The 71,760-nt window shown below is 41.0% G+C and overlaps 4 protein-coding genes across 9 annotated transcripts; 3 read left to right on the top strand and 1 right to left on the bottom strand.

The window, feature by feature from the left end:
- Positions 1-15,458: 15,458 nt before the first annotated feature.
- Positions 15,459-22,540, top strand: stc2a (stanniocalcin 2a). The gene is made up of 4 exons (XM_046406936.1): positions 15,459-16,265; positions 18,264-18,406; positions 19,151-19,362; positions 19,554-22,540. Exons 1-4 carry the CDS (start codon positions 16,127-16,129, stop codon positions 19,915-19,917), a joined length of 858 nt encoding a protein of 285 aa, XP_046262892.1. The 5' UTR covers positions 15,459-16,126; the 3' UTR covers positions 19,918-22,540.
- Positions 22,541-26,027: 3,487 nt separating this feature from the next.
- LOC124068272 (cytoplasmic polyadenylation element-binding protein 4-like) lies at positions 26,028-37,162 on the top strand. Of its 6 annotated transcripts, none has more exons than XM_046406380.1 (12): positions 26,028-26,179; positions 27,115-28,233; positions 28,359-28,457; positions 29,751-29,841; positions 31,155-31,205; positions 32,045-32,068; positions 32,464-32,640; positions 33,030-33,119; positions 33,221-33,339; positions 33,479-33,593; positions 33,688-33,869; positions 34,176-37,162. In XM_046406380.1, exons 2-12 carry the CDS (start codon positions 27,169-27,171, stop codon positions 34,401-34,403), a joined length of 2,241 nt encoding a protein of 746 aa, XP_046262336.1. In that variant the 5' UTR covers positions 26,028-26,179; positions 27,115-27,168; the 3' UTR covers positions 34,404-37,162. The 6 variants fall into 6 exon arrangements, with proteins under 6 accessions (XP_046262336.1, XP_046262335.1, XP_046262338.1 ...); XM_046406379.1 differs by having other exon boundaries at positions 29,748-29,841; XM_046406382.1 differs by lacking the exon at positions 32,045-32,068.
- A 10,600-nt stretch (positions 37,163-47,762) lies between these two features.
- LOC124068696 (homeobox protein MSX-2-like) lies at positions 47,763-50,301 on the top strand. Its single transcript, XM_046407111.1, has 2 exons — positions 47,763-48,710; positions 49,255-50,301. The coding sequence occupies exons 1-2, from the start codon at positions 48,419-48,421 to the stop codon at positions 49,701-49,703; spliced, it is 741 nt and encodes a 246-aa protein (XP_046263067.1). The 5' UTR covers positions 47,763-48,418; the 3' UTR covers positions 49,704-50,301.
- A 14,868-nt stretch (positions 50,302-65,169) lies between these two features.
- drd1a (dopamine receptor D1a) lies at positions 65,170-67,810 on the bottom strand. The gene has a single exon (XM_046405322.1). It carries the CDS (start codon positions 67,340-67,342, stop codon positions 66,224-66,226), a length of 1,119 nt encoding a protein of 372 aa, XP_046261278.1. The 5' UTR covers positions 67,343-67,810; the 3' UTR covers positions 65,170-66,223.
- Between the last annotated feature and the right edge of the window lie 3,950 nt (positions 67,811-71,760).

Here is a 71,760-nt window from a genome sequence, read left to right as displayed (position 1 = left end):
CACCTCATTGTATTACTTTGTGTTTAATATTATGTAATTTAGTTCAATAAATTACTCTTTATTTATCTTCAGTCTGCGTCTCCCTCGCTGTTGTCATGGCTTCAGAGCCAGGTCGTGACAGTCGATCTGTTACCAAGTTTGGCTTTTGTAGAAACCATTTGGCCCATATTTTGGTTTCAGATGCATTCCTGAGACTTAGCACCCAGTTTTCTAGGAACAAAATATTCTGGGAACACTTCCACCATACAGTATTTCAGAGAACTATATTTGACTAGAATTTTTGATTTAAGAAAGTGTTATTTTGAAAGTCAAGCCAAAAGAAGATGTGGCCAACAAATAAAGTTTATAACCATGAGAAACACAAACCTTCAAAGAAAAGCTGAAATGTCAGTAAAGTCTCTGACACAGTGCTAAGGGAATTGCATCAATGGGTGCAGCGGTGGCCTAGAGGTTGGGGAAGCGGCTTGTGACCGGAGGGTTGCCGGTTTGATTCCCCCTGGACTGAAAAAAATTGGGTGTGATGGAGTGATTAATCAATACTCCCCACCCCCAATTACGTGCCCTTGAGCAAGGCACTTAACCCCTAATTGCTCCCCGAGCGCCTGACAATGGCAGCCCACTGCTGTTGTGTGTTTCACTGCATGTTGCATGTGTGTGTTCAATCAGTGATGGGTTAAATGCAGAGAAGTATTTCGGTGTATGTAAAAATATACTGACAAAGTTTGAAGTTGACGTTAAGCTGCTCAATTCACATACATAAAGATGGGGGGTTAAACACTCAGCATCATGATGACACAGTTTAAACATCTACACATGTTTATGAGTTGTTGGTTCACAGGACAAGACCCCCATGGGCTACTCAGTGAAGCATCTGTTTATGGTGCTGTTTTTACAGGTCTATAAAATATTATTCTGACACACTCTGCTCTGGTGTGTGTGGAAAAGCCACATCTGAAGCCTGTTGGTTTGTCATGAGTGGCTGTGGGGAATAAGAGCTAATGCCGTGGCTTGGGACCCTTCCTATAACAACATAGACTCCTTCAAGGGTCCCACCATGACCACTGCTTGGGTCTTGGGCCTTGGGCCTGCTTGTATATATTTCAAACATCATACACGCTGCAGGGGACCAGTGCTGTGTTTACTGAACAGCCCGTCTGGCCTGTTGCCAAGAGCAACTCTCACACATAAGTCAATCCTCTGACATCACCGCATGTCTCAGCCTGTGAGAGAATCATAGGTAGATCTGTCTGGGCCGGCGAGAAACTGCCTCAGACCAAAGCAGTTGTGCAGGACAACCAGGGAGAGAAGTTTGATGAAACTTGCTTCATGGCTGCCTTCTTTTTTGTGCTGCAACAGAAAATCTTCATTATCTTACTGGATTATAATAATCCTCCAAGTCGCTGGCTCCACAGGTTAGCTAAAGCTACTCCCTCCTGAGGCCAGGACCATAGTTCCCAGCGAGGGACAGAACCGGAAAATAACACAGAGAAAGTAAAGCACAAGCCATTGTCATCTATATTCATTTATTCACCACTCCCTGCAGAGTCAAGTCAGTTCAAATACAAACTTTTAATCGATTGCTGCCAACTATAGAGTACAAACTGAAAACTCAACTGCCATAGATTTCCATCAACAAAGCCAAGAGCTCTGCTCAGATTGTGTAGGTGAACCCAGCACACCCCGAGACATGTACGACCAGCAGTAAAGGCATAAATACAAACTCAGCCTAGCAGATTTTCTTATTTATTTTTCTTGGAAAGGCGGTGGGTAACTATACAAACCAAAAATGCAAATGACCCCCCCCCCCCACCCTCCATGCTCTCCCTCTGTCCACAAACACACACAAATAATGTACCTAATGCCTTTCACATCATTACAAGGAGAATTTTTGAGTTATATTTGTATATGCAGTGAATAACAGCGTCTCTGAAAAATGTAAATAACACAAAAAGACAAGCTGAATCTGTAGAGGAGACATAAACCATGACAAAATAAAAAAAAAGGAGAGAGAGAGCGAGAGAGAGAGAGAGAGAAATAACAAGATATATGATGGAGGATATAGACCAGAATTTAGAATCCAGTGGACACACCACATGCACCTCTTCATCTACTGCATGCATGTATTTACCACACACACGCACACACACACACACACACACACACACACATACACATGCGCGCGCGCACACACACACACACACACAAACACAAACAAACAGTCAAAGTGCATTCCATCCACCAACCCAGCAGGAGGAATGCGGGTCCAGTAAATATCTAGAAGGGGAGAGTTGACAGATGGCAGTCCTGAACACAATAATTACTACATACTTCCCACCACTGTGCATGTCTGCTTTATCCTCAGCTCCAAAGGACAACTCCCTCAACCAGCAAAGAGTCCACACAACAACTTCATCCTGTTCATGTCTCACAGTGAAGCCTGGCCTTGGGTTGAAAGCCAAATCTAACCCACAACACAGATAGACTGGCTATCTGTTAAAGGTGAAAGCTTACTCAGATCATGTGATCCTGCAGCCCAGATCAGCTCTGACCATATGAAGCCTATAACTACAGAAGCACAGGAGGAGCAACTGTCTGTCTCTTTCACCAAACCTACCATGACAGACTCCATTAAGATCATGGTTAGACTATGCAGGACTGCTTCTCACACCATAGATGCTCAGCTTCAATTCACTAGCTGTCTGCAGCTCCGGTCCAATCCACAGGTATGACTACACACACTGGGTATTGAAATCTGCAACCATGAAGATGAGTGGCACAATATCTTGAAAGATAAGCTGCATTAGTAACCCTGGACCTTAAAAATGTCTCCCTCTGCCATGTTGTCTCGGCTCAGAGAGTGTTCACTGCCAAACAAGAGCAGGATATCAACATTGCAACAAGTGCTTATAGGCCCAGTTTACTCCAATTTGTTGCACAAGAGCAGTAGAGCTTCAGATGTTTATACTAGAATTCTCAACCTGGGGTCACAAGATATTTGATCAAACAGATACATGAGTGTCTGATATATTTTGTTTAAAAATAAAGAGCTCTGAATATATCAAAATGTCTGTGATTTATTCGGAGCTTCCTCTATGCTCCTGAAAACAGGATTGTAACGTCCAGATTTCGGGACCTTAAAATCTAAAAATCGAAAAGAAATCCTAATTCAGAAACAACAAATTACTTCTGCCTCTTGCCTTGAATCCAACGAGCCAAACAGACTACACATTCGTCACATGACTCAATAACGTGCTCAGAGGCAATGGATAAGTGCAGGTTTAAGGGATAAGGAGGGAGTAGGAGTGAGATAAAAGTGTGATCTGTGTGAGCACAAATGAATGAAGGCAACTTGCTCCCTCTGTCTTACCTGATCCTCTAGCGCAAGTCAATGATGAAGGATGAACTTGCCTTCCAGGGTTCACTGAGTTGGTCTACAAGCCCTCTACTGATCCCCCTCTGTGCACTCAGCTCTGATGCTTGGCCTTGCAAGGAATGTTCACACATACAGATACAAACACAAACACTCAGGCATGGCCTGAAAACTGGTAGCAGGTTATCTAACATTCCTGCCCTGGAAGACACTGGCTAAATTTGGAGACTAGTCCTCTCAAAACAAAAGACTACAGCACTGTTTGTTTTTTTCAAATGCCTTATATGACCTCTGTGTATGATTATCTGAATGGGACCTTGTGTGGGTGTGCGAATTATGTCTGTTGTCTGTGAGAAGCAAAGGGGGAAGCAGAGACATGTTGTTAAAGCACCACAGAAAATCTCTTTGGTGACAGGTCTGAAAGGATGGTTGGGTGATACAAGCTATTGCTTTTCATTTTCCCTTTTACCACCAGCTGTCAACATTGTTTTCTTTATATCATGACAACGATCTTCCCCTAAACCCAACCATGTTGTTTTTTTGTTTGTTTTACCCAAACCACATTATTTTCCTAACCTCAACCAAGTTTTTAGCCACGCAAGTGGCAAGGATGGAAATGTCCGTCAGTTGGTTGTTCGAGAGCAACAGGATGAATTGCCATGGCATTTTGTATAAACAGTCATAGTCACCAGAGGATGAATCCCTCCGACTTTAGTGATTCTTTGACTTTTTCAGCATTTTCACCTCTTCAGAGAATTATCTTAACATCTAATGGACAAACTGACAGATACTTCTGGTTCTCAGATGATGAATGAATCTCAGTGACTGTCTTGAATTGAATTTCCCTCAGGATCAATAAAGTATCTATCTATCTATCTATCTATCTATCTATCTATCTATCTATCTATCTATCTATCTATCTATCTATCTATCTATCCCCTGAGTTTTCAGTATACAGCAAAATGTCTTGACTATTGCATAACTTGCCATGAACTTTGGTTCTGTAGACTTTTAGCTTTGTTTTAATGGCTCAGACAACACTCATATGTGTTTTTTTGGAATCGCTTTTCTATAACATATTAAAGTCAGCCAACACCCCTGTTGCTGACTAATATAGGATTGGCTAACAATGATTAGTAGGCCCCTCAGAGCTTTTATATGAAGGTCATGGTGTCTATCCAACTGCTTCTGTGTGTTTTTGATCCAGCATCACTTTTCCCCTTTCTCTTTCTGGTTCTTTGTTTACCCTGTCTGTTTCTTTCTCCACTTTTCTTTCTCTGGTTGGAGGGCAGTCAAGAGGGAAGAGAAACTGAGTAAGAGCGAGCGTTCCAACCCCATAAGACTGGACTGCCTCAGCCACACAGCGTCAATGATGGTACCACAAGCATTGGTAACCACACTCACAAATGCTTATGTCAGATGTTAGAAAGTGCCCATGTAGTCCTTATGAAGGACCCCTGTGTGCCATCTCTAATAAAGGGCCCTTTTATCCCCACAACGACCCACAGAGTGGTCTGGCCTGGGACTCAATCCTAAAAATAAAGAAACATACATATGCACTTTAGGAATTTGTATATTTGTGTCACAGAGAATTCATGCTCGCTCACTGATGCTACACCAAAGATTTATTTAGAAGATAAAAAGAAAAAAAAAGAGAAGGTACTTTATGAGTTTTTATTAAAAACATTCATTACAGCTGCACTAAAATAAGCAGTCATCTGACCTTTTTTTCAGATGGCACTGAGATGAGGTTGGGAACATGTTGGTCCGTGATGGTGTTTACAGAACTGGCAAGTACCTAAATTCATCTTCACTTCCCATGAGTTGACATATTGTTAAAACACAATCAGTTAGATTTCCCCAATGAACAAAATGTACAGAGTAAACAGAAACATGTTCGGGTTCATACTGCCCATGGCTCACAGAGCAGTTATGTCGCAGAGCGTTTCTGTCACATGAAATGATGAGGCTGTACGTAAAGCCAGACTCACAACCCAGTTAACCATATCAATCAGTCTTACAGTGCTTCATATGAATATGAAATAAGGGAACCAGAGGCTGATAGCTGCTTTTATGGATATTGAATATTTTTATTATTTAAAGTGGCTATTATATTAACAGTGGATCACTTGACTACTTTCATATGCAATGAATCACTCATAGTGTCACTATTGCTCATTGTTTTTGGGTTTTCAGGCTGCAGTATTATGACCTGGTTGATTCTCACTGTTTCCAGGCCTGTCTCACCTCTTGGCTGCAGAAGGCTAGCTGGCTGTCATAATAAGGCAAACAGCAACTGGTGAACACTGTGAATAACTTAGCGGCTAATGAGCCAGATATTCCCCTCAACAAAAACGGCGTTAAGAAGAGTTAATACTGTGTTTATAGTGATCAGAAACATGACTCCAGATGAATGTTCATGTTTCTTCATAACTGACAGCTTTTTGCTAGGTCATCACGTCAAGTCAAAAGGTGAGCATTCCCGTGTTTTGTGTGGAGCTTGTTTGTGCTGCCCCCAAGTGGCTAAAAATATCAAATATTGAAGATTTAACTGAAATAAGAAAAACATATGGCCTCTTTATGTATTGTGTGTAGAGCATGCACATTATTGACTGCTAAGGTTAGCCTGTGTTTGCTCAACTTAGTTTAGGTAGGGAATGCGATTTACTCCTCCCAGTGGACTGACAGAATAATACCAGAGCCGATGAATACACTCGCATGTTCATAAAACTATCATGAGTTATAAATTTGTATGAAACGAGATTTCGAGTTTTGTATACAAAGTATTACAAATTTGGCAATGGGGCACTGTTGTCCATCCAGCCATTTTGTATACCTGCAGGAGGACTGGAGCCTATCCCAGCTGACTACGGGCGAGAAGCAGGGTTCACCCTGGACTGGTCACCAGTCAATCACAGGGCCAACACACAAAGACAGACAACTACACACGCTCACACCCAGGGGCAATGTAGAGCAGCCAATTAACCTAACGTGCATGTTTTGGGGACTGTGAGATTAAGCTGGAGTACCTGGAGAAAACCCAACGCATACACATGCAGACTCTGCACAGAAGGACCCTCTTGCTATGAGGTGACAGTGCTAACCACTGCAGCACTGTGTCACTCCTGAGGCACTGTCTTATCTTAACAAAACTTATTTGGTATCAAAGACCTGCCAGCAACTGGGCTAAGCTGAGATATGCTTACCATACCTTTGAAATGAAACCCAGAAAGGCAAAGCAATGAACTTAAAGTCACTCACTGGCATACAGACTATCTCTTCATCTGTCCTTGCTTTCTTGTCTCTCCATCCACTCCTTCCATTTAGCCATCACTTTCTGTCTCATATCTGTGATGATGCTAGTTGGGGGTTAATAGTGTGTGTGTGTGTTTGTGCGTGCATGCATGTGTGTGTTTGTAATGGGTGTTGGGCCTCTGCTCCACGGATGTCATAATTAGGAACTGGAATTCTGAGAATTCCTGGGAAGGTTGGACGGTCCTAGAAGGCTTTTTTATCTGCTGCTGGAACCCAGCCCCCCTTTCAGCCGCCTTACGGAAAAATACAACATGTTCCAACACACACCATCACAGCAATCAATTACCCCTAACTGTAGAACACACATCGTAAACAACACATATCCCAGAACATCCTACAATTGTAACCTCATGGCTCTGAGGTTCACAAGCATCTGTGACATGTTGGTTTGATCTGGACCCAGTCCACTATTTCATGAGCTGGCTAATTAACTTCAACGATTCTAAATATATCATGTGCTTTATTTATACCACTAACAGAAAATAGTCACCCCCTCTGCAATGATTTTGTTTTTGTCCAAACAATAAAAAGTGCATATGGTGCTCCTCATCAGTACAATAAGATGCTTTACTTTTTACAGACAGGTAGTCTTATTTAAGGCCGTTATACTGTATTATCACCATAACAGTCCAATGCTGTTTTCTGTAAACACAGGCGCCAGTATAGGAATAAAGCTAAACAATTAAGCCGTGTCAAATAACACTTTTCTAATGAGCTACCTAAAAGGGTTATATTGCTCACAAATGCATAGTCTTACAGGGTCCAAGATGTATCTGTGGAGCACTGGATAATCTCAGCCACAAATAAAAGTTTGGATATTTCTCCCTCAGACTCTGACTTCTTATATAACAATGACTTCTAACTACCACATGAAACCAACTTGACGAGTTGGTGAAATGGAAATTAAATATTGTTATTTTGGGGGTTTGGCACTAAAACCAAACAGGGAATTAACTGGTTTTTTAGCAGTGTTTAGCAGCTGGTTCACAATTTAAATGAGGCTTTGGTCAAAATGTTGGTGGTTAACACAAGTTTAAGTCAATTCCTTGCTTCAGTCTGAGGTGAAACATCCATCAAACATACCCTTTGGAAATTTGGGAGCTATGGTTTATGGTCTGGAAACTGTTTGAGAACCTCACACTACCCCTTACCCCTTAATGTGTCAGCACAATGGTGTTTTCATACAATATGTACAGTATGTACAGTATAGTCAAAGGTTTTCAATTTAGGAAATTAATTGGCACATACATTAATTGCATGTAGGCTAGCATAGAATGGCATTAACCCAAACTTGATGATACCTTTGTTCTGCAGTACTTAAATCTAAATCTAAATTAAAGTTGATGTGTGTGTGCGCGCGCACTAGCAAAAGTGCATGATGCAACCAAAAGTGCATGATCCCCCAAACAAGCCCTTTTTTTTTTTACACAGTCTTCACCATCCGACTATAGGCCCTCACCTGCTACTGGTCAGCCATGTGACTGTTTTTTTTTATTATTATTACATCTAGTCCTTTGAGCCTGGTGTTTTAGGATTACTGTTGTTATTAACTTCCTTTTTGAGAAACAAAAAAGTTATGTGTGTCTCCAACATTAATCATGTGCTCTATTTTCTTGTGTTGATACCTTTATACAGTACAATCAGACCTAGAATCACGACCTCACAGTGAATGCGACAGAAAATTGAGAGCACTGCCAAACTCAGTTTGGTTTGCCAGCATTAGTGATGCTGGGGGCATGCAACCTATTAGTTTTTCACAGGTCGAACTTTAGTTTTTATTGGCAGTGTTTAGGCCAGGGTTGCTTTGTAGAGTTAATCACATAATAAACAAATTGAAAAGCATAGCAGATTTGCAGATTTACAAAAACCATGTCCACAAAACTCATTAAAAGGAGGCCACAGCCAATGAACGGTGGGGAGTTAACCTCTGGAATGAAGACAGAAATTGACACTGGACCACTGTAATATATGGTGAAGGATTCAAGATGGAGCAGATTTTGTGTGTGTGTGTGTGTATGTGTATGTGTATGTGTGTGCTTAAGGGAGGCATTCAGTCACTTGTTTCTGTCATGGCAAGCGCTGCCAGGAGAAGTGGTGTACTTACTTGGACAAGTGAAATTTCTGGACCTGAAGTGCCATGCACGGTGTCCAAAAATGCTTCAGAAGCTATATTTGGGCAAAATGAACTCACCTAGAAGACATATATATTACACAGTCAATTTATTCATTTATTTTCCATCTGACCAGCGAGTGAATAAGTGAATACGTAAATGAATAAATGAGGCTGCCATATGCCCACTAAAACACATTTACACACCAGAGCCCACGTTTTGGTCTTACAGTGGAAAAAGGTATTGTTCCATCGCAAGAATACTATGAGCCAGCTTGTCTTCTAACACAGTCTAATGAGGCAGGAACAAATGACTATCCACTCTAACACTCTTTCTGTACGTGCACTTCTCTGAACATTATCAATTATCCCCCATGTCTTGGCTGACCTGACTCTGAATGTGGGTCACAGGCTACACAATCACCTGGTAATTACCACTGAGTAAACAAGCCAAGCCAGGGGAGAAGTTTTAATGATTGTCAGGCTGCCACAAAGGGCCCTTCATCTCTAATGAGGGGTAAGTGTGTCATATTATGTTGCACAATTGTTGGACCTGACCATTATGATAAATATAGCGTCCCTGGATCCAGTATTATGGAATACAGGAACATTTTTGGGATCAGTGTGATTAAATGGAAGTGTAACCCAGAAAGACTTCCTTTGCTTTAATGATGTTGTCTAAACTGACCTTACATAATAAGCCCTTTGCCCAGGTCTTAAATTAGATGATTAATGGCTCACCAGTCTTTTCAGCAGCTATGACACTATGTGCCACCCACATAGTCCGCTCTCAGCCTCATGTCTTACTCTCATTAAATGGGGCCTTTGTGTCCAAGCTGCTCTCTTTTGTCCCAGCATGCCCACCTATCAGAGGGGTCAACCCCTGTGTCTCCAGCAACGATGACATCACCTCTGCCCTCATCAAGGCTGGAGCAGCCAAGGTGAGGGCTCTCATGGGCAGCTATGGGCCATCTCTTTCCCTTATCACTCAATCACGCCTTTGTGTTGGCGAGGCCTGCAGGCTAATATGGACAGTAATGAGATGGACCACTCTGTAATCTGCCAGCTCTGTAGCAATATAACCCATACAGAGCAAACTCTATAATAGAACATTGTTTGAGGCAAGTTAAGTGAGGGTCTGAGATGTGGCATTTTCACACCGGTTGGAATCAGAGCCCAGAGCTGGCCTGCTGAGCTGGGCCAGTAAAACTTCTCTTTTCACGAGTCAGGTGAATTAACACACCAAAGAGTGCATTAATGGGTGGTGGGGGGAGAGAGGGAGAGAGAGAGAGAGAGAGAAAAAGACTTTGCAGCTCAAATCTTACAAAAATGTCTGTTTTTCTGTGTAAGTATGTATACTTGCAGTGAAAAACATCAAGTTTACATTTTTTTATTGGCTTGAGACAGTTTTTCCGTTCATTAGTTAGATAAGGCCAAAAATGCACTGTCACCCTTCTAAAACAAGAATATTTCTCATAAGTGTGGCTCCAGAAAGTCAACATTTACATGATCCAAGGTTTTCACCTGACACCATCAAACACACACACACACACACACACACACACACACACAAATGCATGCAGTCACAAGCTGAGCCAGATTTAGAAACCAAGATATCATCTTCAGGTTCCTCGAAGACTTCGGTATTTCTCACAGCCCAACACTGCTGCCTTCTCATGTTCTTTTTCCTTGAGGGGTTTTAGAAGTCATGTTTACACCACAAGACTTTCTACTGCTCAAATGTTTTGTTTTGTTTTTTTTTTTTTACTCTATTCACATTGTGTTTTTGTGTCCATATCCTGCATTGCTATGAAGCAACCCTCTAATCACAAATAACAATATTATTCTAAAGATGGACTAACATGTATCATTCTTACAGAGGTTATGTGTCAACACGCATATTATTGCTTAAATTATTATTTGTGTAAAACTGACAAATACATTTAAGTTTCATGTACTTTAGTTTTAAAGGAAAAATTCACCATTTTGGGAAATGTACTTCTTCACTTTCGGTCAGAGAGTTAAATGAAAAGATTGATCCTGCTCTCATACGATATATATGAAGCTATAGCTAATAGTCAGTTAGCCTGAGAGTGATATCAATCCTCTCATCTGAATAAGTGTATTAGTATCTTTCCCAAGATGTCACACAACTGCTTCAAGAATAGATTGTGTTACAAGTGTATTTCACAAAGCACGAAACCGTTCTCCTTCACCTTACATTGTTTTAATCACCGTTTTTTTACACTAGTGACTGAGTAGCCAAGAAGCTGAGTATTCAAGTTGCAGCACTGCTCCAGTTGAGTGTGGTGTGTTCCCATTGGCTGCTGCATTTTCAAAATTAACTGGCGCCAACTATTTCATATAATTCATTGGTAGAGCAACACAAAATATCAAACATATAGTCTCTATTTACTTAAAATTTGGCTTTTATTGTAATTATTAGAGGTGGGGGAAAAAGTCAGTTCACTAGCACTTAATTAGTTATCTTAATACTAACATGTAACTGGAGTTACAATTAACATGCGAGCTGAAACTAGCATTCAATCCATTTTGTTTCAGTATGTGTGCCTGTATTTGCAGGCGTACATTTTCTGCTCTCTGGAAATGAACTACTGGCTGCTGACTTCATATTGCTGATTCCGTCTGCTGATCTTCTACAGCATTGACCAGCTACAGCAACCTCAAAGGATCAAAAAGATTAAAATCCCCAATGCAGCCACCTCTCGCTCTGGGATTTCTGTGCCATATACAGCAGGACATATTTATATTTTTTATTTTCTCATAACACCCTAGCTTGATGAGCAGGAACAGCTAAATACAGCTGCTGACTTTAAAAATATATATATATTTCCATTTTATTGTACATTTGAGTCAAGTCCAGGGTTTTGAAAACACAGTTTTCAAGTTCAGTTTCATATCTGAAGGATTTTGGTTTAAAGGCTCATATGTGCGGTAAAGAGCAGAGCAGGAGAGAAAACAGCCCTCCATACATCAAGAGCCATGTGGGAGATTGCACAGTTAAAGCATCCTGAACAACAAACACTCTGACAAAATACTAATTACAGAGAGACACCTGCAGATGATACTGATGACAGCAGAGTGGGTTAAAAGATAATTTTGACAGTTATAATTGCAACTGAAATATTTTGTCTTTCAAATCATCCCAGGATATGACTGGAAAGTATTGTTATTGCTGCCCCATTTATAAAGGTTTTTTTTTTTTTTCACCCAAACTCCAGGAATTCACATTATAGACATATAACAAATAGACCACATTTTCTCACACTGATCAAATGCAACCATATACCAGATTTTGGTCTAGCCTTGCCGAATGAACCGTCTGTGGGGGCACTCGAGAACTACTGTCTTTGAGCTTTCCAATACTGAGCTTGAACCTATTGCCAAATTACAGCCACATGCTTCCAGTAAAGCACTATAAGGAGTCTGTAAACTGCTAATATTAATTGCCGTTTCAGAAGCCTTTCTCCCAGTGAAGAAACCCCCCATTTACACACACCCCAGCCTGGCCTCTCTGTTGTGGTTTCATTGGTTGATCACTTGCCAGGGCCCCAGGGGTCCCAACTCAGAACACATGTCTGCTTTCTGTATGTTTACTGTACAACAGTCAAAGTGAATGAATGTTACTGCTGTCAAAGCAAACTTGTCTATTTTCTGGACAGTGTCGCCAAAAGGAGACAATGCTTTCATGCAATGTAAACATGAAATAGATTCCAAATACCCTCGACAACAGACAGACCAAAAATAAAACCATATCACTCTAGCTGTAACTGTAGCAACCAGACCTTGAAAGTCCTCACATTTTAAATACAGATGATTGTCATTTTAGACTGTGACAGCTCAAATGTGTTCAGCTTTTAGGCAAATATGGATACATTTCAAAAATTTGCAATTATTCTTGCTAATGACAATTACTTGATATGATTGAAAGCTCCACTAAATAAAGGTTGATGACTGTTTTGTCCAATTTAAACATACAGTGTTTAGAATAATAGCTTCTAGGTTTTGAATATGAAGCCAATCCTTTAAACCTGCATTCTTTCTAATTATCAGCAGGATGTTCTTGTTCTTTGGGCCAGTGCTTAGTGTTCTCTGTTGCATTCAAGCTAAATAGTAAATGCAAGAAATTTTCTTGATAACAAAGCAAGCAGTCTACAAACGCTAGTTGTAAAACAAGATGGTTCATTCTTCATCTTGAAAACATTAGACCAAAAAAAAACCCAAAAAACTTCAAGGTTCTCCTAGCAGTTGCTCCTCAGTGGATTGATCCATTGTCTTCATAGATAAGTTGGCTCCAATAAGTCACTCAACTTTCTCCATCAGCTGAGGAATGTGAAATGTGAAAATTCCAAAAGACACCAACAGCACAAAAATGGCTGAGGGGTCAAGTTCAGTGGTTGAATTAGTTGAGGTGAAACTTAGAGAACAGCTGGCAGCTAGCTGTCACTTAAAGTAGCCACACCTTAATTATGCAGAATTTTAAGGCTTGATGTAATTTAAACAACTGACTTGTTGGGCATTTTAATGTGAGGTCTTGTAGAGATGAATGGCTTGTGGAGTCAGCCTCAAGTGGCTTTTCGAGGAACTGCAGTTATAATACTTCCAGGGTGGCTTCATTTTCAGCCCCAGAGTTACCACTTGGATTTGGTTTGAAGACCTCCAACAGTTTTTTCCCCCCATCCTATTTGAATGCAGCACCAGTAGGCAGCTATGACATACTATATTAGGCCTCAACCCTGTGGTCCACTGCAGCACACTGATTGGGCCAATTTGAGGGTGTGTTCACAGCATGGGCAACTTTAACAGGCGCGAATTGAGCAGGAGATTCCACTTTGTGGTATAGGCACAACTGGAAACACGCCAAGACCAGCTCCAGACGCGTGCCACGGTATGCTACACCCTCCTTGTCAGCCCGCTGAAAACCAAGTGGACTTTGAAAATACTGCTGCATTGCAATTTCCTTTCTGTGCTTGTCAAGCTTAAGCCAATTTATGGCACACAGACTGGAACCTTTTTTTTGTGTGTGTGTGTAGAGAATAAAATCTATCATGATGCCATTTTAAATTAAGTGTAAACCATACTAATGTCACATCAAAGTTAATCTTTTTATCAGAGTAATATCATAATGTTAGGAGACAAAAGTAGGAAGTCATCATAAATTCATGCAACATCTCCCAGACAAAATACATCCCATTTTTCAGCTGTGGTGAGCTCTCTAAAATTCATTCCACTGACTTAAAACCTCAATTAGAAAGATACATACTGATAAAAATTGTCTGCATTTAGAGCTATAAATGATTGTCATTTTGGTTAGGTTGGAGCTGGAGTCCAATTCCTGCTCTAAGCCAATTTCATTGATGGTCTAAATATAGCCTGGGTTTTAAAAAGTTTTTCCAGCACACTGGGCCAGGCCTTCCCATGAAAAGGATTTTATGAAAATAAATGAAATGTTATGATAAACAGATTTCAAAGTCACAAGTCTATGAAATTCGGCCGACCACAATCAGATGCCTGTTTGTCTGTCTCTCCCTGTGTCTCTTTAACTCACTCACTCACACACACACAGACACTAATGTTGCCAGTTCATTTCCCCATGTTCGTATTTGTTTCAGGGTCAACTCAATCACATGCAGACAATAACCCATCTTATTGTTCCTCATTATTCTGCCACCCTATGATGGAGGTTGAAGTTTGTTTCCAGTGTGAACACATTATACACACACATATATATATATATATATATATATATATATATATATATCTTTTACATACATGTGATAAGAAAATCACCTGCCGTGGCTTTGAGAGTTTAAATGTCATTTCTATGTTTCCCAAGGGTTTCCTCCAGAGCCTGCTGGTTAGTTGAAAAGAAAATTCTGCATTGTCTTTTGTCATGAAGGCATTTGATTGTATGTGTTGGGTCAAGTGTTGCCTAGATGTTAAGCAATTGGATGTTGGTTTTCTTATGGTGAGGTTTCTCTGGTGCTTTGCTGTAATTAAGGAGCGTAAGGAACAATTAGTATCAGTGGGCCCTCTAGAGGCTTGGAGCTCAAGTGCATTTGCCCACTCTGCACCCAGATAGTGATTTCCTGCCATTGGTACCACTTCCTGTCCACCAGTACTGCCGAGGCACAGTGAGTGATACAGCAACGTGTTGGCTTCCATCACACTGCCAGCTCCTATAGGGGCATTTTACCTGAGAGTAGTTAACACCATTAGGTCACTGGAAACATTTTGAAGACAGACACATTATGTTCCTGCAGCAGGCTCAGTTTGCTTGCAGTTATTGCACATGGCATCCTCAAGTGTTGCTCTTGAAAAAGATTCCTCTAACGTCTCCAAATGTGCAACCCTGCCAATGTTGGTCCTCTATTCTTAGATTACTCTCTGTAGTAGCGGTTAGCCGACCTCATTGTCACAGACTAATGGGCATTGTGTAACAGACCACTTCATATTCACTTTCCCATAAAAAAGTTAGTCGCTGGCACTCTGTTTGTAGGGACTTTCAGCTTGAGGATGCAGTTTCTGTGAAGTCACTTTCTGTGAAGTTAATGACCACAGACACGTTTGAGGCTGATATTAACTTAATTACCATTAATTAATGACTCAGTAGGTTATAGACTTACAAGCTAAGCCTATTTTATGTAGAGACCAGGGGGCATCATATGCTTCATTTTTCTCAGGTTTGTTGGCAGGCTTGGTATTTCTTGATCCCTGAACTGCTCTCACACTTAGCCTTGTAGCCTAAATAAGTGCTCCAGTTTTATTGCAAAAACTTTCTACTTAGGTTTTCACTGCTGCAACAAGCAGGGACTCTAAGTTACCTTGCGATATCATACATATGAGCTGTGGAAATAGTAAGCCTGTTCTGTGATATTTTAGGTCTTTACTTGGTATTATATGATTGACTTTTGCAGATTTGGTTTGTGAATCCCAGCGCTGTCAACTTACTCATGCATATTGCTTTATGGCGCCAGTTTTATTGCAAAAAGGGGACTTTCACTGGACACTCCCCTAAACCCTTGGTCGTGGATGTCTGCGTCTCTGATTGGTTGTGACGCCCCAACCGACAACACCTGCTTAACTCCTTCATCCAAATTGACACCCGGGGCTCTGAGAAATATAGGCAGCATCTCTTCCAGCTCATGCATTCAGTCCCACAGCTGCCCCATAAGACACTAAGCCGCAACTGCGCTGATCCAAGGTGAATCCTCACACACATACACATACACACACACACGCACACACACACATATTCGCGCACTGCCGGGGATCCTTGCTGGGAATCGAAGCACACCGTTGGAAACGCAATGTTGGTCAAACTGGCCGTGGCGCTGCTGGTTTTGTCAGTGTTGGAGCAAGTAGTGGGATCGGATAATACTGATGTTCATGACAGCCCCCCGGAGAAGCCTGCGAGCCAGAAAGGACGCCTCTCCCTGCAGAATACAGGTAAGCAATGAGTGTCAGTGGGGATGAAAATGTGGAGGTTTCTTGGCCATGCATCCGCGCGGGTTTTGTCCATACCCGTTTGTCTGTGGTTGCAAATTAAACCATGCTGGGGACCCGTCCGCAAGGCGCAGTTTTTAACTTAAATCCCGGCACTACGGTGACCTTTTTCGATTACTCAGAAAGACGATATCTTGAAAATACTCTCAGACAGAAATTCAATATGTTAGTAAACTATTAATAGAATTGCACAAGGTAATAGGTAATGTATACGGCAGCGCATCTAGGTGTGCGTGCGCGCTGGTGTACGTGTTATAGATCACAGTTTCGGTGGTTTTCTGGAAGAAATCTGGCTTTTGCATGTGCTCTCTCTTGCAGTGACTATTGAATGGTGTGTTCACGCAGGTTAGTAGAGCAGTAATGATTGTAGTAGTGTGGTGGCTGTTCACCGGCGTAGTTAAGTTTATTTAGTGAACCAATCATCTGGGGAAATTCTGAAATCCCACAAAAGACAAGTGTGATTTGCCTTATTAACACAGTGCACTGACACCGCATTGGACTGCTGCATTTTCCCAGAAACGTGTTGTTCGTATTGGCAGATTGACTCACTCACAGCATGACTTGCGACACACCATGTGAGCCCATATGTGCGTCAAAATATGACGGCTTAACTGTTAACGTGCCTCAGAGTTGAGAAAATAGGGACAAACTCAATTCATAGCAGAGACCCTGCTAACACTACTGTGTAATTCAATGCACGTTGCGGCCAAGCTCGTACGATCCAAGCACATTCCCGCGATGCCAAAACAAGCACTGCTGACAGCGGCTCACTTTTCCTGCACACTAAAGTTCAACTCTTGACTACAAACCCTACCCCATCCCCCCCACACACACACACACACACATTAATGCCCCCCAATAGAGGCCCCCTTGTTGACAATCGTGATTTGTAATAAGTCTTTTGCTGCGGAGGAATAAAAGGTCTTCTTCACGCAACTGGTGCGCACTTCCGGCTGAAGGAAAATGCCCTTACGCGCATCAGTTATTTGCTCCAAGACAAATCACGTTAGTAATTATGTTTCTCTAAGTCAGCGAATTGGGTCTTTCACAGCCAAAGTAAAACATGATGTGGCCCCTTGACTCCCAACCTAACCGGCAATTTGCCATGTTAACTTAAGAATGAAACACTCCCTACGATGTCACATCGGGTAAGCAGACGTCCCTGTGATAAGCTCCCTGTTGGTCAGATGTGTCAGAATACATGCTCTTAGACAGGGATTTGGCGTAAAAAGAGAGACCTTCACTTTCTCATGGTCATTTCTGTCCTTGTGTCATCTCTTTCATTCATGTCTTCCATGGCTCCGATAAAGAGAAAAGCGCACAGCCTCTGATATTATGTGCTCACATGACATAAACTTACATATTTCCAGAGATTTTGGCTGTATTGCTGCTGTTGCACCTCACATGTAGCTAATGATGCACCTTTTTGATACTACTGATTTCAGTATGTATTCTCAGGTCATCTTTGAATGCTGTAGTCCTAATCAGAAACTTGTTGATGCACAGTTAATTGACAGACATCAGAAATGCATTTGTGTTTCATCCACAAGTAGTCAAGGCCGTACAGTATCTGCAATGCACCATCCCATCTCAATGCTAGGCAGTGCAGATGGATTGTGGTGCAGAGTGACACAGTAATATATGTTCCCAAGTGTTCCTCTGCAGGAACCCCTCATCTTTGGAAATTAGACCACCCCATCGTAACACATCCCCTTTTATTCTCTCAGACTCCAGGTCAGGAAGACACAAACAACCGCCAGTGTCTGTGGCAATAATGACACACCACAACAGCTTTGTGATTTGCACAGCAATCTGTGCCGAAGAGGAGTTGCGCCTTCAAGCCGTCCGGTCCTCGATGCCAGCGTGCCTGTAATAATCTGCCGCTGTCTCTGCTGTGAACAGATGATAAGGTCCCTCCCCTAACCTGTTCTCTCTTTCCAGCTGAGATCCAGCACTGCCTGGTGAGTGCAGGGGATGTCGGCTGTGGTGTGTTTGAGTGCTTTGAGAATAACTCCTGCGAGATACGAGGGCTACAGGAAATCTGCATGACGTTCCTGCACAACGCTGGCAAATTTGACTCTCAGGTACTAAACTAGTCTGTCTGTGTGTCTGCAAAATGGTATAACCTGAGGCAACATTCCTTTTCTTTCTCACTGGTTCAGCGCTCCATCCTAGTCATTCATTAACAAATGTAACTTGTGCTGTTTTTGTCTACATAAAATAAATCAGTTTTTTATAAAATTGCCATCATACATGCACACATCTCGTTATCTCTTTTCCTCTCTTGGGAACTTCCCTCTCTGTGGATCAGTGCATGTACAGTTTAGGATCAGGGGTGATGAGCCAGTTGGCCAGAAGCCCAGTTAGCTCCCTTTTCATACATAGTGGAGGCTGAAACCCTTGCCAAAGCAGCCCTGACTGGGGTCTTAATATGTTTATAGGGTCACATGCTAGGAACTTACATCTTTGGAAGACAAATACAGATGATTACAGCAGAAGAATAACACAATTTACTGCTATGCATGCAGGATTTCATTACCCCCTTGTGTGTTAGAAGCATATAGTTACACGTTCATGCAATGTTTGCTCTGATGCAATCACACTTTAACTCCAGTACCACCAAAACAGGTGCACACAAAATACCAAAATGTATTATGTGTAAGGACTACACAAGTCAACAGTACACGTAAATATGGCCAAGTTGCTTGGGCAAATTGGGCACATTTGCCCAAGTTTCCTTTGGCTGGTGTGTAAACTCTCAACTTTCATCAAGTTCAAGGGACTTTGTGGTTATAATTCACTCAAAAGTTGCATCTGTGTTCACATAGGGGAAGTCCTTCATCAAGGACGCTCTGAAATGTATGGCACATGGGCTGCGGCACAAGTTCAGCTGTATCAGCAGAAAGTGTGTGTCCATTAAAGAGATGGTGTTCCAGCTCCAGAGAGAGTGCTATATCAAACACAACCTGTGCTCGGCCGCGAAGGAGAATGTGGCCGTTATGGTGGAAATGATCCATTTCCAAGATCTCTTCCCCAAAGGGTAAGTGGTTGGTCTGAGGAGCACGTTGACCTGCTCTTTTATCTCTTTGTTCACCTTCCCTGGATTCTTCTCAGTTTAAACCTTTTCTGTTCTTTAACCATCCCACTTACCTCTGTCATTTCCTAGACCAAGATGTATCTTAGTTCCAAATGTTAAATCAAAAGCTTCATGTGAGTTATCTATCTGTTCAGTCCATATGTGGAGCTGGTGAATATTCTTCTGAGCTGCGGAGAGGAGGTGAAGGAGGCGTTGACACGGAGTGTCCGGCTGCAGTGCGAGCAGAATTGGGGGGCTCTGTGCGACAGCCTGAGCCTCTGCTCCTCCCTCACCCCGTCTCCTGCCGGCGCCACCACCGAACATCACCGCCGCAACTTACCCTCCCACCCTGAACCAGAGCACCCACGTCCACCACGGCAAGGCGAGAAGGAAAAACCTGCTAAGGCAGGCTTCAACACTCACCCACGCAACCGCAGTCAGGGACTTCGTCGCCAGAGTCCAGAGGCCGGACTGGTGGCTGAGCAGGAAGACCCCGAGGCCACCGACATCCGAAGGTGAAAGTGCAGGAGTCTGTCCTGACCTTTGACCTCCTACAACATTTGAAAAACCACACTTGCAGACTTATGCACACCTCCACACACACACACACACATACACACGCACGCACTTACACACAAACTTCTCTACACACACACGCAAATTTCCAGACAGACTGAGCAGAAGGAAACAAGACCCAATTTTTCCTGTCCTTATTCCACCCTCTCCAGTCATTCCAGCAGTCCCACATGGTAACCTGCAGGGTAAATGTGGTGTAGGTTGTACTGTTATGCCAGACTGTAGGCCGTGATTTTTTTTTTAAATGGAATAATAATTGTTTATTATCATTATTATTTCATCTGTTAGGACTATTTTGGCTCTAATATAGCATTTCTCAAATCATACTTACTGTAAGATTTGATTATATTTGTATTATTTATTTTATTCTTTATGCAATGTTGAAATATCAAAATGTACATAGAAATATAATTATCTATATTTATATAAACATGTATAAATATAGTTACAATATGCAATACTGATATACTATAGATGACACAGTATGCGGTGTGCTGTCTCTTGTGCTCTTCACAGTATTGCACCCATCACATATTGGTCTGTAGATATGTAACATATGCCATTTGTTGTTTCAGAGCAGGAATGTGTATTATAATTAGAGATACTTGATGACTAAATACAAATTGTACAGATTTCAAGTCCAGTTCTGGCACATATGAATTGTAGTGCATGATGGTCACAAAGCCGACAAACGTGTGCGTTCTTAAAGTGAAAATCCATTTTAAAGAGGATGCAAATGTCCTACTATGAACATGAATGGATGTATTGACAGGTCTCTCACAAAGCTAGAAATAAGAGAACCCAGATAATGAGAAGGAGACAAGCAGGTTCATAGACTCTTTTTGTTTCATAGTGCAACTCTGACATGTACGATATCCTGTTTAGATACAGGAAAATGCCACATCTCGCTCATTCATCATTAAAGGAGCCTCAGAAACTGTGTCTCAGTGACATCACAGATTAATGACACGTGAAGTTTCAGGGGACATTATTGCTCTTGTTCACAAATAATAACTGAACAGTCAAATGGTCTACATTCTCTTTGAGTTTCTTTTCCATTCAAATGTGAGCTGTCAGTGAACTGCAACAAAAAGAGGAGGCTCTGTCAAGTTCTGATGCTAAGTCCTCTCCAATGTAAAATCACACACATCAAGGTGCCTAAACTTGTTACTGTCCCCAGTGACCGTTTCTCTGTGATTTAAGTGAATCGATAATACTGTGTCAAGGGGAGATTTAAGTGTTGAGCTATTTTACGATGATGCTGAGCCACAAAAGTCTTAGATTTTGCATTTCAGTTGAATGTCAATTTGTTCTGGCTCCCTCTAATCAGGAACTGCCCCCTAATCAGACGTTACTGTAAAGGATATTTCATTTGAGCAACCCTGGTTACTTAACTAACTGCATCAAGTCCTGCATCCCCACATGCTCCTTTGGACCAGATTGAGCCCCTTTTTTTAGAAGAGCAACGTTACCCTTTTGTGGTGTCCCAGTGGGCAGGAAAAAGGCTTGACAGAAACCTTCCAGATCTCTGGCCCTACTAAATTAGACCTTAGTCCTCTCTGGTCTCTTACCTAGGTCAGGAAAGAAAATGAAGGCCTGTTATTCTACCCGTTAGAGCCGCAGGCAACGCAACAAGGACCCAGGAACTGGGTTAAGTCCACACACGGGGGCTCTGGTAGGGTGCTGTTATTCTAAATGTTATATTTACCAAGGCCACCAGAGAATTCCTCTGGGCCACAGCCAAGAGCCAGCAACACAGAAAGGCAGAGAGGAGTGGAGAGACTGAGAAGGAGAGAGACATGCTCAACCTTTTTTTTTTAATGTGATGATTCACTCTGTCTTCACTTCTCCTCGTACTCTCCTTCTCTTCCTCTGTTAGGTTACAGACACAGACTTTTGACCATTTCAGGTCAGTCACATGCTTTAGCTGTGCAAGAGCAGTTTCTGAGCACGGTACACCACATGCTGGGGGGCTATTGGTGAAAAATAAAATACAACATGCTCAGATTTTGTGGCTCAGTTGAGGGTTTGTATAAACTCTTAACACCCCCCCCCCCCCCAATTGTAAGGTAATGATGCTTTTCTTCCTAGTCTTTAAGTTTTCGGCACTATAATAATCTCCAAGGGTTTCAAGCACCAGTGAGCTTTTCAGACTTTTCTTTTTTAATTCTGTTGTGGAAGTTGGGATTCCTGTGACATCCCAGCATGAGACATAAGCTAATCCTATTGAGAATGTACTGTATGTGTGTAAAGTGACAATCTGTTTCAGCTCTCCGTTATTAGGTTTGATATGGCTTTTTGTAATAATGCAGTGGCTTGAATTGCTGTTCTTTATGTGTTCAGAGGAAAATAAAACTAACCACATTTCCTGTATTGTAAGCGCCCCATCACCACATCATGTATTTTCCTCTGTTAAGCACAATGACTCTGCTTTCACTGTTGAAAATACAGAACATGGTCTAGAAGTTTGTAACTCACCTGTAAGACATTGGGAATTATCCTATAAGTATCTTTGGACTCATGAAGTCATATGTATCTTGTTATCATTAAAATATGTTTGTCTGTATTTTGTACATATTGCTTCTGTCAATATAGTTTTTATTTATATTGAAGTGGCATAAAGTGATGGGATAAATAGCATGACAAACAGAATTTTATGACACAAACAAAGAATTCACACAAGAGGACAATACTTTGAGTGACTTTGAGCGGGCTAGCAGAGAAGGCCCCGCCGTCTCAGGTATACACACAAGTCAAAAGACACCCTATTCTCGTCTGACTTGCCTCCTCCTTTCTGACAGTGAAGTACGGCCTGTGTTTAAAATTTCAAGGACTGGAAATATCCTCCCTATTGAAAGACCTAAACATTTACGTCAGCAGCTCTGGATTGTGTGCAATGCTTGGGGTGTTTTCAGGGTGTCAGTTTTTATGAGGTGTCCCATCAGTGTACACCACCTCACAAAACACTTAGACAGTGCTCTGATTTGAAATGTAGACTTCCAACTGTTATTTTGGAGCTTGAAGTCATTCTAGAGTCAGGTTAAATGTACTGAGGTACATTTGCACTAGCCATATATGGGAATTTAACACATAAGTCCTAGCCTTTCAGGACAGGACAGGGAGGAGAGGCTTCATGTCATAACAGATTTGTGTAATATCAGCACCTCTGCAATGGTGTAACTGCAGTGCATATTCTGCCACAGCTTCTGTGTAATGACAGCAAATGACCACTGGGTGGTGACATTTCTCTTTTTATTGACTTAAGGGCAGACGGTGGGAACCGGTGAGAGTATAAGAATTTTAATCGGGATGAGATGAGTGTCTTGATTAAGAATACAAATGATCTGAAAGCCGAAATGAATGGTTAACTAACGTATTTGATATCTAAAGTGTTTCAACTTCCTGTTATCTTTCGTGCTCTTGTATTACAGAAAGTACACAGGAATAGCATGTCTCCAAAAAACTGACTAAGAACATATGCATTATTTATTAAAGGAGCACAGGTCAATGATGGTGAATTTATTATCACAAGTACTCCTTAACTTTATTTTAATTGTATAATTATAGTATAGTATAAGTAAGTAAGTATAAAGAGTGACATTTGAGTAATTATAACTCATTATTTATTTACTCTTAATGTTGATGTCATGATGTGGCAGCCGTGGCCTAGAGGCTGGAGAAGTGGCTTGTGACCAAAGGGTCGCAGGAACCCCCCCTGCCCCCTTAACCACCTGATGCGTCCTTGAGCAAGGCACTTAACTCCCAATTTGCTCCCCAGGCGCAAATTGTATATATATATGATATATATGACACTGCTGCCATGACTACATCTTGCTCCATTTGCATCTACCTTCATGTTCAGCCACTGCATTATGTATATCGTATGTACATATTTTTTTATTCCCCTGCCCATAGATGGAAAATGCTGTGCAAGCTACATGACAGCACTAAGCAGTATGCATGTGTTTTGTGACTGTAGTCAGTGAGTTGATAAGCAAGGCCACAGTGTGCTACATCGACTGGTGCTGCAGTGTGTGAAAAAAAATTATGCTGTGTCACATTTAGCTTGCACAGCACAACATATCTGAAAATGGATAACCTCTTGGCCAAACAATGGACTAGCGGGTGGACCAGAAATCTCCCAGCTTGCATGGTTGGTATGGCAACGGAACCCTATCAATATAGAGGCCACAGAGATCACGTCTGATTGGAGGTTGACCAATGGAGAGAGAGGCTGTGCCTCTGAGCAGAGAAACATGAGATGGTCAGCCTTGTGTGCTTTGTGAACATCTAGCTTTGTGTGTTCTCCTGTGAACTAATGAATTAATGACTCAGTTCCATGGATGAATCATTTAGAAACCATCTAGGGTGAAAGGATGCACCCTACTTCTGTATCTTGTTAAGTCTCAGGAGTGTCCTATACCTAGACTTGGTATGACAAAAATGTAATACACTGCATACTGAACAATCATGTTTACCTGTTTAGATGCACATATTGAGTGGAACCACAGGTGCAAGGCTCAGTTTCACTGGGTGATACAGAGAGTGTTCCTCTCAAGGAAGAAAACGCTGACACAGCTAGCTGTGCTCGAATTACTGTCAGCTTCAACAGGCTTATGGTAGACAGCAGCACACACAAGATGGTGGACCCCAACACATTTTCAAACAATTCACACACACAACGAATATCCCTGTGGTATCAACAGAGTACCATAATAAATAGTTGTTCACTCAGTTGGTAAGTACTGGTCTGAAAATGTCAAACCAGTAACACCTGGATGAGCAAGTCTGTTTTTTTTTTTTTTTTTACAAAAAACCAGAAGACCAAGACATGCTGCTGTTAAACCAACCCAACAGGCCCTGCAGCACATGGGAGTGGGGTGGGGTGATGTATGCTACTACTACAGGATACAAATGAAGGGTGAGTCTGCCTTGGAGGACTTGAAAACTGTACTAACAAGACTAACTCAGCAAGCAAGCAGTAAATAATACTCCCAAAGACTGGAGTGGAAAGTAACTGAAACTGAGTAGCTCTTTTAGGGCTTTTTTTTTTTGCTTTGTTAGTACACCGTAAAACCAATAAGTCTACCTTTAATTAGGTTAATTTTGGTGAAAGATTTTGCTAAAATTATTTTTAGAAAACCCAGCAGTCTCCAGTTGTGTTTCTTCTTTAAACTCTTTCCCTTAACAAGACAAGCTTTGTTTTTGGAGTTAACTGGTTGCTAAAAAGTCTCTTTTCCTTGAGTAGCTTTAGGTAACATATAAACACATGAATACACGTAATGAATTAGTTTCAGCAAACGGAAAAGCACATCTCAGTCAGGCTCTGGCTTGTGGTCAAATGTCAGATGAGGGAGACCACATTGCCATATATAGATGTCTTTTTTTTATTTTACTAAGTGAAGGTATGATAAGGTGGTATAATCAGAATATGGCACAGCGCTGACCAAAGTATATTTAAACAAGCTCTCAAGCTTGATTATGTACTGAAAATAATAGCAGCTTACTTTAGTAATATCACTATGCAGTTCCTTACTGTGCCCAGTTGCCCCACTGGAGTTACAACTAAATCTGACAAAAGGAGCTATCTATCATATCATTGCTTTCACAGGGCCTGTCTAAGACACAACACACCACTGCACAACTGCTATAGGCTGAGGAAAGAAGAAAAAAAAATATTTGCCTAACCAAATTCACTCATCTGCATTTGAAATGGTTGCAAATACGAGCCATTGGATTGTAACCCTTTGCACTGCAACGACTCACAGTACTCTTAAATTAAAATATACTTTTGTAGTATCAGCTGAGGTTTCAAGTGGAAAATTTCCTTGGATCTTAAACGTATTTCCCTCGCGACATGTCTTTTCATTGATTTCAAGGAGTCCTTATTTGGGAGAAGACGTCTACTGCATGTGCCATTCATTAGAAAAAGAGTGCTATGGGCGTGATTTTGGGGGCAATCATCCAATCATAGGTTAGATATTACTGTGAGTGGGCGGGACCCCTGAGGGAAATCCTGATGCACAGTGGCTGGTGGCTCAGAACAGGGGCGGGGCTCATAGACGGAAGTGTCTCACGAGTGGTCCAGCTGTCATCTCGGAGAGAGAGGAGACCATTTACACCGGCTGCCTAGGAAATGCAGAAAAAGGGAAAACGCTAAAATATGGCAACATCCAAACGATAAGGTCATGACGTCGAACTGAAGGTAGCTATGCCCGACATATCACCGAATACACATGTTTGTCGACAAGTTATGACAGCGGTCGAGGTTGCGTTGCGTTATTTTGAGATGCGAAAAAAGATGACAAGGATTGGTAGGCTGTGTGACATTGAACATACAGGACACGAAACAGACGAGGTCGTCTCAAGAGCCGTACACCACTTTCAGCTAGCTGGGCATGTCTTAGAAAATTCCACGGCGTTGTCTTTGAAAGCTGTATCGTGTACGTTATTGAAAATTATTGAGACTTTGTAGCCATTGAATTCGTTTATTGCTTCCCAGCTGGTTTGCAAATATGCTACAACGTCTCTGCGGTATCGGCTATTATCCTAGCCTAGCAGCTTGGTGAAGGGAACTACCCTAGATTCAGAACAGACAGGAGACGTCATCAACATTTTCCTGTATTTAAATGGTTGCGTATGAGGAGGTCATTGCTGAAAAGGGAAGATTATTCGGTAAGTGTCCGTACTGTGAGCCGCCACGGCGTTTCAGCGTTCACGGATGCACTATAATACATTAGATGAACCTTAAAACTGACTGCTGGGATGTGCATGATTAATAGGACACATGGAAGGTGGCGGAGCAGCTGTTAGCTTACTGCTAGCTGCTTAACGACCTTTGGAGACGTCAGCTTCACCTGCCCAGGCTGTTAGCTGCTTACGCTGGTTAGGCTGGGTGTTTTCCGTGGTCGCCTGCCCTGCTATTCGAGTGTTATATTTCATCCAGGCCTCCCATGGCCAAGCGAGTCAGTGATTTAATCTCATTGATTGCATCATAAGACCAGACAGGGTGCAGCCCAGGCACACTTACTGGTCTTTGGCCAGGCTTTTTTTTCTTTCACAGAGGCCAAATTAAATTGAGGTGTAACAGCCTTATTCTTTCTGTCACCCCTTCCTGCCCCTCCTTGTCTCACATTTTAGGTTAAAGAAGACGGTGAAAGCCAAAAAGTGAATTGAAGATACTGGGTGTCCTAAATGGGGGACTACGGGTTTGGAGTTCTGGTGAAGAACAGCAGCGGTAACAAATCTGCTTTCCCTGTAAGGATCCCATCTCACCTCCAACCCCAACACCCTCACCACCCATCCAACCCCCCCAGCCCCCCTTCCTTCATAAACAACACCTGCTCCACCAATGGGGGCAGTGCTTGGCTGTTCCCTGCTGTAGCTCAACACAGTAACATGCAAGATGAAATTCTGGAGTCAGACAAGTCCAAGGCCTTGGACCTTCAGGACATGCAGGAGAAGTCTCAGGTCCAGGCCCAACCTCAGGGCCTGTCTCCTAGCCAGCAGGAGCCTGGCGGAGGCTTAGGAGAGCTTGATGGCGGTCTCCCTGAAGACAGCTCATTGGAGAAAGGTACTTTGGAAAGCAGTGGTGGAAAGGAGAAGCTTAGGATGGAGTCTCCAGTGCTAAGTGGGTTTGACTACCAGGACAGCCTGGGAATGGGTACAAGCTGTGCACAATCCACCTCCTCTGCATCTTCTCTGACCAGCTTCAACAACTGGTCCCCTGCTGTCCCATCCACCCAGTCTCCAGTGGTTGGGGAAGATGTCGGAGGGTTTTTTGGTCCAGCAGGCTCCAGTGCCAACGGACCTCCCCTGTTGTTTCAGAACTTCTCTCACCATGCCGGGCCTGGCTTTGGAGCAGGAGGAAGTTTCTCCCCGCAGATTGGACCAGTCTCCCAGCACCACCCACCCACACCCCACCCTCAGCACTACCACCCCCACAGTCAGGGCGTCCCACAGCAGCACCGGCGCTCCCCAGCTAGCCCTCACCCACCCCAGGCCTCCTTCCCACCGCATCCCCATCGCACTGGACCGTTCACCCAGTTGCCCCACCTTAATCCTGCACAGAGCAAACCCCCTTCACCTTGGGGAAGCTACCAGAGCCCCTCCACGCCCACATCCACCTCTTGGAGTCCTGGTGGTTATACTGGCTGGGGAGGCACGCAGGGTGTCCGAGAGTACCGACGGGGAGTAGGTGGAGGGATGGCAGGTCTTAACTCAATCTCCCCATTGAAGAAGTCCTTTCCTAACAACCAGGTAGATGAGATTCTCATCATTCATCTCATAATAAATCTTTAGTAGATCTTTGCATTATTTGATATGATGGTACACAATACATTTGGTCAAGAGTTGTGTATGAAACTCATCCAACTGTCCTGCAGCTTCCCTCTCAGAAGTTCCCCAGAAATGGCTCTGGTTTCAGTCACAAGGGCTGGGTGGAGGACAGTATGAGCCGCAGTGACAGTGTCTACCCTTTCCAGGTGAGCTTATCACGGGTAATATCACATGTGGAGGCCCCACCTGACCTGTCAGGGGAAGGGACACAGGACCTCTGGGGGTATTTTGTGGTTACTAGGTACATTGGATCCTTTAGGTCCTGTGCATTGATGATGTGGCCTCCAGGTGGGGGGTTTCATCAGCTGATTAGCTGGGAGGGTGCATTTGGCTTGCATCCCACAGATTCTCTATTAGGTTGGGATGTGATCAGTCTGCAGGCTGTTGTTATGTTCCTTGAGACATTCTTGAGCTGTTTTTGAAATGAGATGGGGCGCATTGCCGAGCAGGGGGAGGATGCTGCTGACAGGAAGAGCTGTTGCCGTGAGAGGGGATGTATTTGATCTTCAGTGTTTATGGGGGTGGTGTGCGCCAAAGAACATTCACATGATTGCAGGAACGCAAGATTTCCCCACAGAACATTGCATTGTAAAGATATGATTAATTTTATTAATTTCACCTGTCAGTGGTTTTAATGTCATGGCTGCTCAGTGTACGTTGGGTGGTGTTTAGGGAATTGCTTGGTGTGATGCCTAAGAGAACTAAGTTCAATTTAGCGAGCATTCACTTGAAAATGAAACTAGACTTGGTCTTATATGTTGTAAACATGTCTAGTTTGTCCTACAGGCGCAAATGATGTTAATCTTATTAAACACTCTCATCTGTATCAAATGCAACAAATAAGCTATTGAGCGAAACAGGATATCCGACTGTTAAGCCAACTAAACAGATGAATTGAAACTACTTGTGTGTGTTCTTTTTGCTCTGAGGTTTAATCTAGATCATTTCATTGAAGGAGTGCAGTCTTATCATCTGCTCTGATCACATGGCCTACCTCTCGTCCTGATTTGAGAAGGCTTGTGCTTTACTGGAGCTTTGCATGCTCTCTTGGGCCCATTTAGATGCAAAGTGCAGCTCCCTCATTTGCGATATGCATTACTCATCATACTGTTTCTGTGTTTTTTGGTTGCGTTACCATAGGGTATTCATTGCAGCATTTTTTTGTTGTTATGAAATTGGCAAAGTGAAAGGATTTTTTGTAATCTCTTTAAGTTGTGTATGTTCTTGTCTGATGCTATTTGATTTGTGTAACACACTCTGAGCTCCATTTTCTGTTTACAGTGCTTTTCTTTGAAGGTCTCTTTGGGGATATCCACTGCAGTATTTTTATAAGCTCTTTGCATCATAGCAAACTGTTTCAGGGCTCACGCAGCTCATGCTGTTCGGATGGCGATATGGGAAGTGAAGATGCTAATTGTTGTCTTTCTCTCTTTTAGCAGGAGAGAACACGGTCCTTTGATGGTTTCAGCATGCACTCTCTGGAGAACTCTCTGATTGACATTATGAGGGCTGAGCAGGATTCCTTGAAAGGTTGGTTCCCACTCTAACAACAGTGAGCAAAGGATAGTTTTTCAACACTGCCGGCTTGAGATAAACGCAGACATTTGTTGCATGTATTTCACATAAAATAGAAACTGAATATTATTTTCACAATGTTGTCAACTGATGGTGTTGATAGCAGAGCTTCAGTTTGAATATCCATTAATACATTGAATAGACATGCTTATTGGACCCCAAATATTGTTTGATTGTAGTCATAGAGTTGCTTTCGTCAACTATTTTATTGATTATGTCTATATGGGTAAAATATTACACATGAGTTTTGGTAGATGCCATATGGGTGCTACGGGTGCAATTTGGTTGCCACTCAAGTATTGAGCTTGGATGCCAAGCACTAGGTATAAGATGTAACTATTTTTGTCTACAAAAAAAAAAAGTTTCAGATTGATTTGAGAACGTGTTATTTACACCCTTTTTTAAGCTGATATCCTAATCGTAGCCACTAAGGTCAAAGCGTTAGCATGCCCAGCATACCACAGTGTTTTCTTGCTACCCAGAAGCTTGCGTCACATCTCATCTATGTGCATGTACTTGGTGCTTTTAGCTTAGCGTCTACTGTAATAATAACATATATCTCTCTTAAGTATCCAAATTTGGAAGTCAAGTATATGAACATGGTGTGAATCAGACCCACTCAGACTAGTTACAGTTCTGTCTTACATTATAATACCTTTCTGTCTCGTTCTCTACAACTCATTAAAACAATCTCCTCGAGCCTTTTGTTGTCATGACTCTTTGGTCTCAACTAACTCTTTCATTAATAAAACATTTCAACTCAGATTTGTCAATCACTCTTAAAAGAAGGCTTTTTCCAACGTAGTCCAACCTGATGCTAATTTGGGCCAGCTTATTTAAACTTCTTTTTGATGACAAATGGCAGTTCCTTGTGCAGTTTGTCGTGAAGGTATTTTCCGATACTTAATTTACAATACAATTCAGCTTCCTAAATAAGAACCTATTTGAATTGTTAAATCTAACACTCATTCTTGGACTTAGTCCAGTATTAATTTTTAATTAACAAATACTTTTATTTACATATAAGAATAACCTGAGGCATGATATGATTTGTCTGCTGAATTCTTCAAAAAGTGTGCTATGTTTTTTTTTTTTTCTTTTTTTTTTTTTTCCTGCAAACACAAAATTCATTGCCTCAAAACATTCCAACATGGGTTCAGTGGGTCAAGGAACAATTTATACATAAGGGAAATTAATTTAATCAATTATTCCTCCTGGAAATCAATTCATGACAGTGTTCTGAGGCCTTTATTCTTTTTGTCATGTAGGACGTTACAGCTTCTCTCACCAGGGTGGAGATGGGCCTCTACCTATGAATGGTATGTAAGTTGTAATGTATACAAATATGCAGTGCCGCGTGTAGAAGTCAGGACTCAAAATATTGTCCTTATTGTCCTAGTGCCCTTTACGTAAAATCAAGAACAAAAGAGAAACCTCTGGGTATCATGTAACCACACATCATAAAACAAGGGGTTCCAGTAATTTCACTTGCTTTATTCCTTTCTAAACTTCTGTGGGAGTCACTGTGGTATACAAAAAAAATGGCTCCATGAAAATGAGACAACATGAACTAATACTGTTGTCAGGGAGGTTCAGAGACTGCAGAGAGCAAATAAATGATACCATATATGGTACATATGCTGTCAAAGGCAGTTGCGTAACTCTTTGGTTTTCAAGAACATTGATTCACATAATGTTTCTTAAGTCATATGCAGAGTTTCTGAATTTGTAGCACAAGAAGTCTTGAGTAAAAATGCAGATCATAAGAAAAGATAAGATATTTGTCCTGTAGTGGGAAAATTCTCAGTTTCACAGCAGCACAAGGATAGCAAATGGGTTTCTTTGGTTGATTCTACACAAGTGATTAATGAGGCAATCATTTACTGTTGGGTACAGTTACATGCCATGTTATATGGTTAGCGATTTCTGTCTAGTTTATGCCTCACATACAGGTGAAAAATATTTTATCTGTTTTTTTTTTTTTTTGAAAAACATTTGGCTGGTGGAAATTCAAAATGACAGTTACTTTAACATACAGTAGCTATTGTGGCTGCTGAGCTAACAGGTTAATTTCAAGCCTTGGCAGTGTTTTACTTGTTTTTGTTGTGTGCCTAAAAGAAAAAAGCCATTTCAAGAGTGTTTTGTGTTTTACATGCAGCGAGAAGCTATGGCAGAAGACGAGGTAAAGCTTGTGAATGTGTCTTGTTTTCTTCAATGTTATATTAAAAGCAGCAATGACCTCTGAAATGATGACTTTGGTTTTGCATCTGTGTTTGTCTGTTTGCCTGTTCACTGATTAGTCTGCCTTGAATAATGTCAGAGTGGTAAGCCCCTTTTTCTGTAGGGCATAAAATCTTGCAAGATTTCTTGTTGGGGCCTAGTAGGGATAATACTTGTGCTTTCAATCTGGGTCATCAAAAATAACAATCATATCTGCTTTTGTATGCATTTCTCAACTTAATTTATTTACATCTAATCAAATTCCTTGCTCATTGTAATATTAATACACTTTCAGAATGGTAAGAATTTTAGTTCAGCCTGACCATTATGTGTAATCCAGTACTTTCTCTCCACCAGGCCATTCATCTCTGTTCCCCATGGAGGATGAGCGCCCTTTTGGAGAGGATGAGTCAGGTGACCAGGGGCTTGCTGGCCTTGGTTCAGCCCACTGTTTCCCTCACCTCAATGGTGAACGTGTGGAGCGATATTCTCGTAAGGTGTTTGTCGGTGGGCTGCCCCCAGACATAGATGAAGGTAAAGACATGTTATAGCAGCATATGTTATAGTGCTTTTCTTGCTCTAGTTTTCTAGTCCAAATTGGTATAGAACAAAAGCTGCAACTTACTTGAGACAATGAGCTTTATGCCTCTATTCAGTCTGTTTTGAATCTGGACAGACATGGGTGTAAAATGTAACTTAACTGGTGGAGGCATACAACTGTGTGGCGGTAATTGTAGTTTTTCCACAGCATCAAAAATTTTGGGATGTTTAGCATTTTTAAGAATTATTTGTAAAGGTCACAGTTTTGTAACTCTTACAACTCCTCAGTTCAGCTATACTGTGTATGAATCTCAAAATGTAATTTGGCTTGGAGCTCTGCATACAATTACTGATTGATTTGCTGACTGAGTTCGCTTTTTCAGATGAAATCACTGCCAGTTTCCGCCGATTTGGTCACTTGTTTGTTGACTGGCCCCACAAGGCAGAGAGCAAGTCCTATTTTCCTCCAAAAGGTGAGTCAGACCAGTTGAACATTATGTTTTGGCCATTGCGTTGACTCTACAGCATTGTGATGATGTGTGAGCTTATTGTTCTATGTGTCCAATCTTTCCAGGATATGCATTCCTGTTGTTTCAAGACGAAAGCTCTGTTCAGGCCCTGATTGATGCCTGCATTCAAGAGGATGGCAAGCTGTACCTCTGTGTCTCCAGTCCCACCATCAAAGACAAGCCTGTGAGTTTGTCATTCTCCTCAACTTGCTAAGCAAGCTGTTTTTACTTTCACAATCCACAATGTAACTTGTTCACAAAGGAAGGGAGCCTGACTGAGAGGAAATTAATGTTTTGGGGGTTTTTTTATTTGGTTTTTGTAGGTCCAGATCCGGCCCTGGAACCTAAATGACAGTGACTTTGTAATGGACGGCTCTCAGCCATTAGATCCGAGGAAAACAATCTTTGTTGGAGGTGTCCCTCGTCCCCTACGTGCAGGTACGCATGTGTGGTGATCCTCAAAATGTACTGCATTTTTAGAACTGAAATTGTTTTGATCCAGTTAACTTTGCATTGCATATGGCTATTCCAGTGGAGCTTGCCATGATCATGGACCGTCTGTATGGGGGAGTGTGTTATGCTGGGATTGACACTGACCCTGAACTCAAGTATCCAAAAGGGGCGGGGCGAGTAGCCTTTTCCAATCAGCAAAGCTACATTGCAGCCATTAGTGCCCGATTTGTTCAACTGCAACACGGGGAGATTGATAAACGGGTGAGTCCATCTGATGTTACTGCTTGATTCCAAGTGGCATGGCTGCTTTGCTGACCCAGGCAGGAAGTCACACACAAAAGACATAGAAAATCTGGTCAATTTTCAAAGCAAAACACTCTTTGTAGACTTTTTCTGCCGAAATCAACAAAGCCGTGCAGGAAAAACGTTCTGCTTCTGATAATATGCTGCTGTCTTCACAAGCTGCTGTCACCTATCTAATACTTGAATATATGATTCAAGTTCTCGGGTTCTCTCATCTTCTGTCATAACAATTTTCCTGTTATCCATTTCATCTCTCTTTCTCAGGTCGAAGTGAAGCCATATGTCCTGGACGACCAACTGTGTGACGAGTGCCAGGGTACCCGCTGTGGGGGAAAGTTTGCTCCTTTCTTCTGCGCCAACGTGACGTGTCTGCAGTACTACTGTGAGTATTGCTGGGCAGCCATCCACTCCCGGGCTGGCCGTGAGTTTCACAAGCCGCTGGTGAAGGAGGGAGGGGACCGACCACGACACATCTCCTTTCGCTGGAACTGAGGCGAGACGGCGAGGGAGGAAGACATGGCAGGGTAGGGGAGGGATTGAGAGAAAGGGGTAGTTGGGGAAGGGGTATGGGCTATGATATGAAAAATAAATGCACTTTTCTTTTAAGTTTAAAAATGCTTAATTTATTTTTTAGTTTATTTTTTAATTCGGCCTTCTAAAAGAAGCAAATGCTTAGAAGAGAGTGAAATCCCATTTACGTTTTGAATTTAAGTGTGCATGAGCATATGGATGCATTAGATTTGGATTTAGATGTTTTCTGACTTGACTGTACTTTTTTTTTTTTTCATGTTAGCTGGCAAAGCTGCTTACATTTGTTGTCAAGAGTAACATAAAATTTAAGTGAGGTTCATCATACCTAAATCAGTATACTATCGATGGAAGTTGAGTTTAAGAAGGGTGCATTTTCTTACTTTTTGCTTGCAGGATTAGAGAAAAACTGTACCATTTACCAAAGGTTGAGTGCAAATGTTTTGGTTGAACAGAGGAGCAAGACCGTTTCACATAGTCGGATGAATGAGTTCTTCAAGAAGCTCAGTGTGTAGCATCAGGCCACGTCACAAAACAAAATCTCCCCTCAGTCTGGCACACATGTTTAGATTGCTGGAATGAGTTTTTAGGTCTTGGTTTAAAAGTTGACACTTTGTAACCAGAAAGGGCAAACCAAAGATTGGCCTAAAACACATCATCAAAAGCAGATGTTGATCTGAGGGTTTTCAGGATAATGTTGTGTCCTCTTGTCATCCAGCGGAGGAAAGTCGAGAGTTGTCTGGAGGTTTGATTTGTGGGTGTCAGCTAATAAAGACACAGCCCTCAGGGCTCAGGTATTGGCAGTAGTATTTACTCACTTTATATTGTCAGGGATATTAGCACTGGAAGCTAACATGCTAATGTAGTACAAACTAATGGGAATGCACAGTCCAGTCTCCCTGAGCTGTCCTCATGGTGTACCACTGCACGCTCTACCATGACTGGAGCTTCTATCACAAGTGTTGTGGTTAAAAATGGTAGTAGCTAGAATTTGCTGTCACAGAGATAAAGATATTATTTTATACATGGCCTGCTGATTTTTGTACAGTGTTTTATAGCCGATTATTTTGTCATGAACATATATACATTTATTATGCACTACTTTTCTAAATATTTTTTTCAATAGTCATTTTAGGCACATTTTTCACAGATGGGAGAACTCCTTTTGCAATACCTCATTTTTTTCACTTGGTGAAAAATAATTTTGTACCTTTGTTACTAAGAGATCTGCATTTATGGTAAACTTAATTTAAAAAAGAAAATGAATGATATTAATATAATTTTCAATTAGCTTTTATATATTTAAGTGCTGGTAAATCTGACAATTGTCTGGTGCATTGGTGTGATTCTGTAGATAAAAGAAAAAAAAGGCGATCATTGCCAGTCATATATGGATTATTCTTTGTCCTAATAACCATAATTACAGGATCCTAAGGCATGACGAGACCTTTCTAAACTTATTTTGATAGTCTTGAAAATATATTCCGACATTTCTCTCCTAGGTGTAGTCAGTAAGATTATCAATAGGGTAAATGTTTGGTCAATGTGAAAACTTCCCTTCAATCACCGGAGTGGATGTCAACTAAATATCTAGATCCTCTTTCTGGGACTGCCTGTAAGTTCTACTTATTCTTGGCATGCGTAATGTATTACAGAAATAACATGGCTAGTGTTAATGCAGGACCTGATGTAATGCACTAGATCTCCTTTTCCTTTTAAACTTTTCTTTTCCTTATCTCTTTGAGATCACCTCTCTTGTAGCCTCTCTTTAAATGATGGAGTCTGCCTTCCTTACACGGACATGATGTTTATGCAATCTACACAGTGACAACACTTGGATGCGTTTTGTAATGTATAGGACACTCAGTAGGACATAGGTGAGAAGACTTGATCACTTGACCCCCTTTGTGATGTGGCATGCTTTGGGACATAACCTGAATGTGATTTAATGTTGCAAGTTAACTTTGAGCCATGATGTGCAATACTTATTCTTTCCAGAAACAAGTCTCCGCAGTGTAAGTCATTTATCCCATGTAAACCATGCAGTCATTTTCCCATTATTTGTTTACTATTGTTCAAGCTGATGTCCACAAGAAAAAAAAAATCTAATTTATACCTGAATTTATTTTTAAAACATTAGTTTTGTGCTTATTTACTTATTTTGCTACTACCATGCTACTGTGATTGAAAACATTGTATATACTAGGTCGATAATGTATTTAGCATTTGCTATATTTTCGATTTGAAATGTATAACTATCATTTTGATCAGATTTTTGTTATATTTTTGGGGTGATGTGTTAAACTCGTTGATGTGTCTAGTTTTTCTAATTGCTGTATTGTGCTCCGCATTTTCAGATGAAAAGAACATTGATTATGTCTGTTAGTATTACTTGATTGCAAAATTTCAATAGTTTTTAATTGTATGTTGGGAAGGTTATATTTATTAACTTTTTTCTTTCTCTTTTTCTTTTTTTTTTTACTTGATTTTGATTTTTATGAAGTCATTTCACCTTTATACTTAAGTTTCAATTTTTATATTTTCTTCCTTATTAATTTACTCTACAAAACAAGTCAGTTTTTATAGTTGGTTTGTAGTATTGAAGTAAAACAAAGTTCTAATGTCATATATTCATTTGCTGCCAACTGTTTGTAACTGTATGCATACATTTGAAGTATTTGTAATGTGAGATGTTGAATGAATAAAACAGCTGTGAGGAAGAATTTTATGGCCAGTGTTGTTTGATAGCAATTAAGATTTTTCCCTTTATTTCAGTATTTTGTGACTGTATTAATTGATTTGCCCTCATATAGCTACACTACAAATTAAAATGTCTTCCAACTTGACAAATTGCAAAAGTAAAACGCTACTCGCAGAATAATGCATGAGTAATAATAAACTGATGTACTAGTATGTACAGTATGGACTATTTTTCTGTACCTTTATTCAAGTAGCCATCATTGTGGTAAGAATACTAACATACTTCTGCTGAAAGGACGTGAATACTTCTTCCACTGATGTACCTGGAGTTTTTCAGATGTCAGTTGAATTTACAAAACAATTTAACAAACAATTTAGTTTTCACAAACATGGCTTTTTTAGTTATTTTATTTTTCTTCTGTTGTTTTCTTTTTTAACAAAGACACAGAGATGCTACGTTATTCTAATAGTACTGCCACCTGCTGGCTGACAGCTCTACAAGTACAATTTGGGAACACAGATGAAGGACATGTTCGAGACGACCGGCGAAACGAAGGCGACAGTAAGCGCTTCCTCCGTCGGTCTCTACAGTTGAGAGAGGAAAAGATGTCGGCAGTTAGGACTGTTTATGTGCCCTGGTTTAGCTCACAGCTCGACTCCAGTCAAAAAGAGGAACCGAATGTAGACCAGACAGAAGCCATCCGTCATGGCCAGGAGCGCGGGAACAAGCGGTTTAAAGGTAGAGGTGTAAAAAGCCGGTCCGTTTTAAAAGTGAAATTACCAAAGCTCAACAAGAAGGTCACAACGGAGGACGGAACACCGAGAAGGTGGATGTCAGAGCCCATCCTGAATAAAACCAAGACGACTGAGAGGACAAGAGGCGGAGGAGTTCAGTGTAATGTTGCTGTTAATGCTAATTTTAGCTAAAGCCATAGATAAAGAACATTAATTCGAAACAAGTCCATGGCTGAACCAGAGTGGCCTAAGTTAGCTAGTTAGGTTAGCCGTAATGCTAGCTAGTTGGCTAGGACTAGCGAAATTGTTGCCTATAGATTAATCCAGTACAAAATATCACTATTTTTGGTGTACACAGTTACATTACAGGGCAGTGGTTCCCAGCCTGAAGGTTAAAAAAAAAATCTGAGAGCTGCAGTTACACTATTGGCTAATATTCTCATTGTAACTATATTTTCTTTTTACTATTTCTTTTTTCTTGTGATTTGTTGTTGGTTTGCTAATGTTTACACAAAGGCCGTCTGCCACGTGGAGTCACTTTTTTTGGAATTGTTGTCACCCCAGAGGTAATATTTGTTTCACTTTCAGACCCAAATCTGTTGCTGTGTTCATTATCACAATAACCATTTCAGATTGGCTTCCAAAAGACAACACCTTTAAAATGGGTAATCTCAGTTTAAATTGTAGCAGTCAAGACTGTTAGACATTAGGATATGACACACAACATGCTTTATTCATACTAAGCGTAAATTAGCTATGAACTATTACTGTTTCTCGTGGGTAAAAGTATCATATTCACATTTAGATTTTTTGTTATCAGGTCCTGGCATTGATTCGAACTCTGTTGGTGGAGATGTTTTCTTTTTTTCCCAAAGTCCAACCAGCAAAGCAGTAAATGAAAAGGAAAAGGTGAGCCCTATGCACAGTGCACATTGTGCAGTGTTGAAGACTAATAGGAGATGCCACTGAACAAAAAAACAAATGCTCAAAAACATTTTGTAGTTAAATTATGTTAAAGTCAAACAGACATAAGGGTTAAACTTAATGAAAAAAGACCTCAAACATAATCCATTAAGCCCCCTATACATTAAAAATTGGCAAGGCATCACTGTACTCATGTTTGACTGTAACTTGATGTCCTGTTTCCTGTTGAGCTTTCACTATGGCATTAGAGGTTATAAGTGCATGGACGACAAAAAGCAGAAGGGTCAGTTGTGTCTCCTACTCATCAAGACAAACGAGCACTGTTGCAGGTGCTCGCAGTGTATTTCCGGCTATACTGTATGTTGCAGCATCACAGAAATTAACAATCAGTTTTTTCATGGTAGACATTTTGACATGTCACAGTAGGAAAAGCACAATTATAAAATGAATGATGGCTAAGTTCCATTTCGCACAATGTAATGGCCTACTGAGACTTGAACAGAATGAAGCCATCTGTAAAGTTATCTGTAATGCCTGTGCTTTTCCTCCTGTGACAAGTCAAATTGTTTTCCGTGAAAATAATAGTGATAAAATTGCAGAATCTGTCTTTCCTCATCCACCATGTAGATGCACTTGTATCCTGTATCCTCTGTTTCTTTACCCATGAACCAGACTATCAATTACTCCCTCTTTTATTTCCTTGGCGATGTGTCCCCTGTCCTGCATAGGCCAAGCTTGCAGTTCTTAGGGCCATCTCCAAGGTGCTGGAGGAGAACCAGGTCATCAGACAGAGACTGGCTGCCTTCAGCCAGGCCAACTGAAGCCGTACTGTCTGGCTGAAATGGCCCGTAACAGGACACTTTTCTGTTCTTTATCCTCAGTTTCTCCAAATCAAAGTTCTTAACTGGAAACTTATTTCTGTGAACACAAGGTGTTGAAAACCAGTATCACAACAATGTTTGGTGGCTCAACTGGTAATGTGCCGTGACACCACAAAGCACTCTGTATCAAAATGTGTTTGTCTCATAGAACAGTGCTTTACACAATGTTCAGTGGACACTGTTGTTTTATTAAAAGAGTCCGTGTTCAAGTCAGTAGTATGCTAAAGTGTTTATTTACAGCACAGCTGTTGTGCACATGAGTTAAATTATATCATAATAATGAAATAGACACAAGTCAATGCTGTCCAGTGCAGTGACTATGCTGACGACATACTGTTTTTCTAAAGCTTTTACCGTTCAGTGTAGGCCAAGATGGTCAGAGCAGTACAATAAATAAAACTGAAGTGTATATATGTTATAATATTTTGTTTGCCTCAGTTGGTGCGCAAAATATTATGTATACATTAACAGTTTAAAAGCACTGCAAACAAATTGTGTTGCATGACATCAACAGTTATTTATGACACTGAGTCCACTAACCTTTGGTACAACATGCTGCAGGAACTACCATCAGATTATATTGGATTAAACTCCTGTTATTGTCCACCAGAGGGCACCACCTCCTCTAATGTCAAAGTCAGGTAGTTTTCAGTTACTGGTCACACAACACAATATACATTTTCTCTGTAAACTCAGTCCTTTCAAATAAACTCACAGAAATGCCACCAGCCAATTTAATAGTAATTCCAGGACACTAATACATGTAAATTGTGAGTACTATGAAGTTACTTGTGTGTTTTACATTTCAAAGTGGCCAGTGATATGATTCTATGAATTTTCTGAACTGAAGAATATTTCCCAAAGACAATGAAGTTGACTTTATAGTTAGTTGTTAAAGCTGACTGAATTTAGCACATCATGTGGTTACCAAAAGTGGTGAATATAAGACTGAATAATGATATTGACCTAAAAGTGTTCAGCAATTTTTCAGTGATGTATCTGTCACACTGAAGTTTACTCTTTTCATCAGTATTTATATAAGTCCATCTACTTGAGCGCAGCATGTGGTTATGATTACTTTAACTGTAAAATAATTACTGTTAAACCATGGGCAATTTATTTTAAATTGTTCTGCAGTTTCTTAATGTTTACACTGATGGGCCCCATTGCCTCTGTGTTTAGAGGCCTTTTTTTATTCATTTCTGCACACAACATGGCAGCCTTATCAGAGTTCTCACTAAAGTTCAGATCAGTGTTTAGTCTGCAACTACAATATTTACTTTGACATACACCAGTGAATTTTTTAATGTAGCTCCATTGTGAGGGAACCTTATTTACAATAGCTGTGAATATTCCCAACAAAACTTTTCAGAAGTAGTAGCCTTCAGTGTTACTTTTAGACTTTAATAGACTCTTTTACTGCATCTTAACGTGATTATATTTTCTCATCAGCTGGCACTTCACCTGCACCTGTAGGTTTTATGCATCTCTTGCACCACCATGCAACTCTTGTATAAAACAAGTTTGATGATTTAACTTCAAATGAATTGCTTCAGAAATATTTAAATTATTTAAAACATTGTTTTATTCGTTTACAGAACTACAAGCAGCTAGGATCTACTGAGTAATGTAAACATACAATGCTAGTTTTGGCTTATGTGAGCACAGATTGTTGGAGACGCCTTAACTCTGGTTCAGAAACAAGTCCACAGGCAGCTGGTGTACTCTGTAGCAAATCGAGTTGCCTGGTGGCTTTGAATCGGTAAACAGTTGGTTTATAGAGAGTGTTTTTACAGCACTGGGGATAAATGACTGTTGAGATGGTGATTAGCAGTTAAGCAGGCCTTTTAATCAGAGCTGCGGTCTGCTAGGAGACTGACAGACTGTGGCAGCTGTACCTCCAGACCACACTGCGAAGCTTGTTGACCAGCAGTTTGTGCATTGTTTACATGGACAGAGGCCCCGGGATGTTGTGCAATTTGGCTAGTTTTGTAGTAGAGGATCTGCTTAGAAAATAATTTGGTCAGCAGAAGCAGTGGTGGAGAGCAGACCCTGAGCTATAAAATATAAAAACACTGAGCTATAAAATATAATGCAAAGCAGTAAAACATGTTGTATGCAAAGTATTATTTGAGTAAATTCATATTTGCATAAAGTTACCATCTGTTGTTGCAGCTCTAAAATGCAAAACCTCTGTTTGGACTCTAAGCAGCTTTCTGAGGTTGAAGTGCACATAGGATGTATTCAAATGACAGCGTCCTAGATGGCAGCATAGTATCTGATGATGGAACATCCCTCATCTTTTAACACCTACCTTACCACATCCTGACTGAGATGACTGTGAGAAACACGATAATGGGACTGAGACCCTTGGTAATGTCAGCACATTTGAGCACTGTGTTGTTACACAGCAGACTCTGACCGAACAAACACAGCTTTAAACACCTGTTGACTGAAAGTAAAATAAGCAGCAGGTGAGCAGGCTTGTGCACTTTTTCACCTAAGTACTTATGCCAACATTAACAAGTAGTCACATCGTCTCCAACCCCAACTGAAGATCCAGAGACACCACCTGCATTGACTGCTTTTTATTTCATAACTGCAATTTCTGTGAGTTTGATCACAGAACCAAATAGAGAGGACACGATATGATAACCCTGGATTTACCTTTCTTTTATGATAAATGTGTGCATTTGTATATGTAAACATCTTCATCCTGTGGACAGATGAGTGCAATGATTGTCATTAGAAATACCAGAAAAAAATATCATCTCATGAAGGTGTATTTTAAGTTCAGTTTTACTCTCCATTCAGCCCTGCTTTGATCTCAACCAACTATAGATAGAAATACTTCTGTCTCTTTATAGGTGATAAATGCTCCGTTACGCACACAAGCCAGTTGTTAATTTTGCTTGTCAGCTGTTTCGGTGTCAGGCTGATTGTGTATCAGCGTCTGTTGTGTCCGGAAACAACATTGATGAGAGCCATGACGGTAAACCAAAACAAAGGATGCTGGGTGTTAAACCAAAACAGCAATTAAAAAGATGATTCAAATATGAAATCTGCTGATAATTGCTAATGGGTTTGTCACCACAAGTACTCATTTCACATTACACATAGTCATTTAATCTATTTTTGGTTTAACAAGGCTAATTCTTTGGTTTAACAAGGCTAAGTTGTTGAGTCTGGACCAAAAGTAGTAGAGAGGCTGACAGACAGACTAAAATACTGATTAGATTAGCTTTAAGGGAAAAACTCTTCCCAAAATCTGATCTGTCAAAATCCCCAGAGTGTTTAGACTGTGAGACAAAAGGCTCGACCTGGCAGAGATGCTGATACCTTAAATGCACAGCCTTTCTTAGTGAATGTTCACATAACTTTTATTTGCCTATTATGATGTTAAGGTAAGGAGAAGCAGCAATGTAATACTGAAAATTCTTCATCATTAGTTGTGTGGTTTGACAGCATATTAGTGCTTCCCTTCCTTTCATCATCCGAATGAATTAAAAAAAATCCCACCGTGACATTTTGCTAAACCACAATGTGATTATGGTGCCTTGTGTCTTTTGTATAGATGCCAACTCATTAGGAACTTTTAATTATTTTCACTGTGTGAAAATAGTTCAAGCTGTTGAAATTTGCTGTAAAACCAACACTGTCACCGAGTTTCATCAGCTTTAATTGAGTCAGCGGCAGCATCCCTTGCAAGCCAAGTGTTAGACTCATGTGTCTCTTCTAGCTCTGGTGGTATCTGCAGGGAAACAGAAGACTTCAACAGACTCCAGACATGCGGCAGTGCAGATAGAGCATGTTTCAGTTTGACTTGAGTTTGATTTTATTGTCTCAAACAATGTGAATGTGTAGTTGATGTAGTTGACTGTAGGTAATATTTTAAATGAGCTGTGTTTCATTTTAAAGGCCCTTATCTAGTGTGTATGCACTTCAAATTGAGATGGTAATTAAACTTTGACAAAATGACCCTTGCAGCTAAATTTAATTTATAATTTCATCAGCACATTTATCTTTAACCTGTAGGTTTATTGTTACCATAAAAAGTTAACATTTTGCAGTTTGTTGAGATTAATCAGAAACTGAGTGCTGATATTTTAATACTCTGTTTGCCACAGGTTGTAAATCACAGAAATTGTTTTAGTCTGAACAGCCAACAGAGCACATTATTCTTGTGTTTGTATGTGCTTTGGTTAGAATGTATTATTGGATTTAAAGTATGAAAGAAGCTGAGATCATGGTTTATCTTATGTACTTTCCATCTACATATCATATCGCATTTATTCACCTCGTAGCTAACGTGTTCATATACGTGCAGTCGGACTGGACCTAATTATTGGTCCATAAACTGGCTCATGCAGTAATAATGGCTGCACTTTTGCACAAGGTAAAGAAAGAGTTCAGTGACATGATGTTGCTCTTACTTCTGCATTATTGATTATATGCAGTGCTGAACCTTAATTATCACACAGTAGCACATTTACTCAGTGTTTTCATGTGTGTCATAGCTCAGTCTGTTGTGTTCTCAGTGGTACGATGACTAATATTTCCCACTGATAATGTGAATCTGTAAGATCACATTACTGAAAATCTTTTTTGTGGTTTGCCTTTTGCAGTAAATGTGGATCAAGTTCACAAAGATTGACGTGCTACCAGACTCAAGAGATGACATGAATGTGAGCATCAACTGTCATTTGTAGTGCTGAGATGGGGATTTATTGTAGCTGGAGTGCTTCCATCAGTCAGTGAATTAGCTTAATTTGTTTGTTATTATAATCTCACTTGCTTCAAACAACAGTGTGTTGAAACAAAATGAAGAAGAACTAACATCAAGTAGAGATTGCACTCACTCAGCAGCCTAAAGAAGCAATAATGAGAAAACATATCTGACCACCTCCAGCATCCCAGAAGATAATTGCCCACTCACACTGGAGCTGGTTTCTGCTTTGTTCTCACATGTTGCATAAACATGGAGACTTGTTGTCTTCTGCATTGATTATATTTGCTTTCACTAGCCATGTTATACTTCAAAATCAATACTTTTGTTACCTAAATTTAGTTGTGATAGTGCAAAACTACAAGCCCTGTATCCTCATTTTCATTTGTATGGCAAAAGTTAGATTTGCAAAAGCCTTCCCAGTTCCCACCAGTTCTTGTCAAACTGTTCAAACTGTGACTTTGATTAAACCTTAATTACGGAGCACAGGTGATGATGGCCTTCGTCTCTGTGCTTATGTCTTTTGCGATGTTGGATAGTAGAAAAGTAGAGAGGAAGGGTCACATGCATTAATATATAGAAGAAGACTGCAGAATAAGCAGGCATACTCTAACCACTCAGTAAATAAACAGTTTTGGGAGTGGTGGGTGTCAGCTTTAAAACATAGAACTCATCTGAAGCAAATAAACTCTTCTCCTTTAGGAAAACATCTTAAGAGCTCATTTTACTTTTAGCTGTAATCCATTCTACCCTATACTTAAAACAACATTAGACATCACTTATCTTGAAGTTGTGAAGTTGTGCCTTTCTTTTTTATGGGTAGTTTATTTTGACTGTCTCCAGATGAAATATTGATTCTGTCTTGATTGGCCTGTGATGGCAACAGTGAAGGAGTCTGTGGGTTTCTGTGTGTAGCAGTTGTTGATGTATTTTTACTCATTTAGCTCATCCTGGAAATACGGACTGAAGTAGATGCAAACCTTAATTTGAAAAATTGTTTGGGAGGTTATTTGACTGTGGAAGACAACAAGTTGTGGACCAAGGACCAAAATTTTGTGTGCAGTAATTTTCAGCACATAACTCGTGGTTTGTAATTGTCTGCGTCCTGTAGAGATAACAGAAAATAGACAAGTATCTGGATGAGCTTTTCTCCTGATTTAGCCTAGAAAGGCTGCCATGTGTGTACATCTATGTGTGTTTATGCGTAGTTCACACTGTTGCTAGTAGAACTAATGCAGGTAAAGCGAGGCGGAAGAGGGAGCAAAGCTAATTGGTGTTTGGGGCGATCAGTGTGAGCTAAGGCCGCTAACTCTCTGGTCTGCTGCTGCTCTGTTCCTTACAGAGAGACTCTGACTCTGTAACCTTTGCTTGAATGGTCAGTTTGAATGGTCTTGGGGTGAGGAGTGGAGGGGGTGAAGTGCTGGTGGTGGTGGTGCTGGTGTTGGGTGGGGGCACAGGAATTCTGTCAGCGCTAAAGCCATTGGACCGCAGCAAGCTTTTTGGGCTTGGTTCCTGGAGGAAAGACTATAAAGACAAAGATCATAGGGGGGAGTCTTGCACACTGCAGGATCAACCTCAAAATGTTTAAGAATCGTCTGCTTCTGGTTATCTGCAAATGTGTAAGACTAACAAATCAATACTGCTGTTTTATAGGATGATACCCTAATGGAAAACAAAAAACAAAAACTGCTCCTCTCATGCATCTCTCCTAAAATTCAAATTTCCACATGAAGTAGGTAGTACTTACTACTACTACTACTACTACTACTACTACTACTACTGCTGCCACTACTATTGTTACTACTAACCTTGTTTCTGCTAAAGATAGTCTGCTGTACTATTTGAACTATTGCTGCTTAATAGTTCAAATAGTTAATCAGCTTCTTGACAAGAAACTGAATGAAACGCCCCTCTTTATTTGATGAGTTTGAATGACACTAATTTATTCAAGCGAAGTAATATTATAATCTTCCTATAGCATTACTGCACTGATACACTATGTTCTATTTTGGAAGAATTCAATGCATTCGTTTTGCTAATTATTGATTTTTAAACAATTTTATACAGCACACAGATCGGTTAAAAAGGACTTCTTTTGTATTTTCAAGAACAGAATATGCAACATGATGACATGGTCTTAAGTCTTAAGGTTTTAAGTAATAAAATGGCAAGTTACAGTTTAATTGATTGTCCAACCATGCCACTACCATTACACACCGACAACCGTTCACCTTGCTATTTGATAACCCTTGAGTAGAAAACTACAGAAATGTTGTTGTTAATAACCTGTGGTTAAATAATTCTTGCTAAATTATTCTGTTTTTTTTTTTTGTGTCAATTATAAGCACATGTACAGTACACGCTCAGAGTCACATGTCCAAGCCCTCCATAAACTCATCTGTAGGGGGCATACTGCAGTGACAGTTGGGCCTCTTAATTGATTTGCATGTGTTTACAGGAGAGTGGGCTCACGCTGTGTGAGCACTTTGCTTCATATGGAGACTAATGATGTTGAGGCGCTGGGGAGTCAAGCCCCTGTTGCCACTGTAATCCTGCTGATTACAGGGAGCACACAGATCACAGAGCAGCTCTGGACAGCACACTGCAGTCACCTCACAGGTGGCCTTTGGATGCGTGGGCATATGAGAGAGACACATACAGTTTGACAAGGAGACAGACATGAGTGTATAGACATAAACTTGGAGCAGACTATAGGACACAGTACAATAAGCACATCAATTTTGCATCAGCTGCAGTGCATGTCTTTCCTTGGGTGAATGAACATTAAATCTCACTCAGAATGACATTAAATCTCGTGCCGTTCATATCTGTGTGTCATTTTTAACATCTGTGCCCTTTTCGGCTGATTTTCAGGACATTGCGTTGCCTCATTGCATCAGCGTGTGGGCCATATTATAGGCCATATTTAGGAAGGTTAGAGCTGCCGTGGTAGGCCTACTTCTTGTGATGTTTCTTAATACTCTGGAGCCCTACAGGTATGAGCTTCAAAAAGGCACGAGACGCCACTGTCTCCACCGACAGAGCATAGACTGGAACTAATCGCAGCGGGCGCCACACACCTCAGGAAGGTAGCAATTTTCCATCATTACTGTTAAATCCTGCTTAAAAGAACCGGATTCCACAAGCCTAATTACAAGGTGTTAATAATAACAATGTAATGACAGTCATTTTAAAGCCTGCCCAAAACCATAATCCATCTCCCATCTGACTCTCCCATTTAAGTGTGTGGTTGCTGTACAGTGAAGCACCATGATTCTTATTGATTACCATTGTGATTACTCCCACAATTGGTGTGTCAGGTCCTGCGAGTCGGGACTTGAATTAGGAGCTCTGTCAGCTTTTGTTAAGTGGAAGTACAGCTCTTAAGATGTCACACTGATGCTTTTCATCCAGGTGCTGCTGATGCTCAGACACACAGCCAAGACAATCCACCAGCCTAATTGCAGGATGGAGTAGAGTTTAGCAGACATAGGATTGATTTACTTATATTGACAGTCTTTTTTCCACACACACAAAAAACAGACTTCAGACTCATCCAAAATTCCCCTTTGCATTAACTATTTTCCTGTGCTTTCAGTGTCAACTAAGGGTTTGCAGTTTGCAGAGAAACTAAAATACTATCCATTACTGTCAGTCATTATTATAAAACACTGTGAGGTATTTTCAAAGAACGATCTTGTCCCTGTGTAATTATTGCTAAATGAGGCTGATGTGCAGCTGACCTGCAGTCTGGTTGGGGGTGTGGCACCACAGGGATTCCACACCGCCCAATCACAAGTCTTCCCCCAACCTCGAGATCAGGACGCACCACCAGCTCAAAGTCCCGAGTACCTCCCAAAGCTTTTCCAGCACACAACTTTGTCAACTTTGTAACAACGTCTTCCAAAATCCCAAACGTGTGGACGCTGCATGTTTGCACTCCGTGACAAAAAAAAAGTTATGTGTCTTCTGGATCGAAAATAGATATCGATCCCGGCCCCAAACAAGAAAGCATGTCTTCCCCTGGAGACTGGAGAGGCGAGTTTTCGGCAGATAAGGATGTACAGCCGCCTCGCATCAAGAAGCGCGCGGCGCAGGTGTCGTTCCTGCCCTTCAGCGTGGAGGCGCTCATGTCGGACACGAGGCCGCTGAACGCGACGGACAGGAAAGAAGGACGTTACTTTTTGACCGATCATAAAGCCCACAGGCCGGATGAGCTCAGCCAGCAGTTAGTGTCTATCAAATCAGAGCCATCGGAACGAGGAGACTGTACGTCCAGCCCCATTGAGATGTCAACACCGCCCCGTAAGTAATCCGGGCCAGCGTCTTGACAGACACGTTAAAGCGCGTTTAATGTTCAGTGATGTTTGTATAGTCGTTGGACGTATTTGCGTGCCTTAAATCACTATGAAGCCTCCGGTCATGTTTATGGACGGGAAGGTTGAGGTAAAAAATGCAATCAGTTGCAGGCAGCTCTAAGTTCATAATAACTGCGTTTGAAGAGAGATAAGATTAAGTTTGATAAACATAGAAATAAACATGTTCAGTCATTTTTCTAAAGCAAATAAATACGCATGAGTGGAAGGACAAGCAATTGTAAATGTAAATTTTAATGTCATTCCGATGTTTTCACTGTCACAAAGTCATAGTTTACATTGATAAAAAAATAGAGAAGGTTTGCTTATTTCCCTTGATAAATTATTCCATTGATTATCAGCTGACCGAATGATCAAGTAATTGTTTCTGCCCAGTTATTTGACAGTTATTTTGCTATTAAACCAATAAATAGTAATAAATATTAAAACCAAACTGTAAGCCTAACCTTTCATTTTTTCCTCACATCTTCCAGGGCCGCTCAGTCCAGCACTCTGCCCCTTGAGGAAGCACAAGACCAATCGCAAGCCTCGCACTCCCTTCACCACCTCGCAGCTCCTGGCCTTAGAGAGAAAGTTCCAGCAGAAGCAGTACCTGTCCATCGCCGAGCGAGCCGAGTTCTCCTCCTCCCTGTCGCTGTCCGAAACCCAGGTCAAGATCTGGTTCCAAAACCGGCGAGCCAAAGCCAAGAGGCTTCAGGAGGCCGAGGTGGAGAAACTCAAAGTAGCAGTTGGCATCGGGCCCAAAGCTGTATTCCACCCGTTTTTCTCGTCCTTTGGTTTACCCCTCAGCGTTAACCTGCAGGCTCGCTCAGCAGCGCTCTATGGACTGGGGTGCTCGTACAGCCGCAGCCCCATTCTACCTGCTGCACATCTGGCCATGTATGCCTCGCAGGTTGGCCACAGCCTGATCCACCTCTCCTGAGAGGAAGCAGCATTTTACTGACAAAGTGCTGTGGGTATGGATGTGTGTTTACAGAAAAGGGGGACTAGACTGCATCATGAAGCCCTGCACCTTATAGAAGACTTGATTATGAATCTGAAATGGAGCTGAAGCTTCATGATCTTCACAGGGCCAGTGGAAGGATACAGCATCTCATCTCAAGCTCCTGCTTGTTCTGTTGTCACTGATTCAGCAGAGGCTGTTGATAATGGATGGTATATTGATCAGGCCACGAGTGTCTGATTATTGTCCTGAATACCAGATTGCATTTGTTGTAACCTTTATCATTTGTATTTCTGCTCCTCTTGTATTTCCTGAAAGATTCCAGCACTGGGAGTATTTTTCACTTAGTTAGCCTTGAATATACAGGGCTATTTTATGTTATACATTGTACTCCTCTTAAAATAAGAGTCTGTAGTTGGTGAAGTGCATGCTAAAAGCTGAAGCATTTCCAAATGACATATATTTATTTATGATAGCCCCTAGATTCATTTATATCATGATGCTTATCTGCATTTTTAAAAGCTAATATTTTATATATATATATATGACATTGCATTAAAGCTTGTTGCTAACTCTGTTTTGTTCCTCTTACTTGTCTGTGGTACATAGTGGTTAATCTGCTTGTTTACCTGGTGAGCTAACCAGACTTGCCTTGAATGCAGTTGTCTGTTGATACACAAAGCTCTAATCTGTGTTTCAGCTCCTTCTGCGCCTGACTTCCCTGCCTGAGTCCTCTTGTGCGTTCAGCATTCAGAAAGATGCTGTCTGGTTCCTGTGAGCTGTGGGTTTTGCTTTGTTTTTTTTTTTTGTTTGTTTTTTTTTTTTTGCAAATACCCAGAGTAGTTAGAAATCGCCACACTGATGGTGCGAGGAAGCCAAAGAACAGACATAATTGAGATTTGTTGTATCCTCCTCTCACAGCACCATGAGCTCCACCTCATTGTTTTTGGTCGACATTCAGTGTTACAGATCACTGTTCTTCACAGCAGACATCTTGACTTGTCATAGTAGAAAATACAAAAGTGGTTCTTATAACATTACTATTGGGTCTGTTTTATTCAAATATCCCAGTAAGTAAGCCAAGACATTAAATGTATTATTTATACATGCTCTTTTCCTACTGGAGCATATCAAAATGTTCTGGGAAAAAGACTTTTCGTTTGCGCACACTGGTTGCTTTTTGTGCCTCGGCTGTTCTAGTCTGGATTTGTTGCTTGAGAAAGTATGCAAAACTTACCATTTCTGAGTATAGAATGTGTTGTGTATTATGTAAACTGATTAGTTGTCCACACTGTAATAACAGTAAATTAATCAAGAAACCTTTGAAGTATAGAAGCAAAATATGTTCAAACCACTGAACTCTTTAGCACCCTAATCTGCTTTGGAGCTTTAGGCTGTAGACTGAAAACATGGTATAATACTCTGTGGCTGTCTGCACCTCGCATGTAAGAAAGGGAATAAGTTAAGATCCGCTGTATGAACTGTATGGGTGGATGTTCAGCTGGGTGGGCCGAGTGAGGAGGTGCCGCACTCTTTCATGAATATTTAGCCAGTCACATTTCCTCAAATGTGAAATTATTTTGCCAAAAAAAGAATGTTTAGCACATCTCATGTTGACTTAATTGCAAACATGTGTTCTCATGCGGCTCTAGTCGTTTGATATGAGCTGTATTTTTAAACTGTATACCTTAAATGAACCCAGTCTCACTCTGTGAAGTTAGTAAGACAGTATTATATATCAGGCTGTCCCTTTGCTGTCCCTGGTTTAATTGTCCTTGTCCCTGAATTCTGACTCCAAAACTCTGTGAAATTATATGTGTAGACTCAGTGATAACAGCACAGGGCATTATGTGCTCTCTCTCTCTCTTTGCCTCCCCTTCTGTAAACTCTGGCAAATCTTGTTGCCATTAGCACATATTTCACAGTCCATTTGTTCTCCTCCATTTTGAAATTAACTCGGCACTGGGCTGATAGTGAGGCCTTTAATGGCTTTGGCCAAATAACCCCAGCCTCCATTTTCAGATGTTTTCAAAGTTTAACCTGAGTGGGAAAAAAATGATAACAGCCTAAAGTGGAGCAGCTGACCTCTGATAAAGAAAAAAGGGAGGTTCTATAATGATTAGATACACAAGCACGTAAAAGGAATCAAAATCAGCACAGAATGGATATGCAAATTTGACAGAGTGACATTTTCATGGAAATATTCTTTCAGAGATCATTTAAATACTGATTGAGCTAATCTCACAGTTTCACAAGCAAAACAGCCAACTGAGGTTCACGTCATGCGAGTTTTATCCTCAGTCAGGAGAGCAAACGGTCCACCAGAGCTCGGAGAGGCATGGCGGATAAGTTCCTTCCTCATTCCCCATTCCTAACTCAACTCCAGTGTGTGAGATCGGGGACAAAATCACAGTCCTCGTTCTGTACAAACAAGCCTTCTGAAGTTAGATTGGTCCTGCTATGATATGTTCTTATCTCCAGTCCTTTTAGTAACAAATTCCCCGTGTGTTTGTCTGGACAGTGTTTATGTTTTTTCTTACTGCATTAAGTTCAAGTGGAAGTTTTGTGCTAAAGATTCATCTTTTAGGAAATCTTGTGTTTTCCATTCATTAATAAAAAAAAATACCTATCAAAAATAGGTATGAAAGAGATAAAAAAAGAAGTAACCTAAACCTCTTGCAGGTCTGTCATACATCCACTAGGTGTAGCAGCTTCCCCTCTTTTGCTGCTCGCTGATTTTAACAAGGCCATGCAGTTCTGACTACTCTCATATTTATAAACATATTCTTGGCGTTTAAAAGACATTTCAGAACACTTAAGGTACTGGCATATCATCTTAGATAGAGATTTACATGCTATATAACTTAGCTCTTAGATAATGTCTGTTTAATTCATCATGAGTGCCATAGTGAATAAAAGATGGCTCTTTTGCCTCGTTCCATCGTGCCGTTGTTAAATGGCACGAGTTTGTGGATTGGGGATTTCTAGAGTTCAGCTGTTGCCGGCGCAGGAGCATTTGGGTCCTTATACATGCATCACTGCAAAGCACTGTTGCATCAGTTCTGCTCAGATTGAGAATAAGCTTGAATCTGATTGAGATTAGTGACTGCGCTTCACGTCAAGGGTGACATTAATGTGAGATATGACGAATGAAAGAGAAGGGAGGGGAAGTGAGAGTGGCTTTTTTTCAGTTCACACACCCCACAGGCCAGAGGAGTGAAGCATCGATATGTGTGTTGTTCAAAGTGCCGTAATTAGAGGGCATGCTTTCATCTCGTCTTCAAAGCTGTAGAGCAGGTGTGTTTCCCTGAACAATCCCTGCTCTATCCTCCATCTTTGCTGTGGAATTTAAGGTTCCTCATCTCCGAACACGGTTTTTGCCTTTCCGTCTCAGTTTCATCTCGACTATTTAGATTTCATGTTGCATCAAAGGTCAGCGATCATAATTTAAATAGGCGTCCTGTCAACCTTCATCATTAATTTGTGTGCTGATTATAACGGCAAAGAGAGTGACCTGCAGAAACCCAGCTTAGACAGAGTAACAAGTTGACAGATTCCTCACAGGGAGAACTTGATCTCAAGTGAAATGCGCATGCTCAAGCACACACACAAGAGGAAGACCTATCGTCCTCTATGCTCAGAGAGATCCCACCTCAAGCGGTTTCTGTCTTTTGTTTCGTTCTTTCGACTGGTTTTCAAGAGACATTCCCCTCAATCAGGTCGTCCAAACAACATGACCCATTTAACCAGAGAGACACACCTAAAAGCTTTGCCTTCGAGGTCATAAGGCAGAAAGCTTTCGCTGGGGTTATGGCTGTGTGTGTTTTTTGGTTTTTGTTTTAAAGATCAGGAACCCCGACAAGGGGATGTTGTCATCACAGAAATGAATAGACCTTAGGATATATTATATTTTTAATTTGTTCCAGTGTTTAAGGCTTGAAATGCGTGTACAGTTTTCTCTCCCTGCGTGTTTCTCTGCGTCTTTCCCTACTTCTCAGCCACTGTTGATTTGTTTTTCTTTAAATTTACTGTGAAGTTACTGTAAAAAAACAACAAAAAACAGTTTTCGCACACTACCATGCAGCAGCCTAGTTTTGTGTGCCTTGTCTATAGTTCTGTACGTTCACTACATACTGTATTTTTCTCCACATCTGATTCAGCCTAACCCTACAAAGTACTTTTTCAGATCAGATCTTTTTTCATATTCTGAAGTCATTCTTCTAGATATGACATACTATTGTCAACTCAATTAGCACCTTGCAGTGACATCCATGCATTGCCCCACGGGAGGTTTATACCCCCTGTTTGATGCTTTTCAGAGCGCTGCCATCTGTAGCCTTCACCATTGTCCATGTCTCCTCACAGATCTGTGCGTCCGCTCTGTCTCCTGAGATCATCTGAGTCATCAGTCTCCCGCCGTGGGCTCTATTGTATTGAAGGAGATCTAGCCTTACAACTCGTTCTGGTAACTTAATAACACACTCGCTGAAGTGACATAAGCACCCAGATACTCTCAAATACTCATCACACCGACACGTTGATGGGGGTTAAATTTCAAAAGTGTTTAAAACATTGTAATTTGAGTTTTGGTAAATACGGGAAAGAGAAAGAGTTGTAGGTCTTTGCAGAGCTTCTATTGGGCTGATGGTTCCAAGATGGTTTCTTCTTTGATGGTTAAAAGAAGTAACAATAAATCTGTTAGTTTCATCTATGATGCTGTGGTTGAAGTTGAAGTCGAAGTCGACATCCGAATGCAGCTTTAAGAAGTAATTTGACCCATGTGGTCCATAATTTTACTCCAGTAAAACATCATGAAAGCGCTGTGAGAGAGTTGTGCTTATTTCCATTTTCCATTCTGGTACGCATTAAACTGGTACATATAAACCGGATTGTAATACTGTTAAATATGCACAAGTAGCTGGTATTGTAAAACATATATTTCAGCAAAGCAGGCTTGGCTCTCTGGTCACATATTGAATTATTGATAAACAGAAGGTGGGATAACCAGGGGAGCAGACTTCCAGATGGAACAATTAAGGAAGATTAACTTAAGTCCTCAGAAAAACCATTCAACTCCACTTCCTCTTGTGCACTCTGTCTCCCCAATGATAGATGAAGACCCTTTAAATACAGTGGCTTTGTCTGAACAGAGGGCTACAGTTGAATATATTTTTGTTTTAACATCCCTGTTAGCTCTGCTAGTCACCCTTTAATGTTCATTGATTGGTCAGTCCACTGTGTCGATATCTAAACAACGATTGGATGGATTTCTGTGACATTTTCAAAGACGTTGATTGTCCCTGGCGGATGAATACTATGTCCTTTGTTGCAGCGCCACCAAAAATCTCCTAGACACGTTGGTACTATTTTTTTCTGCAGACATTTAGGGTTCCCATACAGTGTGTCCTGATGACTTCAGGAATCCTCTGAATGTGTTCCACATTTGTGGTTTTGAGTTAAATGGTTAAACATCCAGCTATTGGATGGATTGCAATAAATCTGGTTCAGCTGAGGGGAACTGTGCAACTTTGTTCCATCATCAAGTCAAAATTCCCATTCAGCTTCAGCTGTACTGTGAATGTTAGCATGAGACAACTGCATTAAGTCAATGCTAATCCAAAATCATACTGCGCACTTCAACACTATTAAGTGTATACAGAAGCAAAAGAACCTGAGATGACACTTTTTGGATTTTTTATTGGATTAGTTGAGGCTGGTGTTTAATTATAAGAAGAGATACAATTTCCTGGGTTCAGAGACTAATGTGTCTGTGACAGATTAAGACACAGCTGAAGAGAAAACAGGCACACTGCTGCTGATTGAGCTTCCTTTGAAAGTCCTTGTCATGCATTAAAGCTGTCACAAGGGTAATGTGGCATCAGGATGGTGCAATGAGTAGAGAGCACTGGTTCAAATCCCCAAGCATCCACCCTGCTGTGGTGTTCTTGAGCAACACACTGAATCCCTACTGGTCACAGGGAGGCAGTTCAGTGATCGACCTCGACCTTTGACCTCTGCTTGGAGGATCAGCGGGGAAAATCATTTTTTTTCCTATGGGAGTCATATTACATTGTTATATGCACAGTAAGCCTTAAAGTGGCTTACAGCAGGTTATGCGGGTTACAGCATCATTTGGTCAGCTGGAGAATTGTGAGGGGTTTTATTTTTCGACTCACTGCTTTATTTGTTGTCATGTAGCTGCTGTGTAAGTGTAGAGGGCAGATGGCTGTGTAAGTGATGGCCGCTTCTGCTGGTCTGTGAAAATAAGATGAAGTAACAACGTCTTTGACAAACACCATAGAAGAGCTCTGATGTGTCCTCTCATGTCAAAGGTTCCCTCTCCACGATATCCTGATTTTTCAGGTTGTTGGAGTGTGATGCCGAATTAAACGGTAATTTAGCAGACACAGAGGTGCTTAAAATGGCTTTTGGTTCTCTGACTATGACCAAATAAAGGATCCGAAATCCTTCTCCTGCAGAGTTCCAGCTGTGTCTTGTGTGTGTGTGTGTGTGTGTGTGTACTTGTGAGCATGTTTGCATCTGTCCATGTTTGTGCAGTCCCATCTGAACTTTCCAGAGGGCCCCATGCCATGCTCCTGTTTGTCAAGGCCCTTCCTAATATAGACCATATTGTGTCTGCCGTCTGCATCTCTCCTATTGAACTGAAAACCAGCAGAAATGAACAACCACAGCCAGCTGCGATAATGAATGTTTGACGGATTTCTCTTCCTGGACCATCTTAGTGAAGCTGCGTTGTCCTGACTGTCCTCGTTGGTCCTGGCTTTTTCTTTGCCCGTTATTGTCACTGGTGTAATGGTCATCCCATCAAATGTTAGTTTTGCTGGCATCGATCTGGTAAAAGACAGCAGTGTAAAGTAACCAAGAAGATTTACTCAAGTACTGTACTCAAGTACAATTTGGAGGTACTTGTGCTTTCCTTGAGTTTTTCTATTTTCTCCTCCTTTATACTTCCACTCCACTGCATTTCAGAGACAAATATTATATTGTCTACTCCATTACATTTATTTGACAGTTTTAGTTGCAGTTTTTTCTTTCAAGATGAAGAATTTAAACAATGGATAGTATACGTTTTTTTAATATGTGTAGTCTCGTCACGGGTCACGTTTCAGATAAGCTCAACCAAACTCTCAGTGTCTTGCATGGTTTCATTTCAATGCATTTTCAAATGATTGAATGAAACTGAAAACAGATTTATGCTTCAGAGAATAGTTTTATCTTCTTTCCTCTCCTATCAATCATCTCTTGACCCCTCAGATTTATTCCTGTATGTAAAACTGTATTTAAAGTGGAACAAACTACCAACAGCAACAACAGTAACACACCAATGCTCCAGTATTAACAAGTTAATGATGTCAAATATCATAATATATAGGTCAGGGACCACACCAGTACTGTAAACTACATTTTACTGCTAATGAAAATAATGAAGCTCTATACTCAAATCATCTGCAATCCACCAGCACTCTGAGCCTCATCAAAAGGGATTTTTGGGGTTTAATTGAATACTTCTGAAAAAACGAGATCCTTTTGGTTAGCACACTGAAAAGAACCAGTGCTGCATTTCATAAGTTCATGCATCATGAGGAAAGCAACCTGGAGATTTGGTGTTGATGTTTTGCTGTCGTCCAAACGTCCAAATATGGCAGCACTTTGGCTTCTGAGGAACAGTCAGCTCAGTCAAACCGCTGTGTAGGGTTCGTAAAACCGCCGGCAATGCAATGTCAACCTGTTAAACCAGTTTTAAGGCATCGTTTTTTTTTTTTTTTGTTTTTTTGCCTTTTAAGAGAATGTAATCATATGTTATATTCACTAATTTACAGCGTGGCCGAAAGAAAATTAGACAAATCTGTGTTTAAATGTTAAAAAATGCTCTGTCACGAATTGAATAACATCCACGTTATAAGCTGAAAATTTATTTATTTTTTTTTATTATTTTATATTTATTCATTTCTCAATTCTAATATTGCGCGATCCTTCGGACAAAGCGAATGTCTCTCCTCTATCCGTCTCACATACTTCTCTTGTCCTTATAGGACAGCACAGTGTCAGAAGACGTCTTGACAACTGCAGCATGGCTGTAGTCTTCCTAAACATGACCTCTAAAAACTTGTTAAGACAAATACTGCTAATTCCTAACACAAATAAACAACAGCAGAAGCTTAGGGTTTGTTCCTTCAAGGAGGGAGTGGACTGCATAGACGCTAAAGCTGTTTTCTTATTTTCTTGTCACAGTCTGCTCCCAGTTTCTTCCTAAAGGTGTTTTTTTTTCCCCACCCTGCCGTCCTTATCTCCCTCCCCTCTCCCTCCCCTCTCCTCCTCCGTCCTTCTCTTCCTGTCTCTCTCTGTTGGGGATGTTTGTTCAGCTTGTCACTGTGCCATCACTCGAGTGGGATGTCTGTTGCTGAGTGGTCTTCTGTACTCCCCTCCCGCTCTGATAATCCCCTTTTCAGATGCACAGAGCAGAACCTAAAAAATATGCCTTTTATATTCTCAGGGGAGTCTCTGGCTGTGCTTTTAGTTGGTGTTTACATTATCTGTTTTTGTTTGTTTAGTGTTTTTTGTTTGTTTGTTTTTGGTTTGTTTTATTCTGCCAGACACGTTTTAATCCCTGATTTACTGTATGATTCTAAAATATTTAGTATTTTGATATTTGTGGGTTATGTGATGTTTGTGTTAGCTCTTCCAAATAAATAGCCAAATGTTTGACATACATTTAGTGTTAGCAGAGAAAGACTGGGGATGGCTTACATCATTTTCTATTGTGCAATGCATTGTGGGAGTTTGAGGTATGTCTCCACGACACTCAAGAAAACAAACAGATTTAGATCCTGTGCGAATACACTACATACTCAAAAAGAGTGAAAAGTGAAACTGATGTAGTTTGAAACTGAGTCACTCCTCTGTCCTGAAAAAGAAGCATTCATAGCTCTTGTTTGTACCCAAAACAGACAGCTAATCGAGAGTTGGTTACCTGACATTTGTAGGAGACGGAGGTGTGGCCACAAAGGGAAAAAAAAAGTAAAAATAAAAGTGACACATTTTTATGAAATTGTATGAGCACCTTCTGTGGGTGTTCTGTTGAAAAATGAGACTGCAAGAGTAACAAAGCTGCCAGCTGTGGTGAGAGTTATCTGATCTGTTTATCTGTAAGGATGCATGTTGTTTCCCTTCGCGACCTTTGGTAAATAAGCATCGTATGTCACATGCTTTGTTCTTCATTTTCATTAAGGAATGCCTTTTTAAAAGGCGTTCAAAAGGACATTTGGATAATACTTAACTTTTTTATTTCCTCTGAGTGTAGCACTGGCATGACTTGTCATGCACAGTATGGCATCAGTTCCAGTCCTCTTATGGTCAGTGCTATTTACTAATATACTCAAGCCAGATGAAAAGCCACAATCACCCATCTGAAGCCCGGGTTGGAAGGGACAAATGTCTCACAGTTTCCCTGCACAGTTTTCAGTAATCGCTCCGCCGCTCTGCTCTGTCAGTTCCTGCTGCCAATGTTGCGCTCTTAAAGACACATCTGCTCTCCCCCCATTAGCAAGCTGATTAGAATTCAGATCATCACAATTCACCCATGGGGCATTCTACCAGCGTGAGCATTAACACCGGTGTTGTTAATAGCATATTCTCCACTTAAAGCCGTCTCTGCCAGACAGCACCTATCTCCAGCTTGTCTGTGGAGTGTGGCTCAAGTGGATATCACCCCTGCTGAAAACAGTGTTCATCAGCGAATCCTCGTTTGCACCCAGCTTATTATTCATTCTATAATTTGATATGCCTTCACTGACTTGGCTTAGTATCCATTTAACGTGCTTCAGTGTTACTCGCTGCCTCACTGACAGTCTGTGATAGGCCAGAGATGAGGGTGATATGAGTAATTATGCAGCCAATGCATCAAATCTGTCCTGTTTCTCTGGAGGATTTGATTAGGCTGAGTTTAGCAAAGACCCAGGTCAACTCATCTCCATTTCTGGCTTACTGGACACTCCATGACACAGTATGACACTTTAAACTGTTTAAGTGTATGCTGCATTATATTATCCAACATTTCAGTCAGACGATATAGGCTTCAGTGTAGGCAGTTTGAGGTTCGTGAGTGTAAAAAAGAGCCATGAATATAGAAAAGAAAATATGGCAATATGACAAGGCATTTTTGTATTCGAATGCAAAAGTGAGATGTCAGACAAGAAGTTAAATAAGGAAGACTGTTGCTTCTACTGTGTATGTGCAACAGCATCATTTCTTGCTCTCACCCGGTCCCACTTCCTGTTCCTGTGGTGACAAATTAAAAGAAAAGCATAATTGAATAAGCAACGTAACAAAATGAACGCAGATTCATCCATACAGAACGCAAAGAGTCATTGAAGTGTTCGATGAAATTTACATTATCTGGTCTTTACAGTCACTAGAACTTAACATAAGCAAACACCTAAGGGGGATTTTGGACCCAGAGACTTTGAGACAGTGCTGTCCACCATGATCAGGAGAATTATTTTCTTCTCTCTGGTAGTGAGCAAGCACAATGAAGCTTTTCTTGTGGCTTGAATTGGCTCGACAAATTTGTGAGCTGTTTTTTTTTCTTTAATTTGTCATGCATCTGGAAATTAAAATCTATGTTTGAACTTGTGGAAGAAGAGCTGAAAATCAGTAAGTTTCCATTTGTTTGTTGTGTGTGTGTGTGTCTTCTGTAACAATTACACCATACAACAAGTATTGGAACACCTCACCATTATACCGACAAGGACTTTAGTGACATTGCATTCTAAATAAATAGATATTTGGTCCCCCTTTTGCATCTGTAACAGCTTTCACTTTCTGTGGGAATGTTTGCCCAGTCCTGCAGTAGAGCAATAGTGAGGTCAGATACTAATGTTGAACCAAAAGGTCTGGCTTACAATCTCCATCACAGTTCATCCCAAAAGTGTTGGATGGGGTTGAGGTCAGGACTCTGTGTGGGCCAGTCAAGTTCTTCAACACCAAACTCATCCAACCATGTTTTTATGGACTTTGCTTTGTGCACTGGGACACAGTCATGCTGGAATAGAAAAGGGCCTTCAACAAACTGAAAGTTGGCAGCATAGCATTGTCCAATTGTGAAGATTTCCCTTCACTGAAAGTAAGGGACCACAACCCCTGAAAAACAGGCCCATAACCCGCAATATAATAATAATAATAATAATAATAATAATAATAATAATAATAATAATAATAATAATAATAATAATAATATACTTCGACAATACTTTTGTCTATATATTGTATCTTTCTCTGCTCTCATCTCTCTCTCTTTCTCTCTTCCTCCCTGAGGAGGCTTCTGTGATTCTCCCTTGCATCTCATTCCCTTGCTCCTTTCCCAGTGGTGGGGTCAGAGGGCCTGTCCTCTCCACTGGAGCCAGTTGGAGTGACGAATGGCAACACAGCACTGCCAGGGGCCCAAACAGTAAACAGAGCGAGGGTGGAGAAAGAGAGCAGAGGGGTGTGATAAGAAAGAGAAATGAAGAGCAAGAGTAAACTAGGAGGAGGAATGGAGTGGGGTGTATGTGTTGAGGTGTGTGTGTGTGTGTGTGTGTGTGTGTGTGTGTGCGTGTGTTGGGGGGGTAGGCTTTGCTGCAGAGGAGCACTAAAGGTCAAAAGATGTACAGGGTGATCTCCAGCACAGGACAGGCTTGTACATCTATTTATATATATATATATATATATATATATATATATATATATATATATATAATATACAATATCCTATTGCTGAAATCAGATTTACATACATTCCCCTAGATGTTGGCAGTAGTGGATGGATATGTGCTTGTCATGTTGGTCTCTCCCTTCTCTATCGGCATGTGTTCACCAAGGATAGCAGACGTGGACAGAGTGTCGGCATTTTTCAACATGCAAAGTGCATTCATGTTTGTCAACATGTTCCATGATGACGCACTTCGGCTGGAGTCACCAGCGTGCTCACTCTCAATTATGCTTATCTTGGTGTCGTTCAAAGTATTAAAAATGCATTAGACTCCAGCACAATTATGATAGCTCTTCTAGTTGTGAATAATACATATTTAATGGAGAGTAATACAGATTATTGCCAGCTGTTTAATTGCATTTTAAATCCCCAGGATGCTGCCTGTACAGAGAAGGTGACGAGGAAGTCATTAAGTAGATTAAAAAATCCACTTTCGCAGGGCCAGGTGTTCCCTGTCCATAAGCGAACAGCATGCGACCACAGAGGGTACTTCATTATCAATGTGACAGCAGCCTGATTTTGGTGATACTTGTGTGTTATGTGATATTTACAGAGCGTCCTTCAAGTCTCTCTTTCTTTTTTTTTAAGTTGCCACTGCTGGATACTTACATAAGACTCTGTCTCTCTCCTTGCCCCTTTCTTTCCTCTCTCCCTGTCTCAGTAAATCATTTCCCCAGGGCCAGTCATTAGCATCATCTGAATTTGCCATGTCTAACATCCCTTCTCTGACGTGCCAGTCTAAAAAGACAGTATCACTTAGAGGATCTCACAAGCTCCGCTGAAACAAAAATATAGAAAGGAAACAAATTCTTTATATTTACAGAGAGCAGTTGACATTGCGGGGACGCTGGATTGGGTGCTGAAGCAGGTGATTGGTGCCGCGCTCCACACACACACACACACACACGCAAACACAGAGTTGTCCTTTAAAGCCTGCTTTCTCTGGGCCCCGGACTGTCCTTGCCTCTGTGAAACCTCCTCGAGCGTGCCACGGGAAGGGAGCAGCAATTAATTTGACTGACATCATTCAGAGTGATGGCTGAGGTGGCGACAAGACAGGGTGTGTGTGTGTGTGGGTTTGTGTGTACAAGAGAAAAGCATTATCACAGCTATCATCACAGTATTTACTCTTTTGCTCATTTCTAATGAGCATACATTTAAATTGAAAACAGAATCTGTCTTTTGAGACTCTGTAATGAGAGTCGCTCATGACTGTAATTAGTTAAGAAGGTGTGTGATAAGACAAAGCAACTGTTCTACACTGAAATCCATTCAGTTTTGCATTCAGGTTTCATGGGTATTGATGAGCAGATACATCTACAGAGATTAGCTTTGATGAACAAAAAACCTAATTCCAAATCAACATACAGTTGGAATTCATTTTTTTATAGAAGAAATAGCAAGCAGGTCTGGTAGGGAATCATCACATGTCCTTGTTGCTTTCCCTCCACACATGAACTACCTCGATCTTCCTCTCACTCCCAGTCAAGCATCAGAATAGATTATGACATTTAGGTTCTCAGACAGCTGCAGGTGCCTGAGCGCTGAAAAGTGAGAATTATAATCACCTCGATCTTCTTGTTTCAGCTGTGACTCAACTTTCAGATTTAGTCGTCAGGTGTTGTTTCAGTATTTCAGTCAGAGCTTCAGTGCTGTTGATGAAAGAAGCAGTTAACAAGTGCGGATAAAGGGGGCAATAGTCGTTTCTTTACTTCGTTGTTTTAAGATATTCGTGTCTTCAGATTGGACCTTTCTCTTTATTAATGACAATACATCACCAGACTGAGCAGACACACGAACTCCAGAGTTACACGAGAGTGAAATTTTGGGTAAGAGACACAGCTGTTCTTGTTAAGTTTTACCCTTTAGACTCTGGTGTGAAAAACGCTTCAGGAAGTTTGATCTGTGGAGGTCAAATCTGTACATATGAGGGGCCTTGATCCTTCCCCTTATTCACAATTAGCATGTATATATGTGTGCTTTTCTTCTCACATACAAACCAGATTCATTCACATACACAGCTGAAAACCACAAACACAAGTGAAATGCTTTTACATGTACAAGTGAAAATGCTGTCACACAAACAACTACGCTCACATATGCAACTAAAGAAAGTTATCTTGAAAACTACTGAAAAGCTTTCACTCATCCTAAATAAAAGAGGCCCAGCCGCCATGTGCATTTAAAATGAATACATATGTGTGTGTGTGTGTGTACCAAAAGAAAATTTGTTTGGTAAGCTGCTTATCAGGTATGTGGTATGTGTCTATTCTGCAGTCGCAATACATTACCCTTATTTCACACTTCACATAGGTGTGCATAAAATGGCCCCAGAAAACAGTGCAAGCTCTGTTGTGGACCGGGTCACATATTATTTGCGTATCATTACCCCAGACCCCTGCACCATAATCTAAAACAGGACAGACAAAATTTATACAGGCGTGTATAGGTTTTATACCTTGTCATTTCAGTTTAGAGTCCTTCAGGCACAGTACTGATCAGGCAGTATGTGCAGACCAGGTGGCAAAACTATTTAAAATTCAGATGCATTTCCTAGTGTGAAGTTTTCCTGTTTCCTGCAGGTGAAAGAAAAGGTCATCCTCCCCTCCTAACAGTGATGTTCATATTCACTACTGAACTGTTAGGTTTCACAGCATTTTACAAAAGCATTTCAGTTGTGTATGTGAGCATATAATTTTTAATTTTTTTTGCGTGAAAGTGTTTCAGTTGTGTGTGTAAAATCATTTTACTTGTAAGTGTGTGTGTGTCGTTTTCAGTTATGTATGTTAATGAATTTGGTTTCATATGTGAGCAGAAAAGCTGGGTAATTCTGAATAATGTCCTACAAACGGTCCCTCATACATACAGCTGATTAAACATACACCACACAATGGATATGAGGGAAGCGGACAAACACACTTTTATTTGGCTGTGCATTGGGATATTTCCTCATCATGGCTGAAGCAGACACAGCACAACTGTTTCGTCTGTTATGAACGTAACATGACAACATGTATTAATTGCTCTCTACAACAACTCAAATTCTAAAGAGATTGTTATTCACCAAGCACAAACACCTACAGCTTTTGAGTGTGTCATGAATGCTTACTGTAGCTAACTGATGAAGCAAACTAGCATCAGCACATAAAAAATGTGTTCACTAAATTAGAGGTAACTGTTGATCATATTCCACCATATCCCTGGGTCTTATTTTCCTAGTTTGGGCCATAATTTCTATGACGCGTCTTCCAGAAGATGGTTAGCTTAGCTTAGCATAAACAAGCAGGGGGTAAAGAGGTAGCCTAGCACTGTTCAAAGGTTTAAAAAAGAGGACAAAATGAATTAGCATCTGTAAAGATGGCTAATCATCTCCTTAACTCTCACTCAGTTCATCCAAAGTGTGTAAAAAACAAGTTGCTGTATTACACAGGCTTATGTGTGGGCCTATTTCTTGACCAGGCCCAACAAGTCAAGCAAGGAAGCTAATAGGTGTGTTTTTCAAACTGTCAAATTATTTTTTTTAACTGCTGAGATCTGGGAACACAGTGACATTGCTAAAAGGACATCTGAAGAAACAGTCAGATAATTAGATCACAGGTTTCAAACAAATCCTCTGCTTAGCCCTATATGGCTTATATGGAAGAGAAAAGGGGCAAAAAAGGCAAACTACACAAATTGTAGGATGTAAACACAAATTAGTTTACTGGCTGACTTCCTTGTTCAACTTAGGAGTGTCATTTAAATAAGCACAATTCTGAAAGACACCACAAGTGAAGTCAAACCTTTGTTTAGTTTTGTGCCTTTTCCTTAAAAGAGGTCATCAGCTGTTAGTAATGAAAAATACAGGACACACAAAGTAATTTGAGACACTCATCCATAAAACACTTTCAAGCAGCGAAACAAATAATTTATGAGGTGTCTGTTGAGTAAATTTGGTTTGAAGTTGGAATCACATTTGTGTGAGATAAATAACAAATAAATAACAATTCTGCACCAGTGTCAGCAGTGATATGTGACCTGTGGTATGACAAGCTGAATTTTTAAATTTTTTACTGTACACTTCTCTTAACTTTTAAAACCGTAATGGAACTAATGGAAACCTCTGTTTTCAGTGTTGCTTTGATACTAAGTCACAGGTGGATGTACTTTGCCTACATGTTCATCCATGTAGAAACAGGATTTGGTTCAACACTGCTGGAACCCTTGCAGAGCACAGGATGGTGACATAATCTGCAACAGTATTTCTGTGGGCTGTCATGTAATATGTTGCAGTGTACAGTCTGGGTGTCGCGCTGTTGTCGGAGGAGCATTTTTTGAGCATGTTTCTGTTTGTGAATGTATGTGTGATGGTATTGAGGAGAGCAGTGTCTGACAGCATTAGGTAGTGTGCTGCCCAGTCATGGGATTATCTATGCCAGGGGGGCGTGTCAGCACCACTGTGCTCCCAGCTTCCAGTGGAGAGTCTTAATCTCAATCTTGCAAATCCTTTCTCCTCTTTCAAGAGTTTCTTTCATCTGAAAACAGTGGAACAACACAGTGAGCAGACTTTGACAGTCTGCACAAAGACTTGCCCAGTGCATGCATGGGTACACATGGGGTCACCGCATCCTTCAGTCACACTAAGAATCAGCGCAGAGAGCAGCGTCTTCGTTTGAAGTCGATCAGACTGGCCTGTACAGAAACGCTTGAACTCTTAGTATTAAGGATGAGTCAGTGCTTTGAGAGTCATGAGTCATTTCTTGTTTAGACTGACTGTCTCTATGTTGTGGCCTCCTGGATACAGTCTGTGGCAGCCCAGCAGGATGGAAAAGGCCTTACGGAAATCTGCATTGAAGGCATAGATGATGGGGTTGAGGGACGAATTAGCCCAGCCAAACCACACAAACACGTCAAACGTAGTGGAGCTGATGCAGGGGAAAGCCTCCCCTTCGCTCGACTGCTCGCAGAAGGGCACCATGCAGTTGAGGATGAAGAATGGGAGCCAGCAGCATACAAAGACCCCCATGATCACTGACAGCGTCTTCAGCACCTTGGTCTCCCGCTTGAACGTCATTTTGAAAGAGCTCTCAGACTCTGCGATGCTAGAGCCCCCACTCATGCTGTCATGTCTGTTCTTGGCACTTTCGGCCGCCCGCTCTAATGCAGAGATCCTCCTGATTTGTCTGTGGGCGATGCGGTAGATCTGAGTGTATGTGGCTACCATTATGGCCACAGGGATGTAAAAGCTTATGAGAGAGGTGGAGATGGCGTAGGTCCTATTCAGGCTTGAATCACAGTTCTCTGGGCTGCCGAAAGATGTAGCATTAAAACCCGAAGAATCGGAGGACCCAGTGAGAGGGGTATAAGATTTAGTTTGGGTCTTGTGCCAGTTGAGCTGCACCGGGATAAAGGAAATCAGAACAGAGAGCGTCCAGGCTACACTGATCATCACATAAGCCACTCTTGGTGTCATCTTCCTCTCATAGCGAAAGGGGCTGGAGATGGCCCAGTAACGGTCCAAGCTTATCACGCAAAGGTTCAAAATGGATGCTGTAGAACACATAATGTCAAAAGCCACCCAGGTGTCACAGAAGGAGCCAAACGGCCAGAACCCGGCGATCTCTGTCACTGCCTTCCAGGGCATCACCAGGATGGCAACCAAGAGGTCTGACACAGCCAGCGAGATCACAAAAAAATTGGTCACTTTCGAGCGCAGATGGCGGAACTTGGTGACTGCGGCACAAACAAGTGTGTTTCCCAGCAAGGTGGTGAGGATGAGCAGCGAGAGGAAGCAGCCAGTTAGAACACGGCTCGAAGGAGCCTCGTCCAAAAACCCATTGTCGATGACAGTTGAGAAGTTCATGAGATCCATCCCTGAATATGTGTGGGTCGGTGGTGTGTTCGCTTAAGTCATACTGGATAGTCGATCTATATTTCACTGATTAGAATCCAGGAGGCTTCTATGCCTTGGAAAAAAAAAATCTTCATCACCGCATCTTGTGTTGAATGAAGCAGGGTGAGATGTTTCGGGCAAACCCTCTGCATGAACGACTTTTGCCTCCTGACTTTATGAACTAGATCTGACATCCTTTGAGCTGCAGTGCTTAAAAGGTAACTTAATGCCTCGTGTAATGACCATGAGCTCTTCTGTCTGCCGGGCTTATAGATCCCAAATTGACAGAATTTTAAGAATCTCTCAGTCTCCTTATTTAAGTCACCATCAGCCCTGTGGAGTAAAGAAATGAATTACATAACATTATTAATTTAGATGATATTTTTTGTCAATTAAATGCAACATTTGTCAAAATGCTTAGCCCTGTTTTTGATTTTTTTTTGTGTGTTTGCTCTGATTATATGTACATGTGTACGTCATGTAGCCGATTACACTGTTGATTACCATCTCAGCGATCCTATTTCGAACAGTATACCACATAAGCTATGACCGTGGATTTTCCCATGAGCGCACTGTAGTTATTATAAGGCATGACTATTCAAGATCCACACCTTCCTTCGTAAATGACTAAATTGCTTCTGTACGATTCTTATCATTATCATCACACCCACCTCGAAGGCACAGACACAGAGCCGTCGCCTCGCTCTTTTCTTTTTTTTTTCAAAATAAATGTCCCATCACCTTCGTGAGAACTTCTCGGCGTAAAGTCCACGGAAATGCGCGCTCCGTCTCCGGGTCCAAATAAACAAACTAAACCACGGTCCAATTATCTCCTCGGTGGATTACGTGTCGCTGATACTTGTCCACGACTTAATAACACACTCAGCGTTCAGATTTCACTCTGCCATCACCGCTCCCTCGCTGCGACCCCCTGCAGCTTCGGTGCGCGTTTGCGCCCAAAACCCGGAGCGCACTGACGTCGTCCCATTCAAGAGAAAGTGAAGTGGGAATGAATGTGGGAATGTGGGAATGTGACTGTGGCACTTTGGCGACCAATTCCGCTATGCTGCCTCAATTTCAGAGCGGCACAGCAGGTTCACGCCTGTCCTGTCCTGTCGTGAGAGGCCTTTCACACGGAGTTAAGTTTAAAACATCAAGTGCTGATTAAACCCATCTGTTATAATCTAGGCTTTAATGTAGTTTAATTCAATTAAAACTGGGGTTTAACAAAGTGAATCAGGAAGAGGGCCAAACATGCAGCGCCAGTGTGCCGCTGAGGCCACCCATCGGAGAAAGGGAACAATTGCGTCTGTAGAGGGAAATTCATCTGGAGCGACACAAGACCTCGTGAACGATTTTAGTCTTGTTAGGGTTTTGGTTTTGTTTGTTTTGTTTTGTTTTAATTTGTTGTGAATGAAATAGAGATTTTATGAAAGACAGGTTTATGCCCAGCTAGATGATTAAATCAGAAACTCCTCATCCACCGTGGCTGAGTTTTCTTACTGTAGACAGGCCAATGTCACCTTTAGTCGCAGTCATCGTTTCTGCTTTGCTCTGACCGATAAATTGTGCACAGCTTGTGAAAATCCGGACAATATCTGTCCACCATAGCCATAGTTGTTTTATTCATATCCAGCTGGTGTCTTGCACGCAGAGCACACTGGGATGTAGAGACAATCGTGACATTCCAGCTGTCACTTTACAGTGATGTGAGTACTTTTGACAGGAGGAAAAGAAACTGCTTTTTTTCCATCACAAACATCCACCCTGTAATACGGTTACTGTTTATGTTAAAGACAGATTCTAATGAAATCGTAAAGAACATACTGCATGTTATCCGTAATAATTTCCTTTTACCTTATTTACCATCTCTCTGTTCTGTTATTTTTAATCCTATACAATTATAAAATACAGTAGACAAGACAAATTGCAGTAAACACTACATTTATAATACAATAATAGGGAATATTCCTTTATCAAAATGCAAAAAAATGCAAAATGCAAAATTTAGTGTTTTGCAGGTTTCAGTATTTAAGTTGTAAATTTAGTTTTTCAAGTAGGCCTGCTGATATCTGTCTTCAGAGAAAGAGAAAGCACAATTTGTTGATTCATTCCTAGTCAAACGAGAGAAACATAATTTTTTTTATTATTATTTATTATTTTGTTATTTTTTTGAACATAGATAAACAAAAAAGAAAAATAAAGAATCATGAATTGTTTGCTAATCAATTTATTTTTGTCCATTCTACGCAGCCAGAAAATGGTTAGCTTAGCTTGACTTTTGATAAAATCTCTGTCCAAAACCCACAAATAGCCTAAACACCTTCTTGTATAATCAGTACAGCAAACTTACTACAAGATGAATCTTTAACTTCAAATGGCCGGTGTCATTTAAGTTTCACATATGAGCTTAACAGCGTCACTGCTCTGCCAACCGCTTTCATCCAAAGATCTTAATCCTGTGATTTAGTAAAATATCTGCATCTGTCTGTGTGTTGTGTGTGTATTGCAGTCATGTGTGCTTCAGTCTTTCTTAAAAAGATGTTGTGAGCTTTCCTTTTCCCCTGTTTTTTTTTTTTTATCATTGAAACTCTTAAGTGCTGACTTGCTTCAAGGACATCAAAGACACAGCAGTTGGGCCACGGTCAAGAGTTCAAAGTGCAGAGGTGAGACAAGGGTAGGCAGACAAGCACAGGTACATTGTGGGCCTGTGAGAGCGTCTCTCTCCACCTGCCCTCTGCTCTGCTTTTTCCTGTGCTCAAAGGTGCAGCTGCTGCTCTTCTAACTAACTCATATCCCATGCAGTTCAAAGGCTCACACCGCACAGAGGCTCCTGCTGCTGCCGCATATACTGTAAGTTGGGGTTGCTACATGCTGTCAGTTTCTCTCTATCTCACTTTCCTAGAAGTAATTAGTTGATGGGTATCTTGCTGTTTCAGTGACTAAGATGTATAAGAGCAGACAAGACAAACTGTAGTTGCAGACGATTTTCACATATATCAATTTATCTATGACCACATGTTCTCATAAACACCCAAATGGCTTTAAATTCTGAGATCGCCTGCACAGATCGTCTGTGCAACCATCTGAGTCGATAACAAAACTTCAGAGTGTTTTTAGGCTTATGTGAAATGACAGCCTTCAAGGCAGACAAATGTTATGAGTAAGACAGCTGAGAACGAAACAGGTTGTTTTAGAAACCAAAATGTTAGAAAACCTTAGCCCTCTGTCTTTGCTGCTACGTGTTTGTTTGTGTCTATGAGTCCAGGAGTGATTGCACAGCACTGCATATTTATCAGCCATGTCACACAAGGCCATTTGTGTTTTTGAGTGTGAGGCATGCAAACGTTTACTTCTACTGCTCCCCAGATGGGGAGAATAGATAAAAGAGCCGTTGATTCACTTTAGCTCTCTCTTACCGCTTGTCTCGAGTGAATAACTTTTGCTAAATGATCTGGCTGGAAATTGACAAGCTTGCAGATTATTTTATCAACTATCATTAGACTAACAACCAATGCCAGATCCATGCATTGTACTTAAATTACAGCTAACTTTAGCTGGCTTGACTGATGTGTTAGTCAGCTAGATTGCTAAATTACTTCACCAGCTAACATGAACCATGCACTCACCGTTATGACAGTGTTGATTTTAGCCAATAATAAATGATATAGCGAAACAAAGCAAAGGTGTATAACAATTAGCCAAGATTAATGCAAGACGGAGGTGTCCAAATGTAGGCTCAGCTAAACAAAGGTTAGGCAGCTAGCTGTAACTAATGCTGTATTTGATTTATACTCATAAGTTGTTTTCAGAGTTTGTTTTTCCGACAACTCAGAAAACAAAACGTTGCACGTGACAAATCGAACACTGCCCAAAGTCAGAATTCTAACTCGTCGACTCAGATGACCTCAGAGGACACCAAGTTTGCAAACCAAGATGGCTGCCCAGAGCATCGTTTGTGAATAAAAGCTCTGCATGTTTTTAGTGCTTTTGTCTTTTTTTTCCAATTTAGTAAGCCGTATACACAATAATGTCTTACTGCTGCCTATAGGCATAATGGCCTTGTTCGGCGTGAAATACTGTGTGATGTGTCGTTTATCAACTGGTGCTGCTTGTAACCAGCTGATGTTGCTATAATAACAATGGCCAAATAACGTTACAAACGAGCTGTCTTGTGTTGTGGCAAATAGAACACATCCAACTTGGTTTTGTCACTCCGAATACGGAGTTACGAGTACAAATCGAATGCAACATTGGTTACACAGCATGGGTCTGGCATATGCTGCTTTGTAACAGTATCTGAATTTTGCAAACAACATGCTATGTTTTAGCCAAATAAATTACAGGAAAACCACAGATAGTAGAGTTGTTCTAAATGGAGTACAAGTGCAAGCAAC

The sequence above is a fragment of the Scatophagus argus genome, chromosome 12 (genome assembly GCF_020382885.2).
Source record: "Scatophagus argus isolate fScaArg1 chromosome 12, fScaArg1.pri, whole genome shotgun sequence".
NCBI lineage: Eukaryota > Metazoa > Chordata > Actinopteri > Scatophagidae > Scatophagus > Scatophagus argus.
This window is presented reverse-complemented; position numbering and strand designations above follow the sequence as displayed.

What these genes read in the sequence shown, in the direction of transcription:
- drd1a (XM_046405322.1), bottom strand. Translation starts at nt 67,342, where the DNA reads ATGGATCTCATGAACTTCTCAACTGTCATCGACAATGGGTTTTTGGAC.
- stc2a (XM_046406936.1), top strand. Translation starts at nt 16,127, where the DNA reads ATGTTGGTCAAACTGGCCGTGGCGCTGCTGGTTTTGTCAGTGTTGGAG. An exon ending in CCTCTCCCTGCAGAATACAG is followed by an intron (nt 16,266 to 18,263) that starts GTAAGCAATGAG and finishes CTCTCTTTCCAG; the next exon opens with CTGAGATCCAGCACTGCCTG. An exon ending in CTGGCAAATTTGACTCTCAG is followed by an intron (nt 18,407 to 19,150) that starts GTACTAAACTAG and finishes GTGTTCACATAG; the next exon opens with GGGAAGTCCTTCATCAAGGA.
- LOC124068272 (XM_046406379.1), top strand. Translation starts at nt 27,169, where the DNA reads ATGGGGGACTACGGGTTTGGAGTTCTGGTGAAGAACAGCAGCGGTAAC. An exon ending in AGTCCTTTCCTAACAACCAG is followed by an intron (nt 28,234 to 28,358) that starts GTAGATGAGATT and finishes ACTGTCCTGCAG; the next exon opens with CTTCCCTCTCAGAAGTTCCC. An exon ending in CCCTCGTCCCCTACGTGCAG is followed by an intron (nt 33,594 to 33,687) that starts GTACGCATGTGT and finishes TGGCTATTCCAG; the next exon opens with TGGAGCTTGCCATGATCATG.
- LOC124068696 (XM_046407111.1), top strand. Translation starts at nt 48,419, where the DNA reads ATGTCTTCCCCTGGAGACTGGAGAGGCGAGTTTTCGGCAGATAAGGAT. An exon ending in TGAGATGTCAACACCGCCCC is followed by an intron (nt 48,711 to 49,254) that starts GTAAGTAATCCG and finishes CACATCTTCCAG; the next exon opens with GGCCGCTCAGTCCAGCACTC.